Source organism: Ochotona curzoniae, unplaced genomic scaffold (assembly GCF_017591425.1).
Source record: "Ochotona curzoniae isolate NIBS_2020 unplaced genomic scaffold, NIBS_Ocur_1.0 scaffold_2587, whole genome shotgun sequence".
In the NCBI taxonomy this organism is placed as follows: domain Eukaryota; kingdom Metazoa; phylum Chordata; class Mammalia; order Lagomorpha; family Ochotonidae; genus Ochotona; species Ochotona curzoniae.
In genome coordinates, this window is record NW_024467096.1 from 13,225,237 (window position 1) to 13,296,606 (window position 71,370).

At 45.2% G+C, this 71,370-nt stretch overlaps 1 protein-coding gene and 1 long non-coding RNA gene across 4 annotated transcripts; one reads left to right on the forward strand and one right to left on the reverse strand.

The window, feature by feature from the left end:
• Window positions 1-30,649: 30,649 nt before the first annotated feature.
• Window positions 30,650-33,634, reverse strand: LOC121171306. The gene is made up of 4 exons (XR_005886108.1): window positions 33,353-33,634; window positions 32,788-32,869; window positions 30,920-31,005; window positions 30,650-30,752 (listed from the first exon to the last, which is right to left on the reverse strand). It is a non-coding gene; the product is annotated as an uncharacterized LOC121171306 (long non-coding RNA).
• A 256-nt stretch (window positions 33,635-33,890) lies between these two features.
• Window positions 33,891-57,861, forward strand: BCL6 (BCL6 transcription repressor). 3 transcript variants are annotated; one of them, XM_041003094.1, is made up of 10 exons: window positions 33,891-34,031; window positions 44,567-44,605; window positions 45,391-45,562; window positions 46,983-47,204; window positions 50,177-51,148; window positions 51,704-51,888; window positions 53,201-53,368; window positions 54,283-54,413; window positions 54,527-54,664; window positions 56,663-57,861. In XM_041003094.1, the coding sequence occupies exons 3-10, from the start codon at window positions 45,402-45,404 to the stop codon at window positions 56,804-56,806; spliced, it is 2,121 nt and encodes a 706-aa protein (XP_040859028.1). In that variant the 5' UTR covers window positions 33,891-34,031; window positions 44,567-44,605; window positions 45,391-45,401; the 3' UTR covers window positions 56,807-57,861. The 3 variants fall into 3 exon arrangements, with proteins under 3 accessions (XP_040859028.1, XP_040859029.1, XP_040859030.1); XM_041003095.1 differs by lacking the exon at window positions 33,891-34,031 and adding an exon at window positions 37,202-43,405; XM_041003096.1 differs by lacking the exon at window positions 33,891-34,031 and adding an exon at window positions 37,202-38,205.
• The last annotated feature ends 13,509 nt before the right edge of the window (window positions 57,862-71,370 follow it).

Sequence of the window (71,370 nt, forward strand, 5' to 3'; positions counted from 1 at the left end):
AAAAGAAAAAGATAACGAAGACTGTAGACAACACCAATAATCTTTCTCAGACCCCTACAAAGCAAGCATGCCAAGTTTCAGTGCAATGGAAAAATAGACAATGGGCAATTGGAAGAGGTCCAGGAGATTTAAGGGCCAAGGAGTCCTACCCACTCCAGATGACCAGCATTTTCTTTCCTGCTGAGGAACTTAAACAATTTTAGTGACAGACTTTCCATGTAACTATGTCATGCAGAATAGTGACTATATTAGTGAGAGGAAGGCCTTCATAGTACGATAATTTTATGAGTGTTGGCATTACCAGATGGCTTGGACCAGGCAGCAGTATTTGTGTTTCGCTGAGACATCAGGAAATGTCAGAGATGTGCAAAGTCTCTTTGGAACAGGGCCCAGAGCCTCTGGTGGAAGATTTCAAATCCAGGATCAACCACTGCACACTTGGTGAGCTCAAACAAGCCACCTAACTCCCCCAGACCACAATCTTTTCATGCTCAAACCATGACTCACAATAATTCCTGTTGTGAGAATTCCAATGTGAGGAATTTTCTATGCAGGATGTAAGACTTCTTGCAAATTGTCCACTGAATGACTAAAAGTCATTATCCAGATCCCAAATCCTGTTGATCACCAAAAAAAATGAAGTCAGGGAAAGAATTCCAATTTTAAGACATTAGAATTTAGTTAGGTGCCATTTGGGGGAATTGTTTACATATGCATAACAACACAGAGCACCCACTCTGGCCAAGATGTTGAATCTCGGATTCTGCAAGAATAAACCTGAATGGAACGGAGAAGTTGTTCTGAATGGGCTTGGCTCACAAAATAGTGGGGAAGATCTCACAAATGCACACACACCAAACTCTAATACAGCACAGAAAACCCTTGGAATGATGTCCATTCACATGGCCTGTGGCACTCATATCAGTTCTCTGAGCTTTTGTTTCCTCTGCTGCAACAATATAATCATCATGAGCTGATGCTGAGGCTCAGGAAGGACTATTACTTTGAGTTAGCACTTTATAAACTATGAATTTCCAACCAGCCGTTTCTTTCCCCTTTTCTTTTTTTCTCTCCCTCTGCTGACTTTTTCTTGGTCCTTCTCCTTCTTTCCTTATTTTTCCTTTGTTTTGTTTTGATGGGAGTCCTACTATCTATTAATGAGACATTTTCACAGATAGCAGATCTAGCTTGACCCATAAAGTGACAGCATGGGTGGAAATCTATAATCCAACATATTTCCTTATTACATCACATAACAGCTACGATTTGCTGATAGATTCAACCCTTGTCTAATTTAGCTGATATTTTTTCCTCTGTTGCTTTCATAGAATATAGGATGAAATCAAAATGAATAATGACTTTTATTTGTTTTTAAAATTAATTAATTAATTAAATCATGAATGTATTTATTATTTGAAAGCCAGAGAGAAAAGAGAGGAAAAAAAATCTTAGGTCAACTGATTCACTTCCCTGATACCCTCAGCAGCTAAAAGCTGGACAAGGCAAAAGCCAAGAGCCCAGAATTCAACCGTGTTCTTAAGACATCATCTGATGTCTCCCATAAGCAGGAAGTTGGAAACTGAACTCAGATCCAGGCACTCCAGCATGGAATGTGGTCTTCCTGCACACTGTCAAATGCCAACATTGTGGCTTGAATGTAACTAAGAAGGGGAAAAAGGTTGTGTAGACGAAAAATGTGAAGTCCTCAGTGTATCTTTTCCATCAGCACTAATGAGCCAAGATGGATACACCTCAGCTTTTGACTTCAGCCCTTTCTCATTCCCAGTCAAACCTTGCTATGCTCGATAGAACATCGAGGCTGAGCGGAACCTGAGAGACTAGGTTCTCTGATCTACACTTTTTCAGATAGTAAGCTGAGACCCAGAAAGGAGTTATACCATTGAGTTAACAAGCTTGAATTCAAATCTCCTGATTTGCATTCCATCTTTTCCTCCTTCCAGCTGGGCTAGCACACATACCCAAAGTGCTGGGCAACCACAGGCTCTTACTCTTTTACAAGTCCTCCCTCATCTTCTTTATCTTACTTTGTTCTCCCTTTGTACATTTTCCCTCCCTTAACACCTACACCTTCTTTCCGAGTTACATTTTCTGCTGCCAAGACACTCCAGCTTCAGGGCCATCAAAACCAAATTCAGACTCATGGATAACCCAGTATCCAAAAGTGCCTGGTGCTCTATAGCTCCGTCTTCACAGTGTGCGCCATCTCATTTAATTTTCACAATACTTGGTGACATGCCACTGTGCTAGCACATAGACTAGTTAGCTGAAGCTCAGAGAATGGTGCTACTCTCCCCCAAGTCACACGATGGGAAAGCGGTAGAGCTGCTGCTCTCAAGTCAGATCTACCTAATGCCAGAACTGGCTATAGTCTGGTTGCCCCTTCAGCATATCCCTGACCTTAGGAATGGGAATCCAGTGATTTAAGCTGATAACAAGAGGTAATTGATTCCTGGTTCTTCTGCTTGGGATTCTGGACTCCTGAACATCCTGGATTGCTTAATTGTATTGCAAGTGGTGAGAACTAGGGCAAGTCACTTTACTCCTGCTCAGACAGGATAAGAGATAATACCTTTCTAACAGAGATGTTGTGAAAACCAAGAGTTAGAATACATAATATTTAAGAATACACCAGGTAGGCTGTAAAGGACTGTTTCAATAAATGACTCATGATTTCTTAATCCAGATGTTAATTAATATATTGTTTATACTTCTTTATTGTAAGCCTTCTCAAATACTGTGATTAAGTGGATAATCTGTGTACAACAAATGCATAAATAATTAAAATATTTTATTGGATTTTTATATCTAACCCCTTACCAAAAGAAAGGAAGATGATTTAGAACTTAAAATATTGTGACACCATTCCTTTCACCTAAAAAGAAAAAAAAAATCATTGTTATCATCTTAATAAATGTTTTTGAACACAAGCCAGATACAGGTTAAGTAGTCTATTCTCCATTATCTTATTTAATTCTCCAAGAGGTAGGTTTCATTATTATCTCTTATTTTCTCTATTTTATAGATGAAGAAGAAGAAGAAGAGAACCAAGGCATCTGAATAATATAACTGAAGTCATGTAACTGCTAACTGAGAAATAACGAGTTTTTAGATGTATGTGTAATATATTTGATACTACTTTATACCAATCCTGTAAAAATAAAACTTTCAAAGATTTTGAATGGCTTATAATCAAGGTATCCAGCTCAATGGGACATAGACAAAATGCTAAAAGATACGTATGTTTAAGAGAAGTTGGGGAACAGGAAGAATATACAAGAAAACTTAAGCTAAAGAAAATCACTGTAATGGTTCCAGAATTCAGCTTAGACTTCACATGGAGACATACATGCATGATGACTAACTTACATGCTTACTAAAAGTTATTGATCATTTGCTATGTGCAAGGACAAGGGTTCAAGCTTTGAATAACAGGGAACACATAGTCACAGAGCTTTCCTCTTGAACCTCACAGCTCATGGGTGCATGGTTAAATAAATATGCTTAAATTATTTTCTGTAAATAATTTACACATAAGTAAATTGCCTCTGGGATGTGCTCAAAATTGGTCCTTATCCAAATTGCCCTTTTATAAAATTGTTTATGAAAGGAACAAGGAAGAAAACCCAACTTTGGGATATATGAGCTCAAGATTTGAAACAAAGGAAGAGGAGTTACTTAAATCGGTTAAGACACTGGGACATAGGATACTTTTCTCTTTGATGGAATTTAGAACTCCTCACAAAACAATCCAATGTCCTGAAAGTTAAATAAAGCAAGCGGAGCATCTGATTCCCCAAGGTTTAGATTAAGAGCCCAACTTTCTGTGGAGGGCAAGAAGAATCAGAGACTGGATTTCCATTATAAATAACTCCAGAGTTTAGTCAATAACAATTTCTTTTGAAGCCCTTTAAGAAACCTGGGGTGAGGCCAGAAAAAAGGTACTCAGTTGGCCAAGCCAAAAGAACACAAAAGTATCTATAGCTGAATTTATTATATATAATGCTTACTGTTGCAAATCACAGCAATGAAAGTGGTGACTGATGGCAAAAGAAGCCCCATGTTGCAGATTCTGTTGTCAAAATTGTTCTCTGCCACTCAGAAGCTACAGCCTTAGCTTTCCCTCCTCCACCATACTTGGATTCGCTACCTCAGAGAGGGAAATGTCTCTAGTTCAGAAGCTGTGAAATGTACAACCCAACCCATCCAGGGAACCACAGTTGTCACAAACAGGTGGTCTTGTCTGTCTGTGTCAGTTTCCTCTTTGGTGAAATGGGCATCATCTCCACCATGGAGTCTTTTTCCAATGTCTGCTGACTCACATGACATGAAGATGCCAAAACACATTGATAGGTGATCACATTTCCCTAACATGAAAGAATAAATTGTTTAAAATCAAAAGGTGAGAATGTATTCATCCACATCCACAGCAGCTGTAAGCAAAAATGAAATCAATGGATGCACACTGAATATCCACAGAATGCCTGAATGTCCCTGACCCTCCTCGACTGGTTTTCAAAGCCTTCGCCAGGATGCTTCCAATCCTTTCCTCTAGGGTTATACTTGTTAATCCTCTTTGTGCCCTTACACTCCTGTCAAATTGGTCAGTCAGTGAACCAGAAGACTAGAACATGAGCTTGTTCTTTAATTACTGGGTTATTTCTGTCTCCAGGAATGCCTTTCCCATACCTGTCTAGGTGTCCACACTGCTCAATCGCAGTTTCCTCTGATACAAAGTCTTCTTGATTTTTATAACAAGTATTCTCTATTGTAACATGAGCACCCTTCATGTTTTTATTTACTTGTGCTTCAGGTTCCAATAATTTATCATCTATGAATTTGCGGCCTGGTTTCTTTGTATTTCACTTATCAGACAAGTTGTAGTAGTTAATGGGTTACATTTATTGAGCGCTTAACAGGTGTAATCTCCTTCAAGCCTAACAGCTGATTGAAGATGTTGATACTGGTAGTTTTCTCTTTTTGAAAAATAGGAAACATGGCCAGAAAGATTAAGAAAGTTGTGTAAGTTGACAGCTGTTTCATGGTGAAGTCAAATTGGAAACCAGGAATTTCCAACCTAGATGCTGAATTCGTAACAACCATATCTTCCCTTGTTGTGTATGTTCATCATAAGAAGTACCCAATATATGCTCAATGTTTAGGTGCACAAACAATCGAATGAATGAAGAAAGCATGAATCTTCATGTTTGAATTCTTCCACTCCAGACAAAGGATTTAATATTCCTTTCTGGATAATGGCTGCACAATGAATGTTTGCTCAGTTAATGAGTGAAAGAATTGATATTATAACAGACATCTCAGGAACTGCCAAGTTCCAAAAGCTCTCAAACAGGAGTCAGTAAGTCAGTCACTCATTTCTTCAACATTTTAACAGAATGTCATTACCAGACAGAAGGAACAGAAGGAAAGAATAGGTAAGACAAGAATCCTGGGTCCAGGGCAATGGGTCAAGGCTAATCCTCCACCTTCAAGCACCAGGATCCCATATGGGCACCAGTTCATGTCCCAGCTGCTCCACTTCCCATCCAGCTCCCTGCCTGTGGCTGGGAAAGCAGTAGAGGATGGTCTAAGTCCTTGGGATCCTGCACCCATGTGGGAGACCTGTAAGAAATTCCAAGCTTTAGATGAGCTCAGTCCAGCCATTCCAGCCATTTGTGAGTGAACCAGTAGATGGAAAATCTTTCTCTCTCTCTCTCTCTCTCCACAAATTTATTTTTCCAATAAAAATAACTTAAATCTTAAAGAAATTGAAAAAAAAATTCTTCAGGAGTTCATGTTTGGGTAGGATGACAATTGACTGGTGTTTTACACTTTGGGAAGGAGTAGATGTTGTTGGCAGAAAAGACTCAAGATCAGAAAATGATTAGTAGACCATTCAGAGGTGACCAGTAAGGTAACCTACATCTGCGCATGTGTGAACTTTCCTTAAAGAGGAAGTTGAGCTGAAGATCATAAAGAATATACCAGATGACTCATCCGTCAAAATAGGAAGCTGTATCTGGTGAGAAAGATGGTGGCATTGAGGTGGCAGAAGCCACAAAGATCCTGCTCAAACCCTTACAACGCAGTAGACTTCACTCCTGTTTCTTTGGTTACTGTCTGTGGCATGGCTGCACTGTCTGGTGGCCAGCACTTGGTAGAGGCAGTGCAGTATTGCGTCAAGACCCTGAGCTTGGAGTCACTACCTCACTCTGAGTGAAAGCTCCCTCATGCAGCAGCTATGTACACTTGGGAACTTGTCAAAAGTGGAAACACTGAGTTCCTCTTTCATGAATTTGTCGTAAAGACTTAAATGTTAATACTTGAAAAGTGTATACAACAATTCCTGGCTTTCAGTAAACACTCACTAGAGTTTTTTTTTGCTTGTTTGTTTGTTTTGTTTTATCTGCTTCTGTTATGCTCATTATTGGCATTTGAACTGAAGAGTCTTCCATGAAAGGAAAAAGATGTTTATGTTTCATTTGGGCATGGAATAAGAATATAAATCTTATATCTGATAATAGCTCTACAGACAAAATGGCAGTTCTCCTGTTTGCCCAGGTACTGACTTCATGAAAGTGTTGTATAATTGTTATTTGTAATAGAATTCCAAAAGGACAATTTGATTCTGTGCCTATGAAATGTCCCCCAAGACCTCATGAGCAAAAATAGAAGGATGTTTCTAAAACTACACAATTACATTTTTTACTTTTCTTTCACGGAACCTACTGGAACCCATAATCTACTTTTTAATAAATCAACAGTACTATAAACTACAAAGTACATACTTCTTTATTAAGGCAGCATCTAATTTAACCAATATTTTTAACATAAAACTCAAAATGTTCATTTTCAAAATATGTAAGGCAAAAAGAATTCATAGGTAAGTGGTAAATTTAGCTCTATTGCAAAAAATTGATTTTACATTCTAAAGATAAATTTCAATGTAAACATATTTTCATAAGAACACCTTAAAAGTTATGACAGGTGAACAAACATTTTCATAATATTATTGCTTGCATTTATGCTTGTATGCCAAATGTGAAACTTACACTCAGATGCTAGAGTCTTGGTTTCTTTTATCTATGAGATATTTTAAAGATGAAGAGCACATCAACAAGTGTGGGAAATACTTCCTAAATGTACTGATGAGATAATTAAGCTAGCAGGATTTTTTTTTTAAAAACAATAAAAAAAAAAAAAACACCTCAAACCTCAAGTTTATCCTACACCAATCTGGAGCTTGTTGGTGGGTTTGGTACAACTAGAAAAGCGGCATCCATCATGAGAATAACATCATGTTTTGGATCCAGGATGACCTGGTCCAAAGCTGACTTTGCTACATTGGCATGGGCCTTTGCAGCCTCAGTTCATTCACTGAAAAAACTATCCTAATACCACCAGCCTTATAGAGTTCGTGGAAAGATTAGAACTACTAATGTATATGAGAGCCTGAGACATATTAAATGACTAATAAAAAAATTTTTGATGGATATAATTTTTACATTTGTATACAATTATGTGGTGCCTGTTGCGTATTTATTGTTCTGTATTTAGTTTTTAAAAGGCACATTAGTAATATACTCTCCAAATGGTTGTTCTCTGGGATTTGGGAGAGGCTGGCTTATTTCTCTATTATAAAAATCTTTCTAAAGCTCCTTCCTTGTTTCAAGGCACAATAAGTAGACCCTCACATCCTGTACAAATTAACATACAACATTGTTGATAAGCAAAAGTAGAGAACTTTACTAGAGCGGGAGACAGATTTCAGTTTCGGCTTCATGTCAGAAAGGTTCTGTGACTGGGGCTTCAATTTCCTAGTTTTAAACATGGAGGAATTATAAAACATTTCTTGACAAGTTTAACTTCTAAAATTCTACTTGGAACCTAATCTTTTTTTCTTAGTCATAGGTTCAAGAAAAGAGACAGAAAGATAAGTCTGTGAAAATGATTAAAATGCTAGGAGATACTAACTATTCATTGCATATCCCAAACAGTGTCATGTTGACCTGACTTTCACTTTCACATGGTTCCTTAAAAAAACTGAAATCAAAGTAACACATCAGACCAAGGGAGGCTTCTCACAAAAACTTATAACTGTTTCTCTAGTGTTGGTAAAAGCTGGACACAGTGAAGATATTTCAAAAATGTCATGGGAAATTAAAAGATAGTGCTCATTTCCCCTTTCCCCTTTGAAGCACCGTCACATAGCTGAGTATTGTGCTATCCAAGGACTCACGCACAGATTGGGAGCTGGAGTGTTGTCTCTGACCATGAACTCCAGCTATGTCCATTAAGGTTACCTGCTACGTAGCAGTCCCAAATACCACTGGTAAGCGCTCTCTTCTGTGATGTATTATTTCCTATAATTAAACCAATAAGGAAGTACAATTTTAAAGTGTAGAATGCTTCAATATAACCACCAAGGAATGGTTGAAAATTTGTATCCTGGAGATAATAAACATGAAAGTGAGTAGACTGGGAGGACTGCTATGTTGGAGACTCAGGGCTACATAAGCGCTGAAGATGTTTATAACTGAGCAATCACACAAGCCTCGGTTTCCATGCATTCTTACCAGGAAAACTGAGAATGTAAACAATGAGTTTTAGGTTAAAAAAAAAAAAAACAAGTAGAAAGAGATGAGTCGTCCAGATCTATTGGAGAAGAGAAATAAGCCAATTCTGCACAAGAGTTGAATCTTTTAAAGTTAAATACACTGGTATTTTGGGTTTCAGAGCCATGGAGTCCAGGATAATACATTCTATTCCAGACAAGTGGGAGCACTGGGAAGAAAAAAAAAATTCAATACAGATAAACAACATGCTGAAACCTGGACTTCACAAACTGGATGAGCAAAGGTCACTTCACTGATGTTGCAGGGGTACCTCACTATTACCTACCTGCCTGCTCACTTTTACTCTGTCTTGACAGAATGCCTTTACCCTGCTAGACTGTGTCTAGCTCAGTGTCTGTGGCTTGGCAGAATGTTCCCTTACCCACCCTGGTCCTTCTCTTGGCATGCTCCCTGCCGATACTCAGAGGCTAGAAAGTTGCACTTCCTTAAAATACAGAATTTCTAACAGAACCTGCATCAATTAACTGACTAGTGCAATTCCACATGCACTGCTGAAGGCTCTGTACTGGCAAGAGATCACCGGCTAAGTCTTACGTAGGGTTGGTCTTCTTTGGATTCACCTGAGCATCACCCACTGAAAAGGAGGAGCACAGGTAGATTTGAAATGCAACAGGGAGAGCATCGCGTCGCATTGCCATAGTTTCATGAAGGCAGCATTGGCAACAACTCTACCTTTCGGGTAAGGCAGCTGAGTCTCGGTTTGAATTGTGGGGTGTGGAGGGTGACTCAAGAGTAAAAGATCGGTGTAAAAGAAGCAACAGACAATATTTACAGCCCTAACTCTTGTTTTATGGCTCTTTAGAAGTTCTCATGCCCTTATTCTGTCCCCTATTCCTGGGACTTACATCCAGCCTATGTTGATTTGTTGGCCAGATGATGGTAGACATGGCAGCCGAGTCTGTGTAAATCCATAAGTGTTCACAATTATTACAGGATTCAGCCTGGCTTGAAGTAGAGCCAAAGATGAAGCAAAGGGCTCACACCTAGAAGGATAGATGGATTTTACCTGCAAGACCAGGTCCATGTGTGTTACCTTGTAAGGCAATGGTGTTATGGCCAGGACACTCTCTCAAGAACCACAAATGAGTGTGAACACCACTGGTTAGAGAACAAGGGTTATGTTTTGGTTCCTGCCTGCTCCTGTCAGGGGCTGTGTGATCGTCATTGTTTGAAGAAAACTACTTGGTTCTGTACTAAAAGAAGTGTGATCATCTGTCATCCTTCCTAAGAATACAAATGTATGCCTGTTTGTTCTCTCCTGTTTCTTTGCTTCTGTCTTTATTCGTTTTATTCATCCTTCCAGTAGGAGGATGCTTCATATGGTCATTATGGAAGGGAAGCCCAATTTTTGAATTTTTGAGTTGGTTAAAAGAAAAAAGGAAGTGATACTGACCATGGAGTGAGTGGTGACATCAAAGAGGAGCCTTTATTTTGTTCCTTACACTGTGGCTGGGATTTTTTTTTTTCTTAACTGCAAGAAAAAAAGGATTAAACAGTGCAGCTTTCCAGGAAAAAAAAATAATGACTTTTACTGCTTTGTTCCACCCACCTTCTTTTCCAGCCCATTCAAAAATATAAGCATTGGGTATTTGGACATCAATTTTATTTGCGAGAAAACTGAATTCCATGGAAACTAACACTAGCACTCTAACTACGACTAATGAAAATAATAACTCCCAAAGTTCTTCATACCCACTCTGTTTCTCCCTCCCCTTGGGGGAGAGGGTTGGGATTTTGTTTCAGATTTTTTTATTTTCCTCACTTAGTGCAACTCTACTAACCCTTGGACAGCATCATGAGCTCTGAAAGAACCATTATGATCCAAGTTTTTCAAAAAGAAAGCCAGGGTCAGGATGTCTTACCTGATAGACAAAGACACTAAAATCTAGTCTCCACTCCAATGACTTTAGGCTTGGCCTATTTATATCCACACCTTTTCCTCTCTTTCTAACACAACAAAAGATTAAGTCAAGTCTTGAGATTCTAGTATTGGGTCCACAGTCTCATTCTTCTTTCTTGGCACTGTATATGAGTATCAAGGGGAATATTTTCTTGTGGACTGACTGCTTAGAAATTTCGTTAGCCTACAATTACTTGACAAATGCCATAAATAAAATCTTGAATATGAAAGCCACAGTCTTTTGTTTTTCTTTTGCTCAGCTTATTACTTGTATTAGCTGAGTGGCCATCCATGAGTAAGCTCAACTGGTAGGAGGTTTTCTGAAAACCTTGCTTGGTTACAAAGTCTCTGTTGAGATCTCCAGAGCAGCTTTGGCCAGGTATAACTCTGTTGTCCATAACAGGGGCATGAGATAGAACATAGTTCAAGCCCATTGACACTAACAGTTGAGTCTGACAGATCATTTTCATCCAAATCACTTCTGAAACAGTGGGACGAAGAATATGGTTATTAATCCCAATGCTGTTGTAGTAATTCTAGGACTTTGAAGAAAGCTACAACATAGAATACCTGGCTGTGGAAGGAATGCTCTAGTTCCCACCAAATAAGGCTAAGATGAAAGGACCATTTCTCTCCTTCTCATCATCTCTCAATCATCAGCAGCACAGACTCAACCACCAGCACTGCCTTAGAGAGACTGTAGGTAGGGGAAAGCACACTGCAAGCTCTGCTTTGATTCTAGACAAGGGATTTGATCTTGTGGCCTTCAATGTCCCCATTTATCAAACGGGGAGTTGGATTACATAGCTTTTGACACCTCCAGGCCTGATATTCTCTAACCCAGGCTACCCTGCCTTTTCCCTGTAATTAACTTCATGACTGTAAGTGCCTCCAGACATTATCTTGTCTCTTTAGAGAAAAAAGTGCTAGGTAAGTAAGCAGTAAATGAGCAATAAATATTACCAATTAAATAATTTCTGGTTGGAATACCTATTTAGTTATAAAATTAGAAAGCAAATAAATGAAAGTAGAAATATAACCTCTCATTATCCCATCATTCATAGATGTCTACTATGAATGTTTTAGTGAGCTCATTCCCAGTGCTTTATACATATGTTATCATATATGTACTTGTGATTTGTAGCTTTATATATATGTGTGTGTATATACATATATTTTATTATTATTAATATATCTTTACTGGGATTTCTGAGGACTTTTTAGGACTTGTAATGTCACTACATGAAGGTTATCCAAAAAATCGTGGAAAAATAGAATCAAGAGATAAGTTGATTTGGGTGAAGATTATGAAATCCAAGTATCATTTTTTTCATAATGTGTATTTTGTATGAATGTTTCAGAATCACATCACATGTATGGATTTCAAACATTTTTGTGCCACATTAAATTTATCTTTTAATTCTGTTCCATTACATAAGCATTTTAAAGTAGGTAAACTTTACCTTTTATCAGATTTACTGTATAACATCTAATTTTATAAGAAACTCCTGTTTCATATTGTTTGTGATAGTTCTACTTATCTGAGCTAGTATAGAATGTTGTTGAAGCATCCAAGACTTGTGAAGTCTGAGCTTTAAAATTGACTTTACCTCCATAAATCTCAGGAAAGAATTTCGAAGCATTGGCTGGTATAGTCTAAAACAGATCCCAGGGTTTAAAAAATTCTCAGCCTTTTACTATTAAATTTAGCATTCATGCAATGTGTATTATACAAGATAGACACTGTATTGAGTGATTTACATATATCATGTTATTTAATCCAAAGTGCTGGGGTCAAATATACGACTTTTCTCATGTATGGATAAAGAAATTTGCACATTGGGTAGTTAAATGGACCAAAATCATATAGCTAATAAGTGACAAAATCATGACTGAAAGCAAAGCTGTGACTCAAACCTTTGATGTGCTGTTATTCCCTAACACACCAAGCTGGTGGTGGGGCATGGCCTTGGGGGTAATGCGGCATGTGACTGCAAACTTGTGAGGCAAGCCCTACCGAGGAAGGCAGCAGGTGTGCTGGATCAAGCATTAAACTTGGAGGAAAATAGGCCTAAATTTCCAACACTCTTGACATGTGACCCCGAACATGTCACTTTCCCAACTGAGCATCAATGCTGTCATCTGTAAAAGAGAGATAATACTCTTAGGCATACTAATTAGGATTGTGGTGAGGACTGAGAAAGATAACATGTACAAGCACCTGGCTGGCCTGTTTCCAAGGGTATGGTAAAGGCTAATAAAGTTTAGTTGACTGAATGTGAGAAGTGAGGTCTCAAGCTGAGACCTGGTCTTGCATATTAGAGGAAACATGCCTGGTATGTGATTTTGAACAAGATACTTGGACCTTTCTAGGTCTAGTTCCCTCATCTTTCTAGGAGGTGGTTGAACTAGATTATCTCTATAATTTTGTGTGCAATTACAGCCTTCAGTTGGTTGTAAGAAGGAGACATATGATGGTCAATATCTTCTTTCTCATAGAAGTCTGAAACAAGACCATTTCTCACTTGGCCCTTCTAAGAAACCTTAGAGATTTTTTTTTATCAGATCCTATACTTGAAACTCTGAGACGTTTAAGGTGTGACCTGATGAACAAATAGTAATAATCCTTTAGGATTTCTCCAATCTCCCTGGCTACTTCCCTTTCTATTTCTTGGTTGATTTCCTCCTTTTCCAAATCTCTAAACTGGGAATGTTCAAGGCTCAGCCATCGGGCCTGTTTTGTTTTGAACTGTTCCTTGAGAATATTTTTCAACGTCATAGTTTTAGTAAGATCGCCCACCCTAAAGGTGCCTATATTTCTATCCCTACCCAGATTGCTCTCTGGAACTCTGCGCTCAGGGTCTTTCTTTGAGTATCTCCAAGCTTCTCTAACTGCATACGGACCTGCCAAGGGGAGCTACTGAAACACCCTTGACTTCTTGGCTTCTTCCGATTGGCTTCCATCTGAGTAATTAGAGAGCCTATTTATTACAGTTGCTCAGGCCCAAGAACTCAGAGTTTGACACCTGTTTCTCCACAATCCACATCCAAGCTAATGTTAGCTTTACTTGAAAATGTATGCAGAGGGTCTGGCACGATAGCATAGTGGCTAAATCTTCACCTTACATGTGCCAGGATCCCATATGGGCACCAGTTCCTGTCCTGCCTGCTCCATTTATCATCTGGCTCCCTGCATGTGGCCTGGGAAAATGGCATCTGTGTGGCAGACCTATAAGAAGCTCCTGGCTCCTGGCTTTGGATCAGCTTAGCTCCTGCAATTATGCTTACTTGGAGAGTGAACCAGCAGATGGAAGATCTTTGTCTCCCCTTCTCTCTGTAAATCTGACTTTCCAGTAAAAATGAAATAAATCTTAAAACAGAACAAAACAAAAAAAAAACACCAAGGACCCAAGGATGTAGCGTAGTGGCTGGGAACTTGCATGCATGGCCGGATCCCCTATGGGTGCCGGCTCTAATCCTAGCAGCCCCACTTCCCATCCAGCTCCCTGCTTTTGGCCTAGGAAAGCAGTCAAGGCTGGCCCAAGGCCTTGGGATTCCGCACTCATGTGGAAAACCTAGAGGGGGCTCCTGGCTTCTGGCTTCGGATAGGCTCAGCTTTGGCCATTGTGGCCACATGGATAGTGAACCAACAGACAGATCTTTTTCTCTGTATATCTGCCTTTCCAATAAAAATAAATAAACCACTTTTTAAAATACCTTTTTTTTTAAAAAAAAAAAAAGAACTGCAATTTAAAAAATGAAAGAAATAGAATTCAAGCATTCTTCAACCATTTACTAATCTAAGCCACTCTCATCTCTCCCCAGATTGTTATAATAGCTTTCAAATGACCTCTCTGCTTCTACCTTCTCCGTCTCCATAAGGCAGCCAGAGAAGTTCTATAAAGATAAAGTTTAGATCCTGTCCAAGTGTTCAGGGGATTTTCATCTCATGCAGAATAACAGAAAGCTCCTCTAGTGCCAACGGAGGTGCGGACAGCACACTTTTCACTCCCTCCACTCCTCTCCATCGTTCTCTTGCATTGTTCCTGTCTTTTCAGCCTCCTTGCTTGTTCCTTCCTCTCTCCAGGTAGTCCCTGGCTCTGGGCACTAACAGATCCCTCTCCCTAACATTCTTACCCCAGATACCAAATTGCTCTCTCATTCACCTCTTGGCTTTCTCAGACCCAAGGTCACTTGCTCAGAGAGGCCCTTCCCAGCCATGCCATCTGATGCTGCATCATTTCCATTACATATGCTCCATTCCTTTTCTTTGCTTTTATTTTTCAGCATTTATTAGCATGAGGACTGTCGGATGTATTTGCTATTGAGTTTGTTGTCTATTTCACCCCCCAGAAGGAAACTTGACAAGGATAGTGGTGTATTGCACTTGGCAATCAGTAAATATTAGCTGAATAAATGTGTGGAAGGCTTGGCCAAAGGCTGCATGGAGAAGCCTGATGTTCTTTACTCTGAGCCACAGAGGGATCTGAATGAATAGAGATGATGAGGAAGGGATGTTCAGGAGATACACAGGTCTGGCTAGGGAGGATGGGTAGGACTGGACTGACATTCCATCAGCCTTTACCTTCCTGGTTTTATTTCTTCTGGAATGCTTATCATCTGTCTTGTAGTCTGGGGCCAAAATCCCATGGCTGTTTGATGGAATAGGAAGCTCATAGGCAGAATTCAGAGTCACAGACCTAGATCTAGAAGTGTGACCCTAGACAAGCCACTTAACCTCTCTAACCTTGTGCTTGCTCATCTGTCACAGAAGGATAACAGCTCTGGCTGGTGTTTCTCATGGGGCTGTTGGGAAGGTCAAAGGAGCCAATGGATGGGAAAGTGCTCCACACTCTGAAGGCCAGACCACTGTGCTGGAGATTGGTAAAATGCATGAGTGTATGACTGAAACAGTGGTTCAGAATCACATTCGTATTATCTGCCTCAGTGCTAAGGAAAGGCGCAATGGGGCTACAAGTCAGTCGCTAGTTCAGAATCCTTTCATCTGGACTGAGAATACGGGAGGATTGGGAGGGGTGATTGGAAGATGCTGCTTCCCTAAATTTGCACAAGTGAATAATACACAAGTCTAACAAAGGGTCCCCAATGGATAGCAGGTTGAACAGTAAATGTGATTCTAAGAATAAGAAGGCAGATCTATGTATCTCCATACCCTTCTTGCGCGCATTGCTCATAATTTGTATTCTGCCTCTCAGGAGTACATGGTAACAAGGAACACACCAGGACTTAAAACAAAATTTTTAGTAATATTCAATAAGAATAGTAATGCAGGGAGTAATGTTGGCTGGTTTGGCTAACCACACAGACTTAAAAAATAAAATAATGATATAAGAAGTGACTTTTTAAAGCATTTGTCTTATTTGAAAGAGTTACAGAGAGAGAGAAAGAGATACTTACAGAAGAAGAGGGTTAGAGAGAGTCTTCTGTTCACTGGCTCACTCCCCAAATGACAACAAGCTGGGCTGGACCAGACTGAAGCCAGAATCCTGAAATTCCAGCCAGGTCTCTGACATGGGAGCAGGGGCCTAAATACTTGAGCCATCCTATAATGCTTTCTCAAGCATTTTAGCAGGGAGCTAGATGGAAAGCAGAGCAACCAAGACTCAGACTGCTGATCATACAAAATACTAGCATTGTAGATTATAGTTTAACTTACTATTCCACAATGCCTATTGCAACATGATTTTTTTCATGATTGCAAACACAGTGGAGATTCTAACTGGTGATAATTTTTCAGCAACTCATCTGCTACCTTTGTGAATTAATAAAGTTCTACTGGATAGAGGTATGTAGAACATTTGTAGTAATGGAACAGTTTTGGTAATAATGGATGTGAGCTCATTTGGGTGAATGATAATTGTACAAAGGAGCCAGATATCAGACATATGCCTTCCCACCCACCACCTCCTCCCCACCCCCAGTGGTCTGGAACCATAGATAAGATGCCAACAGAATATTTCCCCTAAAATGTTATGTAGTGAAAAATATAGAGAATCCCTATTGAGTGTGTTTGGAGGAAATGGGAAGTTTGATTGGCCTCAGAGCTCCATAAGAGACATATAGAGACAATGCTAAATAAGTGGTTTCTGCACAACCACTTGGACTTGAAGGTCATAAAGGACCAATTTCCCTAGGGTGTGACTCACCAATTACATAGGGTTGAGGTGAAAGAGATCTGGGTCATTGGATACCTTTAACCATTTTAGATTACAAAATTGAACAACATTAAGAAAAGTTACACAGTGAGTCACAGGTGGACTGAAAAAAAATTAAAACCAAATGATTCTCTCTAGAGCCACCTCTGTTCTCTTAGATTCCATAGAGCCCTAAGAAATGTATCTGTGCAAAGAATCAGAATACCTGGTGAGATGGTATAGGGTCAACAACAAGGGCTTTGGATTTAGTGCAGCCTGGATTTGACAACCCTCCCTGCCCACCCCTCTCCGCCCCGTTTGTTTATTGATTCTCTGAAGCCAAGCCACTATTTGCATGTAGAGTTCTTGACTTAAGAAATGGGGATATTTGCCTTGTAATTCTGCTTTATGTTGTAAGGTGCCCAGCTCACAGTGTTCCTCAGGGTTTCAATCCTCCAGATACCCCACAAATGCCCCCTGGGCTTCTGACTTCCTGAGTACATTGGGGGCAAGATAGACATTGCTTCTCCTTCTTACTCAGCTGGCAGGTGTTGGACCAGATGATCTGCACAGTTCCATTATATAGGTATATCTGGGTCTGTCTAGTCTTACTTGTTAGCATAAGGCTGGGATAGCCGGGCAGTCTATAAAACAGTCGGCTCATTTATGTGCATAAGTCATGCAGCGGTTACTTTCCTCTTTTATGCATGAACAAACCAAGGCAATACACAGAGAAATAATACCTCTTCTCTGGCTTGATGATCAACAGGAAAGGAAGGTTCTTTAGAAAGCTGTAACAGCAACAACCCAATCAAGATCCTTCATTGTACCCCAGCCTTTGAGAAGCAGGTTAGAACTTTCCAATTTTCACTCCTTCCATTCTCCATCCTGAGATAAAAGTTTAAGTTATCTTTCTGCTCTGTTCTGTTCTCCCTTTCAATGTTGCTATCCAGCTCCAATGCAATTACATTTTCGTACAGTTTCTGATCTCAGTGCTGACTTTCACTACACAAGAAAGGTTGGCCAAATGCAGGAATGACTGGAAGGCTTTGGCAAGACATGGGTTGGGATTTTCCATTCTCCAAGAAGCTACAATTTCTAATGCATAAGTTATTAAGTCAATTACCGGGACTCCTGGGGGTCACAGCATGGAAAGGCATGAGACTAGAAAGCAGTATACCTTATACAGATTCACTGTATTCCCCAAAAATGGTCAAATAGAGGCAGAGTTGAGCTCTTCCTATTTTGAAAATGGAACAACACTCTTAGAGCTTTGGAGATGAAATTACAATATATTTGAAAACATTGGGGGCAGCATTGTGACACAGCTGGTTAAACTGTTACCTGCAATGCTGGCATCACATTTGAGCACTGGTTTGAGTGCCAGCTGCTGCTGTTCCAATCCAGCTCCCTGCTAATGTGCCTGAAAAAGAGGCAAGATTCCCTCAGTACTTGCAGCCCTGTCACCCAAGTGGGAGATGTAGGTAGAGTTTTAGGCTCCTGGTTTAGACCTGGCCCAGTCCTGACTGTTGTTGTCACTTAGGGAGTGAACTAGCAGATGTGTGTCTCTCTTTCTGTGTGTACCTCTCCCTGTGTAACTCTGTCTTTAACATACATAGATAAGCGTCATATTTCACAGGGTCATGATGAGATACAAATGAAATAACAGATGAGAAAGTTCTTCATGATCTTTCTAGACAAAATAAAGCATTATTTTATGTGTGCCCAATCTCTCCACTGTTATCTCCACTCTTCTTTTTGTCTGAGATCCCTTTTCTTCCCACACTCCCTTTCTGGAGCTTGCATTTTAAGATTCTTTCCTTCGCTCATTAGGTACTAATAGCAAAGTTTTTAGATTGCTGGGGCTTACATCCAAGCTCTGTCGTTTGTTGTCTGTTTCCGGTCTTTTGGCTTTTCAATTTCCTGTCTGTAAAATGGACATAGTACCAATATCCATTGTGCAAGGTTAACTTGCAGAGCTAACAAGTATTAAGGACTTACAACAGTGCAAACTAAGTACCATATAAGCTATTAATACTTGTTATTTCAAGGCTATGCTTATTGTTTTGAAGTCTGACATTTCAAAAACATATCTATTACTCACGTTATCTTATCATTGTATTCAAATACCATCAGTCCAAGAAAGTTCCCTAGTTTTCTTAATCTAAAGCAACCATATTTTGCAGCTAACTGCTGGTGTGGGTTATTGCTTGTGAATTGATTTATACTTCCTTCCCACACTAGCCTTGATGCCTCATGTGACCAACTTCTTCACTTCTGTGCACCTGGGTAATATGCATTAAGTATGTGTTCAATTAGATGAAAGGTGTGAAACATCTATGCACACAAAGAAATCTAAATATACTGAGCAATGGTTAACATCCTCTACATAATAACTAAAGACAGAACAAAATTACAGTCTTTTGTCCTGGACTTGACACATAATGTGCTCAAGTGAAGGGACTTCACATGGAAAGATGCAAGCATACAAAAGGTGCATGATGTCCGACAAAGCAAGGAATGGCTCTGTCTCATTTGAAACAGCTATTAGATGGGGGAAGCTATCTTAGAAGTCAGGGCTTGACTAAGTCCCAAGCAGAAGAAGAAAAAACAGCTCCTGACTTTCAGGCACTCACATTTAATAAAGTGTGACCATATTATTGAATAATTACAAGAGGACATAGCTGCTAAGTTGAGTGGAATGAAACTGTACAGGTAAATACTGCGAACAGCTCAGTCATTATATGGAGATAGCCCTCCTTAATGACAAGTTGTCTAGGTCTGTTCACTTGTAATGAGTGTGCCTTCTTTTCCAACGAAGGAGGCAACAAGGAAGAAGGTTCTAAGTTGGTTAAAGAAGGAAGAGAGTAAGGCACTTACGAAGGTGTGATTGTTCACATGTAGCAGGTGAGACTAACATATGGCAAATGCCACCACAAGCCACACCTATAGAATTATATTTCATAAAGAAGAGGTGTTGATCTTAATCATTGTGGCAAATGATGAAAATACATTGAAAAATGTAAAAAAAAAAAAAAAAAAAAAGTGCTGGCCCAGAAGAGGGGAGCTGGTTTTACATCCCACCAACTATTTTAAATCCAGTGGCTTTACTTCTTTAGGTTCCTATTTTGCTTTTAATTGAGAAATAACTTTGAACTTGATTATTTGTAACACTCACTTCACTTTCATGATTTTAATTCTTTTTTTTTTTTTAAACATCTCTTCTGGTATGAAATCCAATTCTTTTTCCCAGTCTAAGATACTGCCACTGTTTTGATGAATGGAATTTATATCTCCAAGCGACACATCAATCTGAATTCTGGTCTTGAAGATTCAAGTGCCTATTTTGACATCTAGCCAAGAGATTTCTCAAATTGACTATGTTCAAAACTGAACTTTAGCAATAATATCCCTGTAAAAGATTTTCATTGCTATGTGTGTAACTCAGAGAGTGGAAGTATATCCACTCAACTCGAGTCCCCAATCCAGAAACTCAAGATTCATTCTCAATAACAGACTTCTTCACTAATGTTAAGTCCCATAAATTCTACCTTCAAAGTGTGTTTCGAATCCTTCTATACCTTACCATGTATACTTCCAGTTCTTTTGTCCAAGCTGCCTTTCATACTTTATCCTTGTTCCTTTATAATTCATATTCCAAGCAATAGTGGGATGGTTATCTTAAATCTCAGCATGTCAGCCTCCTGCTTATAGCCTTAAATGATTTCTTGGTGTACTTAGAATAAATAATAGAATCCTGATCCTGATCCTGATCTATGGTGCCTACACTATGTAAGCCCTGATTCTTCCTGATTCTTTCATTGTACTGGTCTCTGAATGTGCCACGGTTTTACCTACCTTAGCTGTTCTCTCTTCCTTCTTCCTGGCATATATCCCTCCACATCCTTGGCATAGATAACCCAGCCTCCAAAAGTATAAGGTTGATATTGCCAGACAACTCAGGAAATCCAGGTAAATTATGCACTCCTTACATCTCATAGCAACTTTCATATTTCCTGTAACTTAGTTTATAAAAGAAAACACATCTATGACTTTACTTGTGTAAAGCTTGCCTACAGAACTATACTATAAACTCTTCCAGGAATGGGTCTGTGTTGTTCTTTGCGTTTTCTGAGTCTAGTTCAATGCTTGGCGTAGAGTGGGTGCTGGGGACATAACTGATAGCTAAGGTTATGATTTTGTGGCTGCAATTAGTAAGAACAACTTTTATTCAGTTCTTACCCTCCAAAGTTGTACTGTTTTCCTCCATCCTATTACTGAAATTTCTCAGTTTTCAGAGTTGAGTAGGGAAGTATCTTGGTATGATATTTGCTTTGCTTTGCTGCTTTCAGATGTTTAGTCAAACCCAGGAATGTGGCTTCAATGGGTATGTTGGGGGAAAGGTGTTGGGAATGGGATGGATGGAAAAGAAAAAGAAGTAAAAATGGGTCCAGATAGGGAATGTGACTGCTCTAACATTGCATGGGCATCACTTCTTTTGTCCCAGAGCACTGTGGAATATTTTTTAAATGCTGTTTTAAAGGCATGTAGTATTCTCTGCTCCGCAACCCCAGAAAGCTCACCTCCCATACCCACCCCCAAACAATTGAATATTGGCTTGTTGTTTGCAAAACTGACAGGTATGGGTAGGCAGATCATCAATTCTAGGAGTTCTCTTGATGTAACCCCCAATATTTTCTTCTTTGAAATTGTTGTGCACCTATTCCTGTTGAGTCCCTTGGAAATTTCAGTTCCATATTTAGGTACCTATTATTACAGATTACAAGAAGTAGGATGTAAACTTTTGAGTTTCTATTTTGCCTTTTTCTAACACTACCAAGTGTCCAGTGCTTCCTCTGCTTGACTGCTGCCATGGTCAGTCACAAAGGGAAGCCCCCTACTCCTTCTCCACAGCACACTTACTCATATTTTCTTTCCTCCAAACCAAGGCTGCTAATCCTTTCTTACATTTGCCTCAATATTCATGGAATCCTCTAAGCATTTGTGCTGGACATAAGAGTGATAACATTTAGGGATTCTCTTAGTAGGACAGACGTGGACCAGAACTTTTCTTATCACTTACGTGCTTTTGGTAGAAAGCTATCCCAACTCTTAGCATTGATAAGTCACCAAAAATCTCAATTATTTAAACAACGTATTAATAATGACCTTCTTGATCCTAGAAAACAGTGCTGACAAATTTAAAAATTTTAACACCTTTTTTCTAAGAGTGAAATTAGCTCAAGACAATCGATGCATTTTTTTTCCGTATGGATGCAGAAGAATTGGGTGGGGGGTGGGGCTTGGGAGGGAAGTAAGGTAGAAAGAGAAGAAAGAGGAAGGAGGCACCAAGAAGGAGGATCTAATACTGGATTTCAGTTCCCACTACTGGGAAACGCTCATTTCCAATTCTGCATTTCAAGAACAAAAAGACTTTCTGATGATCTTTTTTATTCTCTGTGGATGAGTACTAATTCTTCACAGCGATTTTAGTCTTCTTATATTTGAAAGGTTAAAATGTTTGGGGAAGTTATATAATCACAGTTAAGGAAGGTTATAAAGTCAAGACAGAGTACTTCAGATACATTGTTTCCAAGATTTAATCTGTCTCAGTATTTGTTACCAAATATCTTATTGGTTTCACTTTGCCTGTGGTATTTCATTCATTCATTCAACAGCCACTTTGAGCTATATGTTATAATTTTCGAAGTACTTTTTTCTCCGTTATAATTGAGTCTCCTGAGACTCCTTATGATGCCTTCTCCTCCTTAACAAAAATGATCATTTTAGGGAACAAGAAACTGAGACCCACAAAAATTAGTCAATTATGGAGCCTGAAGTGGAACTTAGATCCTCAGATTTCATATCAAATTCTCTTTCAGTTCTACCTACTTCAATTAAAATTTTAGAAAAGTGAGTACAATGTGTTGGGCACAGTTATAAGAAAACAAACAAAAAAAAAGTACTCCTGCCCTAAGGAGCTGATAGCATCTCAGAGAACTATGGAGGTCATGGCACAAGTATGGAGGGGAGGAAAGCATACTGCCTTTGGAGAATGCAGAGGAGTCTGGTGGGAAAATTGCAGAAGGACATGAGACTGGAAGGAGGATGGGCTGATATGTTTGGTTTATTGATCTATAATCACACAGTTAAGTCTTCTCTGTTACACTAAAAGCATTGCCTTTGGCCTTTGTATTGGTTCTTAAATACGCTCATTTTCCTTTTGTTTGAAAGGAGGAGAAAGACAGAGAAAAATCTTTCCTACTGCTGGCCCCTTCCCTAAATGCCCACCGAACTCAGTCAGGCTGGCATGTGGGTCTCAGCGACTCAATCACGTGGGTCACCATTTGTTACCTTCCAGGGTGTGCCTTATCAGGAAGGTAGAATCAGAAATAGGACCAGGACCTAAAACATGGCTCTCCAGCAGAAGTGGTCATTCTAAGAAGTTTTTTAACCACTCCACCGAGTCTTTTTCATATGTCTTTGCAGATTATGCCTTTATTAGCATTATTGTTAGTCTTTTTATGTACTGTTTTCTTTTCAGCATTTTGTGAGCATTTTAATGCCAGTGCCTCCAAAGGGCAAGATGTGTCATAATATTAAACAATGAAAGCTGAAATATTTTCCAGTGGAGTCACACATGTGCAATTATATTCAACTTGTCCTTCCTTGGCCATAGAAAGAAGATTGTTACAACCCCTGGCAAATATGCCAAACCCTAAGGCAGACTGAAACTTGGTGTTTAAAGTATTGCGGGACAGGCCTGAAAGCAGGTTTGGCACTTGGGGATATTACCTATCAATTAATTACCCAAAGGTCTCAGATGCCCAGAGGGTTGAAGTGAACTTGATCTTGTATGAGTAGGCATTGAGATCTACCTACAAGATGTCCAGTTCCTTCTAGGGTGGGTGTTGGGGTCTGAAGTCCAGGCTGTGGATATCACTTGAAGTTGTGTGCATCAGATTACCAAGACACTGGACAGTCAGCTTGTGTAGAACCTCACAGTTTCCAAACACAAGAAGATAAAAAATTCAGGTTCTGGGGTCCCTGAGGAGAACATGGACAAAGATTTGGAGTCCAAGACAGCTTTAGCCTCATTGGAGTGGGTGGGCATTCCTTAAGAGCAAAGCTCTCACCTGTAGGCTGCCCTACATGGTAGTAATAAGAATAGCTGAAACTCTGTGCATGCACCAGACTGTTGTGGATCTTTCAGTCTCGGGTATTGGGAAGTATCAGACGGTACGTTGAGGTGTCTGGGTTGTACTCTACTTTAATCAATACTGAATAAAATACTCAAAAGAGGCCAAACCTGCTCAGGGAGGAAGTACATGCCTTATACCGATGTTGAACAGCCTCTGAGAGGAAGCTGTAGGGTTTTGTTGGGAGCAGAATTAGGACATATGGGGGCGAAACTTGGCTCAGGGACTATCTTTTGCATAACCTAAAGCAAGTTTCAAAACCTGTCTGGGCCTTTGCTTCCTCACTAGATGGTATGCATCCTGGAGTCAAAAGATCTGTGTTTCATTTGCATTTATTCTCCTGGCATCGAGCAGAGTCTGCTCCACAAAACACAGTCACTAAACATGTTTTTTTTCGAATGAGCAAATGTGTGCATGAATAGAATGAGCAGAGCGTGAGGAATCACAGCAGTGATTTAGGGAAGGAGGGGCTTAGCAGGGCTGTCTTCCTCTCCTCACCCTCCAGATTTTGATATCTACCCCATGCCGCTCTTTGAGAACTAGTGACCCAAATAATGGCACATCACCCAAAGTTCCAAACAGCTTTTGTGATTCCCTGATGACAAAATAGTGAGATAGTTTATCTTTTCATTTTTTTTCCCTCGACATTCGGTATTCAAACATGTTAGAAAATTAAAAAACAAATTATCTGTAACTCCAGAAGGATCCTAAAGATAGTCTGTGTGCTGAGAGAGCCCATGGGTGGCCTCATAGAGGTAGCAGAGTAACCAGGAAACCTTCTGACATTTGTAAATGCCGTGAAACACCATCAAACAAGATAATCACACCACGGACCAAACAGGGTGGGAGACAGATCAAAGACCTACAGAATCTGCTTCATCTCTTTACGGTCAATGCTCACACAAAGGGTAGTATTTTGTTGTCAAGGAGACAAGTGTCTCCCAGAATGAAAGGTCTGCCCAACAGTGTGTGGGCAGTTCCTATGTATGTTATAGACCCTAAAGATGTGGGTGGCTTCAACTTCTAGTCAAATATTCAAAATTATGAATTAGGGAACTAATTGTTTGCATTTAGAAAATCTCATCTAGTGCTTTTTATGTCTTGTGTGTTTGTGAGATAGCTAGCTAGATGAATGATACATAAATACCAAGCATTTTGAAAGAAGAAAAATATAAAGGAGAAAAAAGCATCTGTGTTGTTGCTATTCTAATAAGCCAATGTAAATAGTTTTGTTAATTGTACACTTATATATATATATACACACATATACATATTACATATACATATTACATATATATAGCTGTTTTCTATGCAGGACATTTTAAAGCACAGCTTTGAATATATTATATATATACATTATACATACATGTATAATATGCATGTGCATGTATATGTGCAGATCCTACTTCTTTTGACTTGGCTTGTTTTCATATGTGTTTTTCAAATCCAGATTTATTAGGATTATTTACATTACAATTTACTTAGGCCTCCTCCATGTAACACCTTTTCTCCACCAATCATGTGATATGCAGGTTGTTCAAATTTTTGTTGACAAATATAATGCAAGTATTATAAAAAGATATTTGAATGTATTTCAATCAAATATCTTTTTACTTATATGTTGAATGATGTCTTGAGGATAGATTCTCAGAAATGGACTATATTTGATTCCAGTGATCAAACAGATATCTGAAAGAGTATTCGCTAATCTGTATAGAAGGACTCAATCTTACTGATTTTACCAAGAGCTATTCAAATGAACATAACCGTTGGTTCAAAGATCTCTTAACCACTTGGCAGAGAGGCTGACAGAGGTGGAAAAGGGTCAAAGGGAAAAGGAAAGAGGCACTTAAACTCAAGTAGAATATTAGAGCTAGGAGCCACTGGTAACTGACAAATGGTTAGAAATTAACATAGCACTTTTGGAAATCCCAATATATTTCACTGTAATTGTAGTCCTCAGTTTCCTAAAAACAATACATGCACCAAAATAAGCGATTCTGATAGAATCACTGATGGAAATCCACTCCAACATTCATAAGTTTAGGAATCGTTGCAAATCATTTCCCTCTCCAACCTTTTCTCAGCTGCAGTACTGGTAAATTGGCAGATGCAGATACAGGATTTCAGAATTTAAAGTCTGAGGCCTAACACAGATAATAAATATAGGCTCAACTGAGTCATGAGTTCTAGCCCATGATTCTTCTCTGAACAGAATTAGAACCCTGGTCTCACCCACAGTTCTGGAATTGTGCGGTGAAATGGAAGACATTCTAGGAAGCTCTCCGGGCTCCTCCAAGCTGAATGAGGAACCTACAAATTCAATTATGTCCTGTGTGGACTGATGGCAAAATCTTAGAAGGCCCTGTCTCCATGAAGGGTTTCCACAGAGAAATGCTGAATGTGCAATGGATGAGATAGCTTGAGTCACTCACCCTATGTAGGTTTCTGCATTTGATGCATCACTACTGTTCTACTGATGATGATTATTCAGAGTGGCATATAAAAATTAACTAAATTGCTTTCAATTTTGTAAGATAAAAGAGTAAACGGATTGTTGTCATTTCACTGGATTCATTCTATGAAAATGACTGAGGGGAAGCAGGACCCTTCAGGATTCAAGAGAAACCTGGGTCATTTTTTGCGGATTTCTCACCTTGATTCAGATTTGTTCCATAATCCTACTACCCAAGAGACCATTCAAACTTGTTATAAAATAAAAGTTAAAGTTTGTCTGATGTATTTCTTATACTTTAACAAAACAAAAAATAATTTCAAAACCATCATCACATGGGGACATATCAACAGCCTTGTTTATCAGCATGGCTGAGTTTCCACACTCTGCTCTTTGGAAGTAGCCTATGTTTGTGGGGCGGGTATTAATACTCCTGTTCCTTGAGGACAGTGCACATGTGTAATGTGCTGACCAATCTAGTAATATGTTCAATAACTAGTGTATGGCAGCGTGGACTCATGGATGTTTATTGTGTTCTTTGGCTAATAATGTAAAATATTGTGCTGCTAAATTCTACCAGCTTTGGACACTGAGAGCTCTCCAGGTAGCTCCTGTGTCTCTTTGAAATGCCTTTTATCAATATAGCTAGGTGTTTATTTTCTGCAAGTTCTTTTTTTCCGGTGCTACCAGATGACCCATTCACCATTTTGTGCGTTCCTACCCCTGGTATTATCTCAGTTTTTTCTCAGGTTGCCTTGATTACTATTTCTTGGAAATGGTACTAGAAACCAAGATCTGGGCACTAGGCATGCTCATCGCTCATTCTTGCTTCTAGGCCAATATGTCTTATTTAATATAAAATAACTATTTGACATGCAGAGAGATGGAGAGAGAAAACCAATAGGCAAAATCATCCTCATCAGCTGATTCATTTTCCAGTGGTCTTCAGATGGGCAAGGGGTCTGAAGCTGGGAACCAAAATCCCAATCCAGGCCTTCCATGTAGGTAGCAGGAACCCAACCACTGGAGTCATTGCTGCTGCCTCCTAAAGTGTGCATTAGCAGGAAGTAAAGATTAGAAACCACCAATTATTAAACCCAGGTACTTCAGAATGGGACACAGGCCACATGTCTGTCCCCATATACAGCTTAAATCTGACATGTTTAACACCAACATACACACAATTACATTGACATAGACTATAGCTTAACAATATCTAATCATAGTACCACCCCAACCCATAGTCCTACACGGGGACCCACACGCAAAACTTGTGTATGATGAGCTTCTTCTTTTCTTTAATCTTGTCACTTTACTACTATGAAGTAAAGCCTCAGTGAAGATATCAATTCTAAATTTGAGGCTTTCTCTGCATACGAATCCACAGTAAATGCATCTTCTGCAGGGTTAACCACCTCAAACACAATTTCTACAATAAACCATGGAGAAGGCATCGTGGATTTAAAAGTAGGCCAGCAAAGTCTTGAGTGTAAGTCTGTTTTAGTGAGTCAATGTCTGCTGCAAATGTATTGTCTGGGCTCCAATGTTACACAATCAAGAGCACTGGGTCGGATAATGACTAAGGAACCTCCTAGTTGTAACATTAACCCTCAACGAGTTTACTCTGAGGTAATTTCACTGGCTGCAACCTGACTTATGCTTGGGTCCAATGTTCCTGAGATTCTAAGCCAATCGATAGGTGGGAAAGCCACCAAGACCTATTTCATTATTTTTTGAGAAGGCCAAGGTCAGGTACAGGCCTTACACTGTAGACAATCAGGCCTCCTCAAGTGTAAGAAGTACTGAAAGACAGTGTCTCCTTCATGGGCGTCATGTATGTCCTGATAGATCCAGGTGGCAGCAACAGCGGCTTCCTATGTTTCCGGGCAAGTGAAGTCTGGGTGCAGTGGCAGCTGTTCCCTCTCTCTTTCTCACTGGGAACCTCTTGCTCTAGCTCCCTCCCTTCCTTCTCTGTGAAAGTTATGACAGAGTTGATCCACGTGGAGCCCAGCGACTTAAAGACTACCTAGTTTACTAGTGTCATATCCCATCTGTCATTCACTGGGACAGTCTTAAAAAAAATAAACAGAAGAAAAAAAAGAGCAAAAGGGCATTTAAAAAAAAAACACTTGGGAACTGTCAGATCTGATTATGAATGTCAGGGATCAAAGGTACAAGATTTTAGAATCTACCTCCTTTAACTCACAGTGTTTGAAATCTTCAATTGGCTTTTGGACCCACTTAGGGTAGCCATAGACTTTGGTCTACAATTGGTTAAAAATTGATAGAGGTGAGGATTTTAAGACTACCTTCTTTACTTAGAAGTTTACAGTTTAACCCCTTACCACACCCCAGGTACACACAGACCCAGTGCTCCTTCCACTCTGGCTCACCCCCACCCTACAGTTACGTAAGTATATATGTAAACATAAAGATACAGAATTTACAGAAGATTGGCACCTTGTAGAGTCCCCTGGGTTATTCCTTTCACATAGGAGGAAACTGAGTCCTCACCGGGGCCCTTGCTCAGTGTCCCATAGAGTGTTCCAGGGGGAGCTGTAATGAGAAATCAAGGCCTCTTGGAAACAAATCCAGTTTTTTCTTCCCCTCCCTCCGTGCGCTGTGGAGTTCTGTCTGTCTGTGTTTCTCTGAATGTATACAGGTGACACAGACACGGACATGTAGGAAACATGTATCAGGCAACTGTAGTCTGACCTCAGGGAACAGTTTAATGACTCGGATTTCAGGCAGCTGAAAGGTTTCTGAGGGTGGAGGTTGAAATAAACAAGAAAAGCCACTGTGGAGATGTGAATGGAAAAGTACTGAGCCCTCCCTCCCTCTGACATTCTTCCGTTCTTCCTGCCTCCCTGCCACCGGGTCGGCTTCAGATAGGCTTCTACCGGGTCAGGTGTACAGAGGGCGGTGTGGGCAAGGAAAGAAACACACACACACACAACAAAACGCAGGCACAACACGCAAATCAAGTTTTTCCACTTCTAGCCCTAGGTAGCAGAGCCAACTCAGAACGGCAGCTTGGGCAGGCGGGCGGGTGAGCCAGCCACCCTGAGTTTACAAACACTCGGGTCCTCCTGAGTCCAGCTGCTCCCTTCCCTCCTGCTAGGTTTCATAGGAAGTGAAAACCCAGCGATTCACTACTCCCCCATTTCTCTTTAAGCTCCTTAGATTTGTTTCCATTCTAAATAGGTGAGAACAGCAGGGAAAACCGGTATTTGGGGGAAAATTAACCCAGGCTGAAAAGATCTCCAAGGAGGGGTGGAGGGACCACCTCAGTAACAAAAGCTGAAAGTACGTAGCCTATGGATCAAAATTAAATGTTGATACTTTCCAGAAGGCTGGACAGCGTCGACTTATTTTTTAATATCTCACAACTTTCTGCTCAGTTTAAAATGTACCAAGAAACGAATTCTTCTCTTCGGGAGCTTATTTACAATCAGCTGAACATGTAGGCTTTGACATATAGCAGAGGGAGTATGTAACACCTCGGAGAATGGTGGCTAAGCACGGCAGTAATGAGTGGCAGGCAGGACCGAACCTGAGTGACCATCAGAGCTGTGCTATTTCCCTCAACTTGGAGTTGGCTCTGAGAACAAGTTTCCGGTTTACATAGATCCCAGAACAGCCCCAGTTCTGCGGGAAACAAACAAACAAACAAACAAAACGAGATACCGTCCTCCAAACCCAGGTTGTCGGGTCACCCGGATCCTTTAAGATGGCACAGGGCCATCTGAACCGCAGACCCATTTTTTCAGTGGTGTTCACAGCGTCAGCCACACCTCTGGTGAGGGGCCAGCCCCTTCCCTGAGAAGGAGAACACGGAGAGGAATTGAGCGATTGATCTGCAGGATTGCTTCCCGTTCTAAAATCTAGAACCGTGTGATAGGAGAGTTGAACCACCCACCCAGGATCAGGGGCTGGGGACAGGTAAAAGGCAGCTTCTCCTGTGAACCCCTTAGCAGGAAACCAGGATAGACTTTAGCTGTAGGTAAATCCTGGGGAAGGTTTAGGGAGGGAGAACTGGAGGTGAAATTTGCTCCCTTCCTGAAATAGATGTCATGTTAGTTCCAAGCGATTTCATTTTATCACAAAGCTTCTATTTCTCCGGCAGTTGTGATCAGGGACCTCTCCCTATGCCCAGCTCATGGGATGAAAGCCCCTGACCTGATTCTCTTTTCTGAACATTCAGAGCCAATCACCATTACATCACGAGACTCATGGATGCACAGTACCCCAAAGACAGTAAGAGAGGTGCAGCAGACTGCAGAGTTTCGCTTTGTAAGGATGATTTAAAAAGAATCTGAGCATATTCAAGGCAGGCCTGTCTTTAATCCCATTAAACAGCTCTGCTGGATTCAGGGAGATGCCCACTGTCTGCCTTGGGGAGAAGTCACCGGGGGATGAGGAAGGACATTCTGGGAGAAATGCAATCTGTATAAAATGTGAAAAAGTTACTTTCCTAGGAAGTGAAAAAGTGAGTGAGAGGTGAGTGCCCAATTTTCTCACCATTCATTCAGCTGGAGGAAAAAAAAAAGACTCACCTAAAAGTGTCTATCTTTACAATATTTTCAATATCATCTTTCTCTATGCCCCCTGTTCTGGTCCTTTTCTTTCCATGTAAACACATCTATTTGGGAGGGTGGGGGAATGACTGTAGAAATGTGGGGAGACTGGTACTTAGTCACACTAATAAGGCACCAAGCCTGTGGATGAGGTTAATTATCCGCAAACCAGCCCTGGTGGGTTTCCTTTCCAGGGGCTCCCTGTACAAAACTGAAGAGGGCTGAGACTTGGAAAGGGTGAATTCCTTCCCAGCCCCCACTCTAGCTGGTTCCACTGCCTGAGGGAGCAGATTTCCCTTTGCTCTGCAGCGCCCCCATGGGGCTAATCGTGGAGTGGCAAAGGGAACAAGAGGGGCAGGCAGCGAGTGTTTAAGGTTGGGGTGGGGGTCGGGGGATGAGGCACATGGCAGCTTTGACATGAAAATGATCCCCCCCCAAAACCATAAAAGCAAGCCTATCATGGGACCAACAACAGGGTAGAGTTATCCAGTTCACACTGTAAACCTTATAACTACATCTGAGAAATCCTAAAAGCCTTACAGCTCGTAAAAGATAGAAAAACAGAATCACAAAAAAGTACAAACATGTAAAGGAAATCACTTCAGCGAAACTGGGGTGTTAGTTTGAATCCAGTGGGATGAGAGAAAAGGGGACTCCATCAGCAGCATCATCATCATCATCATCATCATCATAAAGTAGATGGTCTGCCTTCAGGCAGATTGAACCTGCCTTGGCAATACCAGATTTGGGGAATGGAGAGCAGGGGGTATCAAGCATTCATTTCAACAATGGTGACAGGATTAGGCCAACTTATCCTTTTTTTAAAAATCCCTTTTACAAGAAGCCCTTTCTGCAGAGGCGGCAGACATGCATCTGGCAGTCAGTGAAAATATTGCGATTTCACAGGGACGGACACTGAGGCAGACAGCCTGAGCTCCAACCCTTGGGCAACACCACCAACTCCTTGGAACTTGTGTGGAGCCCAGTGTTTTCATCCGGCAGGACGCAGAGACCACAGCACCCTCAGCGGCAGATGAAACTTCTTACGGGACTGTCAGTGGCAGGGATCTGAACTAAACCCACGACGCCAGCTCACCTTTCTCTCAGAAACCGCGATGTGGGAAGTGCGGATAGCTACACGAACTGGGGAAAGCATCTTTAGGCTCCAATGAAGGCATCAAGAACCCTGGTGGGACCTTTAAGAGCTCTGGGAACACACTGCCGCCCAAAGCTCAGAGTGGCTGGCTTGGCCTGGGGAAGCTGCTTCTGGTCCAAACATTTTGGGTTAATTCTTGAGGAATCTGAAATATTATTTTCTCCCCTCACACCCTTCTTTTTAAGAGAGAGACATAAAAGAACAAGAGTCTCTCTCATTCAGGGATGAGTAGGAGGGGAAAAAACCCCAGCCCACATTTAAATAGGGAAACTGGCTGCTGTGAACAAACAAACCCAGGCTTACAGCGAAGTGATTCTGCACACTGCATTCTGCCTTGAAAAAGAAAGGAAGGAAGAAAAAGAGAAAGGAAGGTATCCCCCGCCCCCACCCTCCCCTTGCCTGAGCTCACAAGCTAAGAGGACCTTGCCGGGTGCAGCGCCCCGGACTTGCGGTACAGGCTGTTCCCACACTCGCAGTATCTCCACCACTGGCCCGGCAGGCCTGCACGGTTCCCTCGGGCTGATCTCTTAAACACAGACTCCAGAGGTTTTGTTTTGCTTTTTTTTTTTTTTTTTTTCTTACAACGACCTTGAAACTCGCCTGGAAAAAAAAAATCAGAACTTGAAGCAACAGCAAAGCACACGCACGTCTTTGGCTCCCAGAATTTTGTAGAACATGCAGGTACACATACCCATAGGCACAGGTTTCTGGTGACAAGACATTTCCTCTAAGAGTGAACCATAACAGAGATAGTAAACCCACCACTCGCAGTCCTGGAAAGACACACACCCAAACAAATCCTTTAACCATTTCTCCCAAGAGCAGAGACCCTCTTCAGCAAAAGTCCATAGGCGGGGTGGGAGGGGGGAGGCAAGAAATTGTAACCGCAGGAAAAAGAAAAAGTGGGGGTTGGGATTGTCACACATGAGCAAAAATGCAAGGATCTTTCAACAGTGTAAAGTACTGAAAGAATACGTCTTTAAAAACGCTTGAGAGATTAGATAGGGAAAGAAAAAACACACAAACAAAATCCAACCGCTGACGGATCCCAAGATTTACGTAACAGCACAAACTTGCAAAAGGCAAAAAATCAAAAGCAACACTCGGAAACCATCAAAATGCAACAAGCAAAAAAAATCCCAATCCACCACCACCACACACACACACACACACACACACACACACACACACAGGAAAAAAATAAAATAGAGCCCAGAAGAACCTGTCCCAAATAAAAACAAAGCAAATGAACCCACCGAAAATTGCTGGGTAAATATTTTTCTCGTGGTGCCTAATATTCTAGCTGGAAAGAGCTGCTGTGGTGTTTATTTTTTTTTTTTTGCCCCCTTTTTACTCGCTCCTCTCAACCTACAACGTATCTGTATTTTCCAATGGTTCAAACTCTGTCGCTCCCCTTTTGTGTGTGGAGCTGGAGGAGCTGAGTTTATGGGTAGGAGAACAGGAATCAACCTCAGACCCCGAGGAAGCAAAGCGCACTCCCCCTCTTATGTCACCGAATAGCAAATTAGTTCTCAGAATTCCAGAGGCCCAGCTTTGCTACAGCGAAGACGCCGACGTCACACAAGAGGCGCCCACGTGACGGTGGCGGAGCAGGCCGTACCATCGTCGCCGGCCCCGGGAGGGAGGGCCGCTTTCTGGCCCCTCGGACCTCGAGCTCGAACCCCCGAAGCGAGGACGCCGGCCTCGTGAGGACTTTGCACCAGGCCGGACGGTGGAAGAAAATCGCGGCTTGGAAGATGTTTTGTGCGGCGGAGCTGGCCGAAATGGCAGGGAGCTGACACCGAGTCCTCCCCTGCCGCGGAGCAGTGGTAGAGTCCGCAGCTCAAATTCCGAGAATTGAGCTCTGTTGATTCTTAGAACTGGGGTTCTTAGAAGTGGTGATGCAAGAAGTTTCTAGGAAAGGCCGGACACCAGGTGATTATTGCTGTTGCTGCCGCCGCTGCTGCTGCTGCCGCCGCCGCCGCTGTTGCTGCTGCCGCCGCCGCCGCCGCTGCTCATGATCATGATTTTACCTTTAAATTCTTTTTTTTTCCGCTCTTGCCAAATGCTTTGGCTCCAAGTTTCCTATGTGTATCTATTGATATAAATGTATCTATTTATTTATTCTAGCTGTCAGATGTTAAAATAAATGCCGAAGATTAGTCCCACGTCTCTCCCACTCTAGGATATAGATTTTTTTTTTTTCTAAATGCATTTATTATTATTGTTGTTGTTGTCTTGGAGGGAACCGGCTGGCCACCCTCCCTGGTGTTGTTTTGGGTTTTTTTTTTTTTTTTGGAGGAGGAGAGGCAGGAGGGGAGTTAGGGGGCGGCCGGTGTTGGGGGGTGCTTGGGGCCGGCCCGGGGCTGCTGGCCCCGGACGGCGCAGGGGACGCGCGCTCGCGCCCTCGCTTCGGCTGCTGCTTGCGTACGGCTTGTGTTGGCGCTGGATTCGTGCGGCTGCGGCTCTCCGCGCTCTCTCGCTTGCAAACTGCCTGCCGGGCTCCCCGCTCCAGCCTCGCCTTCCCTCCCGCCCTCCCCCGGCCTCTGCTTCCTGCCCCTCTCCGCGTCCTCCCGGCTAACTCCGGGAGGCTGCCCCGGCTCGCTCGTCCCCGCTGGCTGCCTTCCACCGGCCTCGGATCCCTTAGCTTCCCTGTCTGCGAGCCGAGCCGAGATTTGGGAGGAAAAAAAAATGCGAGCGAACTCCGCGGGTGTTTTTGTGTGTCTTTTTTTTTTTTTTTTTCCTCCTCTCTCTCTCGGTCATAAACCCAGATGAAGTATCTCTCGTGCCTGCTATTTCCTTTCGGAGCCTTGATGTTCCTAGCGAAGGACGAGTGTTTTGGTGTTCCCCGTCCTCTGTGTTTTGGGGAGGTTGAGCTCGCTTGGGGGGCGGGGGTGTTGAAGACTTTGGAAATTATTCTTTCTTGGTCGTAGTCGAGAGAGAGCCGGGCACCCCCGCGCGTTCCCTTTTGCCCATCCCGAGGAGACGGGCTGATGGTGGGACAGGGATTTGGGATTGGAAGAATGAGCAAGGGGTGTGCGTTTGCACCTGCGGGGTGCCTCTCCGCGTCGCGGGGACTCTGGGGAGCTTGGCAGGCCGAGCGCGGAGAGGAGGTGGCGGGATTTCTCTCGGCCACGGCGTTTGTATTTGGGGCGCTGCGTGACTCTGTGTTGGCTCCCAATGGCTGTTCCCTCCTTTTCCTACATTTTATTATTATTATTATTTTGTAAAAAGAAGAAGAAGGGGGAAAAAAAAGCCACTGCGGGTCTGAGCGTGGCGCACTGGGCAGGCTTCCGAGAGCCCGAGGTCCTGACAGCGCGCGAGGGGAAAAAGACAGAGCCCGAGCCCGCGTTCCTGACCAGCGGGAGCCGCGAGGGGAGTTAGGGCGCTTCGGGGCTCTGCCCGGGGAAGCTGGAGACGCGGGTGCCAGGGGGAGAGCCTTGTGATGGCGCAAACAAACCCCAAACCCCAAAACAAACAAATCAGATGGCGAGGTTGGTTGGATTTGCAACCTGTGGCTCTCCTTGAAGGAATAGGGAGAAGGAAAGGCGGCGGCGGCGGCGGCCCGGGGCGGGAGCGGGTCGGGAGTTGGAGCTTTGGGGCCGGGGCTGGGGCTGCGCTCGGGGGGTCAGCCGTAGCGAGGGGCCACCGCGCAGCCGGAGGTAGTGACCGCGGTAACTGTCTCGAGAACTGTGGGTCGCGTTGCCTTTCTGTTGCCTTGTGATTGGAACCTTGGCGAAAAATGGAACTAATGTTGCCATGAGTTTTCAACCTGCCCCTTCCTCCGTGGAAAACAACACAGCCCCACGGATATTTGTTTTAAGGATGCGGAAGACCCCCTGTGTGGTGTGCCCTCCCTCCGGATGGCTAAGACTTGGCAGAGGGGGCCGTGGGGGTCCTGACAACTGCGTGGGGGGCGTGCGGAGCTGAAGCTGTGACAGCCAGTCATGGACCCTAGGAGAGGGATGTATTCTTGTTTGTTTCCCACCCCCCCCCACCTCCCCAATTAGTTTGTAATTTTCAGGGAAGAAAGTCTTAGAACGTTTAAAACAAAAGTAAAGTGAGCGTCAGTAGATGCTTTTTTTTTTTTTTTACTGTCCGGAAAAGTGGGGCAGGAGAGAGAGACGCAGGGAAAGGGCTGTTTAGAAATACAGTTTGTGGCTCTGCGAGGTGCCGCTGGCTTCCTCTACAGGGACTGCCAATTTCCCTTTTTGTTTGCAAGGTGTGTGTGGTTTTAGTAAATAAATTGAGAGAGAGAGAGAGAGAGAGAGAGAGAGAGAGAGAGAAGGGAGAGCAGGGGAGACAGGAGAGATCCATCAAGAGACAGGTATCTATTTTGCTCACTATTTACTACCGAGAGCCCTTGGCACTGGAATAGATCGTCGTAAATCTGCAGCCCAAGTTGAAGTTCATCTGGCCCTGGTCCACACACTATTCCTGGAGGTAGCAAGCATGAGCTCAAAGGAGTGAGGCGTGATCACATTCTCCCTTTAAAAGGTGGTATTTTTGCTATGCGTGTATGTATGTATATATATATATACCTGCAATGGAGGAAACGTGATGGTGGTGGTGGTGGGGTACAGCTAGGGGAGCTTCCCTTTTAAAAAGATTGCAGTGGAGTCTTCAAGGCCAAAATAGAAACCTGTAGATGAGAACTGTTCCTTTGCCTCTGTTTAGACATAGAAGTTTCCAGTATGTCCTATTTGGAAGACTTTCCGATGCTGCGGGGCAGCAGAATTAGACCGTAAGGGTCTGTGGATAGCAGGTACCAACCAGGCACCTGGAAGGAGGGGACAGGCAGGGAAGCCAGGGGTTCCCCAACCGTCTGCTTCTTCACATGCTTACTTTGGAAGGGTTTTACCCAGATACTTTCTTGAAAAGACTTGTCTGATTTCCTCAGGGTTTGGTAAACAGAGGTGGGACTCAATTCTCTCGTTGCTTTTACCGAGCCCTTCAAGAGTTCCAGTTAACTGGTTGAGTAAATGGTAGCCCTGACCACATGTCAAAATCCTTCCTTCCCTCTATCCTCCGCTGGGGAGCACATTCACAACCTACTTTGTTGTGAAAAAAAAAAAAAAAAAAAAACACAAACCACCCACCATATATACTAGTAATTTAAGATTGGGAAGAGGTGGTGCGGCAGCGCCACCCCTCGGCGGGTACAACTATTAGCAAAAGTTAAAATAGCTGAAAAAAAATTGTGAAATGACCTTTTGGGGCACTGTTAAGTTTTCAGACAGATTTTCAAAAGTGTAGGGAAGCGACAACTTTTTTTTTTTTAAGGCGCTTTGCCGTGATCGCGCAATTGAGGTCGAAAAAAGTTGCTTTCCAGCCGGAGAGGTCTGCTTGTCACTACTTGATGGGGTGGGAGGTGTACATAGGCTTGGATTAGGCGAGATCTCCTGGCGAGGAGATGGTCCGTCTCCCCCTTGGACCTGACCTCTGGTCACTTGAATGATGCCGCCTAACTGACGTTCAGATGGGGAGAAATGTCTGGATTGGAAAGCCAGCCCTAGTGTTGGAGGTAGAGAACCGGCAGCGTCTGCAGGGTCAGGTGGGCAGCTGGCGAGGGGGTCGACCTGGCTGTTGGTCGTCCCTCGGGGAGTCAGGGCCGTGGGGCGAGTGCGGCTTTCCAGCGCTGCGCAACAAGTGGGACGCGGCCACGCAGTCGCGCGGCGGCTTCTGGCAAAGCCGGCCTGTTTCTCTTCGCCCCGGTGGAAGCCAGGAACGTCTCCTCCCAACCTCCCCGCCTCCCAGGCCAAAAGACCTCGGTCCCCCCACTCAGCCTTCCTGCTCTGCGGCTCGGGCGGTCGGCCCGGGGTTCGCAAGGGTCCAGGGCCCCCTTCTCTCGGTGGGGAGCTGGAGTTTATACCCGGTTTTCTTTTCTGGCCAGCCGGCGTTTTTGCAAAGAGTCAAGGCGCAGACCGTCGAGGGCCTGTCCTGCCTTTGCTTTTTCTTTTCTTTCTTTCTTTTTTTTTTTTTTTTTTTTTTTTGTGGAAGACAAGTGCACCCTTTCCTTGCCTACCCAGCGCATTCTGCTCTTCGGAAAGCAAGTCAACGCACAACTCGCGGAGGCAGTTCCAGATACCGCGATGCGGTGGCTAGAGGCGTAAGCATCGGGAAGAACGGAATTCCAGCCACTAAATTAAGTGTTTTCCCAGTCTGGGTTTTGGAGGCAACCACACCCCCACTTTCAACAGACAAGGAGAAAAAAAAAAAAGTGTGTGTGTTGGTGGCGGGGCACCGTGTCCGCGTGGTGCTTCTCCCACGGACGGCGCCCGCCACCTAGTGGCCGTCTGGCCGAAGGGTCGCAGTCCAGCCCTGGGCACCGACCCTTTCACCTCTGGGCTCTCTGGTAGCCTCGCGAAGTGCTAGATCAGACCGAGGGAAGGCACCCCGTGCCCCAGAGGGGATGGCATTTGATTCCCCAAAGCTCTGCCCGGCCAGATGCAAACGACTAACCCATTGCGACGTTCTTCGGTCAGTGGCAGGCATCTGCCTCCACTGGAAAAAAAAAAAAAACAAACTTAAAATAACCCGCTTGGAGCGCACCGGCTGTCCGCTGCTGCCGTCCCTCCCGGGGCAATGGGGAGTAGAAGGATGTCCCGTTCGAGAATTCAGGGTCTTTAGGACTTTAGCTACCTCTCCCCCATTTTTGTAAACTACTGCCCCCCCACTCCCGTCACAGTTGAACTAATAGGCCCGGACAAGGGGGCCTGTGGGTGAGTGGTCAATGAGTGAGTGAACCTAGGCCAACTTTAAACTTCTGAGTTCGAGGCTAGTGACTTAAAAGTCAAAGGCAAGTTTATTTCAACTCCTTTGACGTGATCTATGAGGAAAAAAGAAAAGAGTAGCAGCCAGAGTCGTGATTTTAACCTTTTAGGTCATCATGGTTGTCAGTGCACGTTAGAAGCGGTTGCCTAACCGTCTTGGAAGAATTTGTTTACAAAGAATGACCTAAGGTTTTTTTTTTTTTTTTTCCTTGCGTTCTTTCGGGAATAGACGTGAGAAGCCCGCTGGTACTGAGGGCTGAGATTCCGGGTGTGTCTGTGTAAAGGGGTCTGAGCTAAGACCCTGTGCGCACACCTGTTGCGCCCAAGCCCACCTTAGGAGTGCTGAAATGGCTCTCTTTACGTTCCTGTTTGTGCAGGTGCCTAGGAAAAAAAAGGGGGTGTGTGTAAGAGAGAGAGAGAGGAAGAGAGGACCCTCGCAGCATTTGTGCTCCCATAGTTTCTCAGCAAACTCTCCTCCTGCGGGGCTGGGGTCTTTAGATGGCAAACGCGCGTCCGCGAGTTGGCGCCTCTGGCGGCGCTTTGCGCGCCGTCCCGCCCGGAGGCTGAGGTCCACATACCCGCCTAGCTCGGGCCGGGGTCCGCAGGGACCCAGTTCAGCCTCTCCCAGTCTCCCCGGGAGCTATTGCAGGCCGCGTCGGAGAAACGCGCCTCTGTTCAAGCTGGAAGCGAATCTGGGGACGTGTTTGAAGCACGGTCAAGTTTGACTCATCGCCTTCCAAGGACAGTTAGTGCCTTCCATCTTCATTAACGTGAATAAAGACCTTGGCTGACTTCTGTCCAGATCGAATTTTTAAAGGCATTGTTTGCTGGGAGAGCTCATGTCTACCTCCTCCCCGCCAGCCTTTTTGCACAGGCCGAAGCCGGAGCGCAGCCAGGAGAAGCCGAGAAGAGCTCTCTGCCCCGGGAACCGTAGTTTGTTAGCGTTTCCAGCCGGCCTGCTGGAGGAAGGCTGTCCCAAGCCGGGGTGTGCGGGGGAGCGGCCCTTTCTGAAGCTCCCCCTCAGAGCTCGGTAATAAAACACATCTCTCTATTTTATTGCATTTCCTAGAAGCTTGCAGGCTTGCAAGAGCTGTGCTGGCAGGAAACGTGATAGAAATGAAAGTCGGGACAAAATGTCCCCGAATACCTCGGTTACCCAAAGCAGTTTGCCGAGGCCTTGGCGTTATCAAAAATCGCTTTTATCTAGTCTCTTCCACCTCCTTTTCCCCTAGGCAAACAGCTCTGAGAGACCGCCCCCCGCCAGCCCGCCCCGGCAGAACTAAAGCTATGTCGCGGTTTAACGCCACGCGCAGCGGCCGGACCCCAGTGGCTGGACCCAAGCTGCTCTTTCCTTAAGACGCGGCTCGCTGGGCGAGGGAGCGTCGGGGCCAGGAGCCGCGGTGCGAGTTTCACTGCGGAAGCTCCAGCCTTATTAAAATTCCTGGTTCCCGTCCCTGAACAGTGCTTTGCACTTTCAAATCCCCCTTTGCATTTTCCAGCGAGTTATTGGAGTTATTAGATTACCAATAATCCAACGGCCGGCCTGGAAAGGAAGGAGGGGTGGGGGTGACGGGGGAAGGAGACCGAGCCTCTTGCCAAACTAGGTCAACGGGAAGGAGAGGCGGGGCTGGAAGGGGGCTGTGGGTTTCAAGCCTGGAAGGAGGGCTCTCTCTAGTGTCAGGCAGCGGTAAAAGCACCAGCCGCCGTGCGCTGCCTGAACCACGCCATTGCCGACTTACAATAAGGGCACTGACAATTCTGGCTTCCCAGATTCTCACCCTCTCCCCTCCCGTATTAAATTCCACCTTCTCCTTCACTTTTTGGCTACCAGGAAAAAGAGTTCTGAATGAGAAAGCCAGAGGAGAGGATTATTTGAGGGACCAACCTCGACCCCGCCTTCGCGCAGAGAGGGAGAGCGGCGCGATATGACGCGAACCGCTTGTTTGAACAGGAGACTGTTACCCTGGGAGGCTGTCTTAGGCGACCCCAGTCCGCCCCCACCCCTCAGGACCCCTGAAAATGCCTTTCAGAGCCAGCTACCGGGAACAGTTAGGAGATGGCACCCAGGGATATTTCCTGGCGCTTCCAGGAAGGGCACCGAATAGCGAGGCAACTTAGGCGCGCGCCAATGAGCGCGCTCCGGTCGGCGCCCTAGCCTCTGGCCGGTCCTATCTGTGTCTCCAAGGTCTGGGGGGAAACTGGATTCCGAAATCTGGAAGTCTGGTCACAAGTTCGGCCTGGCAGTTGGTATTCTAGACTCTGAGCGGAAACCAAGCGGAGTTGGATTGTCCTCCTTTGCCAACGTGGCGGAAGGGTTTTTCGGTTTAGTTTTCCTCCAAGCATATTGGGGCGCGCTGGATGGAGACCCTCAGCTCTAAGGGATTCTAAGTCTTTAACCTCGACGTCTCGCCCTAGCATTTTAAGAAATGGGGGAGGGGAGGGCAGCGAAGACGGGAGCAAGCAAAAGAAGAAAAAGAGATGCACTGCGCAACTGGGCAACTTGAACCTCGGATTGGACCAGTACTCTGGCGTCTTGACCCAGGCTTTGCTACTCGTCTAAATTTCCTCTTTTACAAACTGTGAGGGAGGGGTCGGAAGGAGTGAACTCGGAGACTCCTGGAAGCGGCTTGGCAGAGGGATTTAGGGGAAAGTGTGCCGTGTTCCCCGGCGCCACCCCCACCGCGGCGGGTGAATCCCCCAGCGGTCCGCGCCGAGCAGGCGGCGATCCTGGCGGCCGTCGGGGGCCGGCAGCTTCCTGGAAAGTTACTTCTGGTTGGAGCCGACGATGGGCAGAGCGTGTTCTGTGAAATCCTCAGAGTTGAGATCGACTACGTTCCGGGAATGAGAGGGCTGTGCCATTCCCTTCACTGCCCCCTGCCTTGACGGCGTAACAGGAAAAAAAAAAAAAAAATCAGACACACAATGCTAGCTACAGAAGTGCACCAAAACTTTTATTTGAATGTAACTAAATTAAGGGCCACTTCAGACACAGCATCGCACCTCCTTCGCGCCTGTGGGGGCTTCCAGGCGGATGGGAAGCCGTGGCCGGGGGTCCCACGGGGGTGGGCGGTCCCTGGAAGACAGGTATGGTGTCGGGGAAGTTGCGGGGGGGGGGGGACGAGCCCTCACAGGTTGACCTCGGCGTGCAGAGCTCAGGTGTGAATGAGAGAAGGGGGCCGCCTGGTGCCAACCCCGGGAGCAGGAAGGACATGAGGGCGTCTTTGGAAGGCTTCGCGCTGCATCTGAAGCATGCCGACTTCTCATTGCCGCCTGTCCCTCTCCTTTCCCCTTTATTCTGACTTCTCTTTTTGCTGTTTATCCGAGCGCGCGCGCGTGTGTGTGTGTGTGTGTGATCCAATGGAAAGCTCCTTTGGAGGACCTGCCTTCTCCAGTGTCAGATTGAATATATATTAGGGAAGCCCCAAAAGAGGCGATGAGGGTGAGGTGCAGGAGACAAAATTTCAACTCCCTCTGGGACGCTGCCACCTCACAGGGCTTGGAGTAGGGGCTAGGGCTTCGCCTGGAGCCTTTGTCAGTTTTTTGGCTGGCAGGCTTGCCTTCCTGGCGCTGTTTTTGTGGGGTGATTTTTTCTTGGAGGGGTATGGAATTGGTGGTATGGCTGTGACTAATGAAATGGGATTAGTGTGGGACCTTGCTTGGAGATTGGCTTTGGGATCTTGCTTGGAGATTGGCTTGAAGACCTTGGCTCAGGCTGATCTCTGGGAACCCCAGTTTCCTCAGCAGTAAGGAAGGGTTGTTGTAAGGATAAGGTTACAAGGACAGGGTATGAACGGACTGAGCGGTCTGGGTGAAGGGAGAGGACTTGCTCACGTGCAAGAGGCACTCACCTTAACCAGAGTTCAAGAGGGTGAATTTCATATGGACACGGGTCTCCGTGTATGCAGATCTGTTTTTGTGCGACCGGGGGTGAGAGGCTGAAGGTTAAAAGCCCCGGTCCAGAGAGTGGACACAAGGGAATTTTTGTATTTGTTTCAGTCGGCATCTGGGATGAGTCATTGCCACTTGTCACGGTGAAATGGCAAATCTGGGCTTCCTGTGGTTCCAGCAGTCTGTGACTGGAAATCCACAAGTGAACGGGTGGTTGAAGCTGTTTTGGGGGCAGGCAGGGTGCTCCAGAGTGTTTGCTGAGCTCTTCCGAAGGGGAAGAGGAGATTGTTTACAAATAAACCACACATGTGTCCTCAGCATTCTTTTTTCCAAAGAGGATCATCCTGGAACTTTGCTTAGGATTAAGTTTGTCTTTCTCTACCCGTCTATGCAGCTGGAATGGGGAGAGGAGGATCTTGGTTCTTTCTGCCTTTTTTTTTTTTTTTTTTTAGCACTCTCTCCCCAATCTCCCTTTTCTGCATTTCCCCTCTCAATCTCCCATCACTCAAGGATACATGTTAACCTTGAAGCTGAGGCAATGGGGTGATAGGCGCTTGGAGCCACGGAGAAATGTCTGCGTTTGGTTAGATTCAGGGAGACCTCGCTTTTTAGTGTTTGGTAACAGGCAGCACCCTAGAAGGGGGCAAGGTGTGTATGTGGTGGGGGTGGGGTTGGGGTGGGAGTGAGGGAGAAGGAACTTGGAAATGAGATCCACCCACCTAAGGGTGCAGCCCAGCCTGTTCTACAGCACGTAGGCTGGATTTGGAAAGGGGACAGGAATTGGAGCCAGAAGACCTAGGGCCAGGCCACCAACCATCTACGTGGCCTAACATGACCTCACTGGCCTTGGGTCCCTTCATACCCGGAAAAGAACTCCACAGGGCTGTACTTTTAAAAATAGGGCCAGAGGGTTCTGATCTGGCTTGGTTTGGTAGCACACATTCCGTCAATAATAATGAAAGACCTATACCTGTGCTTCTAATGAATTTTGTTTCAGAGAAACCAATATGGGGAACATATTTCATGAAATCTCAGGTTTAGTGCTCGCTGGCCAGTTCTCAGCTCAACTACACAGTTAATTCTTTCACCAGCAAGGAGAAGCACACACTTGGATGCCTTAACCCTGTGGCTGGTCTTGGGCCCAGGAGGGAGCAGAGAGGAAACTTTGAAAAATCTAGCAAAAATGCCCCAGGAATGTGCAGGCAGGCTTGTCAGGTGGTCCTCCACACATTCCATGTTCAGTACTTCATGGTTCAGTCAGGGAGCGCTACCTGGCTGCTGGTCCTTGGAAAGCCACCCAAACGTCCCCCCAAGTCTGTTTTATCATTGGGGCACTAGGGACAAAGAATGTGACCCTCTGACCTTATGGAACTATTCTATGACGTGAAACACAATAGTCTGGCAGGTTTGGGCATCCAATATGTTCTGGCCCCAAGCAATTATTATCAATTAGTGCTAATGTGGAAAGAAGTATTCCTCCTCCCCCTGTTTCTTTTTTTGCCATAAGTTCTAGCAGTCTTTGGGTGGTACAGATTTCAGATTTTTTACTCTGAGGGGAAAATGTGTGTGTGTGAAATTACATTCTCCGCACCTAAGATAAAAGCATTTTTATCACATGGCTTTGGGTGCCTGTTGTTTTCATAAGAGCAGAAGTGGAAAAAGTTCGCTAGCTTGTGGTGAAACCACACCAACTGGCAGGCTGCAGCTATCAAAGCGAAAACTAAATACATGTGTCCTAAAATAAGTCTATAGTGGACAGTGTTACACTCATTGAGTCTGTTTCTGAATGCTCTCTTCTCTTCTCTGTAGGTTTTAAGCAAAATTCTGGACTGTGAAGCAAGGCACTGGGTGAGTCAATCAAATGATATGCTTTGAAATCTTGTGGACAAACTTTGCATTTGCCAGTGCATGTGTATTTGTCACCCTTCATTAAATGAGACAAAGGCTAACCAATTCCTTCTGTTTCACCCCTAGCCCTCACTCTTTTATCCTGGCTGTGGCAGTTTCATGTCCTTACCTATTTCTTAGTTCAAATTCAGTTAGCCTCCTGTCATGCACTGCCATGAGCTAGTGTTGGGGTCTGGGGATTCCAAGTGAAACCTTTCTAAAGCCACATAGTGGAGAAGGACTGGGCAGTGAAAGGAAATGTCAATGAGAAAAGCTTTCACTTCTGAGCCCTCACTATGGGCGAGGCATGCATTTTTAATTTTTGTGCTCACATAGGTGTTTTGCAAAACCGAAGCCCAGAAGCACTCTGCTCCAAATCACACAACTAGAAAAAGGGCAACACCGGCCAGAGAGCTTCCTACGTGTGAGCTCTCTCCATTGCAACACACTCACTCAGTGCTTGGCAGAGTGTTTGGTATGTGGCAAAACCACTCAACAAGTATTCATTCCTGTCCCCTTTTCCCTAAAGAGCTTTCTAGTCCAACTTTTTGAAAACAGAGCATTCACCTCATCACGCAGCTATGAAGAGTAATGGCCAGAGAAAGGCTATGAGTTATTCAAAGACAAAACACAGGGACCTGAATTACATTCCATACCTGAGCAGGTTAAGCCAGCTCTTTGCTCTCTCTGGTCAGCGGCAAACAGCTTGTCGAGAATTAATAGGACGTTGGTTCTTGTGTTTTCAGGCGAAGACAAAATGGCCTCACCGGCTGACAGCTGTATCCAGTTCACTCGCCATGCCAGTGACGTACTTCTCAACCTGAATCGCCTGCGGAGCCGTGACATCTTGACTGATGTCGTCATCGTGGTGAGCCGGGAGCAGTTCAGAGCTCACAAGACAGTCCTCATGGCCTGCAGGTGAGGGGTCTGGATGGAGAAGTTGGGTAAAGGAAAAAGGCAGGGCAAGAAGCCAGGCAGGTGGAGCACAGGGTTCTTACGTCATAGCTAGGATGCTGTGTCTCTTGGTCCAGACCTCAGCCTGTGGCCTTGGCATAGCAGGCTCCGTGGAAGTGAATGGCTGAACACCCTTTCAGAAAAAGACTTCCCATTCTGCACGTATTAGAGGGAGAAATCGTATACTGCCACAAGAAGGAAATCTGGAGCAAGAGTGGAGAATAATTTCAGTTAAGCAGTAAAAATGAAAAATGAGACTGTTACTGTAGTTGGAGCAAGTTTTATATTTATTTTGTACTGTAATTGAACTTCCATGAAGGTTCAGAGTGTATTTAAGGGTTAAGATAAGCAAGTGAATTCCTCCTATTTGTGAAGGATTTGAAGTTTTTGGAATAGTTTTGCACTACATCATCTCTCTGGAGCTTCCTAATAACCTTTGCAACTACGGACAGCATGACTATCGTATCTTAGACATGATACCAGCACTGAGAGCTGGAATGACGTGCATCCTGAGATCTCTATTGCTGTTACAGAACTTATCCAGCATCTACTACAAGCACTTTTTTTTTTTTTGAACAGTGACAAGAACAGGCATTTATAGAAATACAAAAATAACAGATAGCATGTGGTAAATGCTTACACTGTGTGGGTTGTCATTCTGTACCCTTGCCATGGCCGTTGTTGCCACACCTTATGAGGTAGACACTGCTTGTTTACCTTGCTTTGCAAATAAGGAAGCTAAGGTACAGAAAAGTTAAGTGTCTCACTCAAGGTCACCTGGCTGCTTACCGGTACAAGTCTGGCTCACTGGCAGTTTAGCCGGAAAGAGTAGAACCAAGATGACATTCCTGGCTTCTGGTTTTTGATTTAATTTTTATTCTTCCACCAGGCATAGCTTTAGATTGGACTCATCTTCTAGGAATAACTGATAATATCTGGACTTTGAGAAAAGCAGTAGAGTTTAGATACAGGCACATTTTAATTCAATTGTTAGCTACTCTCAAACTGCTCCTAAAAAAAAAGCTCCTTAATGACATTTCAGTGGAGCAAGAGGGGACATGCTTATCCCAAAGAGGCAGACTAAGAATAGTTCCTGCAAATGAGTGCTAAATTTAGCTCTGGTAATCCATGCAGTTAAGACTATCATTTAGCCTCTCTGATCTCCGTTTCCTCATTTGTGAAGGTTCAGGGCTGTGAGTGGCACAGGGTGAGGCGCACAAAGTGCTTTCAGGGCATTTGGTAAGCGCTGCATCATGTCAGGTCTTAGTAATTGTCATAGAAACTCTGGGATGACCTTGGTGAAAGGGGTCGAGCTTCAGTGCTGACTGCAGCCCATCACAGGCCCTCTGCATCTCTTATAATGGGACCTCTGTTTATTTCCCAGTGGCCTGTTCTACAGCATCTTCACCGATCAGTTGAAATGTAACCTCAGTGTGATCAACTTGGATCCTGAGATCAACCCTGAGGGCTTCTGCATCCTCTTGGACTTCATGTACACATCTCGGCTCAACCTGCGGGAAGGCAACATCATGGCTGTAATGGCCACGGCTATGTACCTGCAGATGGAGCATGTTGTGGACACTTGCCGGAAATTTATCAAGGCCAGGTAAGCTGCCACCTGGATGCAAGGCATGGAGAAAGAAGGGGCTACCAAGAAATGCTTGGTAGTCATAGGTGTTTGGTACAATGGTTTGAGATGCTGCTATATTAGAATGGCTGGGTTCAAGTTCTAGCTCTGCCTTCCATATAGTTTTTTGCTAGTGAATACCCTGTGAGGAAGTACTTGGGTCCCTGCCACTTACATGGGAGACCCAGCTGTTGCAGCCTTTGGGGTAATGGACCAGCTGACAGAAGACCTCTGTTTGTGTTCTATCTCTGTCTTTCTGCCTTTTACACCAAAATGAAATAATTAAAAAAAAAATAGATTCTTAATATTTCACACATTTAGACAGAAAAATACTTTTCCGAGAGTCAATGTTGTTGGGCACGTCTGCCCTTCTTAATGCTTGTGTTCCAAGCAGAATGGACACCTTATTGCTCTCCATGGCCCATTCACCACCACGCCGCCCATCCTGCAGGGGGACCATGCTTCCCGCCCCTTCTCCACAGCCGCATGTGGATCCTGACTTCTCCTTGGAAGCTCTTCTGGTTGGCGCTCTCACTCTGCCTCCCTTGTCTTTTCCTCTGTGTGCCTTTATATACATATTTTAAAGATTTATTTTTATTGGAAAGTTAGATATACAGAGAGAAGGAGAGACAGAGACGAAGATCTTCTGGTCACTGGTTAACTCCCCAAGTGGCCACAAGGGCCGGAGCTGAGCCGAGCCGAAGCCAAGAATCAGGAGCCTCTCCTGGGTCTCCTATATGGGTGCAGGGTCCCAAGGCTTCGGGGTGTCCTCGACTGCTTTCCTAGGCCATAAACAGGGGCTGGTTGGGAAGTGGGGCTGCTGGGATTAGAACTGGAGCCCATATGGGATCCCAGCATGTGCAAGGTGAGGACTTTAGCCGCTAGGCCACCGAGCCAGGCTCCTTCTCTTTGTTCTGAAGGATTTTATCTGTTCTTTAAACCTTCCTTCTAGCATCTATTTTTTAGTTCTTTTTTTTCTCTTTTATTGTGACTAGTTGCCTACCTGCCTTGATTTCCTACCAAATCGTGGATGATTCAAGCTTTGTTGGTTCTGCCTTAGTCATCTTCTCCTCTGTTCTCTCCTACAAGGAGGACACTTACTGAGTTGTTGAGTTCACTGGGTCTTAAACCCCTTACCTGAGGGCTGGGAAGACATGAGGCTCATTTAAAGTACCGAAGAATTGAAAAGTTTTGCTAAATGGAACAGAGACTCAGGGTTTAATGTCTTGAGAAACATGTGCTCCGACTGCTCTAGGACAGTTGCATGCTTTCCCCAAGAACAGAATGGTTTTTGGTCTACGTCTGAACACTGCCAGAGGCAGAAACTCCCCATTCCCAGAGCCCAAGGCTGACCTTGTAGTTTTGGAGCACCCATCTGTACAACGTGTTGACATCTGGCTCCTTCAGCCTTCCTTATGGGTTCTAGCTCTGTTCACTCCGATTCTGTTGAGCTGCTTTTCACCTACGCAGTGTCCCTCCTGACAAATATGTGTACTAGCTCTCCTTGTCACCTGTGGATGCTAACGGCCATGAGCTCATTATTGCTGTCACTGATGAGGACTTTCTATGGATCAGACCTTAAACTTGACTGGTTCAGTAACTTGCTGCAAGTCAAGGAACCATGAGGAGGCATACGGGGGTTACAAACCAGGTCTGGCTGTTGTGGAACCCTGGCATTTGCTGCCTGCTCTCCATTGTATGCTTTCTCATAACTCCGGTCGGAATATGGGCAAGTCCTTTATTTTTAGTGTACTGGGTGTGTAATGTTGTGGCACCAATGCTGCATCAATTCTTCCCTCTCTGTTTCCCTGCATCATGCAGAATATACTACCTGCCTTCCTTGTAGGATTTTGTAGGGGTGAAATGAGATAAGGACTTTGAATGTATTATGTAAGCATTAAGCTGTATCCCATTGGAGGAGTTATAGTTTCACATGTTTGTATATGTACAAGTATGCTTATGCATCCAAGATCAGTCCAATTAGACACAAAATCTGTAAGTGGCTCACTTCCATTTTTTTAGCTCAGTGTTCCCTAGTAAACTAGATTGCTAGACTTCTTTTTTTAAAAGGTTTATTTCTTTTTATTGGAAAGTCAGATTTACAGAGAGAAAAGAGAGAGAGAGAGAGGTAGAGAGAGGACAGAGAAAGAGAGAGAAAGGGAAAGATCTTCCATCTGCTGGAGCTTCAATGGCTGGAGTTGGGCCGTTCCGAAGCCAGGAACTAGGAGCTTCCTCCAGGTCTCTCAGGCCGGTGTAGGGTTCCAAGGCTTTGGGCCATATTCTATTGCCTTCCCAGACCACAAGCAGGGAGCTGCATTGGAAGTGGAGGAGCTTAGGTACGAACGGGTGCCCACATGGGATCCCGGTGCCTGCAAGGTGAGGACTTTAGCCACTCGGCTACTGCACTGGGTCTTTTTTTTTCAATTAAAGATTTTACTTATATAGAAGTCAGAGTGATAGGGGTGGGTTGAGGGAAACGTACACACACATAGATAGAAAGTGAGAGAAATAGAGACATTTCATCTGCTGGTTCACACCTTATGTGGCCATGATGACCAGGGCTGCACCAGGCAGAAGACAGGAGCCCAGGACCCTATCCAAGTGCCCCACGTTGGTGGTAGGTGATATTTGGGCCATTTTCTGCTACTATCCCAGTTTTGTTAGCAGAAGCTAGATGGGAAATAGAGCAACTGAGATTCAGCCTAGCACTCTGATATGGGAGGCCAACATCACAAGCTAAGGTTTAATCTACTGCACTACCAAATAGGACCTGCAGCTTGCACCCTTTCATTCTGGTGTTTCTGTTCTCCAGAGCCACAGTCCTTGTACCCCTCTGCCTCAAATGCAGGTGCACCTACCTAGCAGGTTTGCTGGGAAGGTGTCTGCTTAGCAGTGCTAATATGAGATCTTTTCTCTTCCCCCTCCTTTTTTTTTTTTTGTTTTGGCTACAGTGAAGCAGAAATGGTACCTGCCCTCAAGCCTCCTCGTGACGAGTTTCTCAACAGCCGTATGCTCATGCCACAAGACCTCATGGCCTACCGGGGCCGGGAGGTGGTGGAGAACAACCTGCCGCTGAGGAACGCCCCTGGCTGTGAGAGCCGAGGCTTTGCTCCCAGTCTCTACGGCAGCCTGTCCACACCCCCAGCCTCCTATCCCATGTACAGCCACCTGCCTGTCAGTAGCTTTCTCTTCTCTGATGAGGAGCTCCGGGATGCTCGGATGCCCATGGCCAACCCCTTTCCTAAGGAGCGGACGCTCCCCTGCGACAGTGCCAGGCCCATGCCTGCAGAGTACAGCCGGCCGGCCTTGGAGGTGTCTCCTGGCATGTGCCACAACAGCATCTACTCACCCAAGGAGGCAGTGCCAGAGGAGGCCCGGAGTGACATGCACTACAGCGTGGCTGAGGGACCCAAGCCGGCTGCTCCCTCGGCCCGGAATGTCCCCTACTTCCCCTGTGACAAAGCTGGCAAAGAAGAAGAGAGGCCCTCCTCAGAGGATGAGATTGCACTGCACTTCGAGCCCCCTAATGCTCCTTTGAACCGGAAAGGACTTGTCAGTCCACAGAGCCCCCAGAAATCTGACTGCCAGCCCAACTCGCCCACAGAGTCCTGCAGCAGCAAGAATGCCTGCATCCTGCAGGCCTCGGGCTCCCCTCCAGCCAAGAGCCCCACTGACCCCAAAGCCTGCAACTGGAAGAAATACAAGTTCATTGTACTCAATAACCTCAACCAGAATGCCAAGCCAGAGGGGCCAGAGCAGGCTGAGCTGGGCCGCATGTCTCCGAGAGCCTACACGGCCCCAGCTGCCTGCCAGGCTCCCATGGAACCTGAAAACATTGACCTTCAGTCACCGACCAAGCTCAGTGCCGCTGGGGAGGACTCCACCATACCACAAGCCAGCCGGCTCAACACCATCGTGAACAGGTGATTTCAGGGGCAGTCTGCATCTGAGGTTGGGAGTACCTGGGCAGGCACTGGGGCTCATTCTTTGCTCACCTGAAACACTGAGTCTCTTTGGGGGGCATGGGATTGAGGAAATTGGATAAATTAGCCCAAATAAGGAAGTATGTTGGGCCTTGATATTCTTTTTCCTGGTGAGAAAGTTCCCCTTTATTGTAGAACTTTCCATTCATACCAAAGATATTTCCTCTTCCTGTGGTCCTGGTACAGTAGGAGGACCCATGCTTTCCTTGGGTTTGGAAAGGCTGTGGGCTGCAAGTCCTGGGAGGTGGGGAGAGACACTTAGCCTTGGTGAGGGAGCTGGGCTTATTTGGACCCTGGTAGGTGATCCCTCTGCACATGCTGTTTGGGGGTGGCCTCACTCATAACCCCACCTGGGGCTGCAGTGCTCCGGAGTGGGGATTCCAGTCCAGGCTTGTGGGCTTGCAGAGGCCCAGAGGGGGGAAAGGGTGGTACCGAGCTGGGGTGGACAGGTCCGTCCTGCCCCAGTGCTGAGCCTCTTTGTCCTCCTGTCCACAGGTCTCTGACTGGCTCGCCCCGTAGCAGCAGTGAGAGCCACTCGCCTCTCTACATGCACCCCCCCAAGTGCACCTCCTGTGGCTCTCAGTCCCCGCAGCACACGGAGATGTGCCTCCATTCAGCTGGCCCCACCTTCCCCGAGGAGATGGGCGAGACCCACTCTGAGTACTCTGACTCCAGCTGTGGTGAGTCCCTATGTCAGGGAGGATGCAGACCACCTTGCGCCCCCCTCCATGTGTCCCCCACAAGCACCAGGGAAGAGGAGAACCACCCTGTGGGCCCCAGGGGTTGATGCTCGGAAGTTGTCAGCCAAACCCCTGACTCTTTACCTCTTAGGGAACTGGGCTGACCTAAGCTAGGACTGAGCTTGTAGGGTTCATCTGGGGAGACAAACAAAAACCAAACAGCCTGTGGATCTTTTTTATTTTTCCACAATGGTAGCTTGTGCAGCTGGCTAGAACTCCAGAGCATCTCAATCTCTCTGTCCCCAGACTACTGCTACTGATTTGCACATCGATTGGTTCTCCCTGTTGGGACCTTATTCTTCCTGATAAACCTCTAGCCTGTGGCAGGACTCAGTATATGTTGGCTGGGTTAAGTTATTTTAACTGAATTAGTAAATTCAAGTTTCTAGATAGTGCTTGGCCTCTCTTGTTTTTTTTTTTTGTTTGTTTGTTTATTTGTTTGTTTCTTAAATAGATGAAAAAGTCTGTTAATCCATTACTGGCTGTGCCTCAGGATTCCCTAATCAGGGATAAATCACCACAATATGTCATTTGCCAATCCTTGCAATGGAAAAAAATAATTTACTTGTCCATACTAGGAGGTTTGACATGGGGTTACAGGACTGTTCCTCCTGTCCCCCTGGCTGTTTGTCATTGATTTGTCTAGATTCCTTTTGTCTGGGCCTCTGATCCTAATATCACCTCTGGTTGTCCAGTCATCCCAGAGTTTTGCGGGGAGGGGAAGTCCACCTAGGTGCAAAGGTAACCATGGAGTGCTGGCTCATCTCAAGTTCCTCTTGCCATGATCACAGAGGGTCAGTTGAACTACCTTGGGCCTGCCAGCCCTATGAACTTGGAACTTGTGTTTGGTCTTGTATGATGTGAGATGCCCCCATAAAGTAGCCAGGGCTTTGGTAACAGAGGCACAGGGAGTGATTCAGGAACCTTCTTACCATTGGAATAGAAATTAAACTAGGTGCTGGCGAGGAATGTCTGTGCTCAGAGCCCTGGGCAGAGCTGCTGAGCTTCCCTCAAGCTATGCAAGTACCGGGAGAATTTTGGGGTTGAGCTTCCCTTTTGTTCTGTGTTTTTTCTTTAAATGCTAAGAAAAAAATCAACTCCCCATGGGTCTTTAGCTTGGGGTTCCTGGGGATGTAAGGTAGGTGGTCTGGGGGCTCAGTTGGGTAGGGGATGGTGGAGTAGCTCCAGGGGAGAGAGGGACTTCCAAGCGACTCTGCCTTCTGACAATGGCATCTCCTGTTCCATCCCACAGAGAACGGGACCTTCTTCTGCAATGAGTGTGACTGCCGCTTCTCTGAGGAGGCTTCCCTCAAGCGGCACACACTGCAAACCCACAGCGACAAACCCTACAAGTGTGACCGCTGCCAGGCTTCCTTTCGTTACAAGGGCAACCTCGCCAGCCACAAGACCGTCCACACAGGTATAGCCGCAGCCCACGGCAGCATTCTTGTAGGCACAGGAGGGAGAGGACCCTGGAGAATGACGGGGATGGCTGTGGGAACCCTGAGTAAGGCAGGGAGCAGACCCCTTCCGGGCCCGAAGGAAGACCTTTCCTCTGTCTTGTCACCTTGTTCGCTTCCTGGGTTCCTTGCCTGTCTTTCTCAGATGCCCTGCCTTGGCTATACCAGAGAAAAAGTGAGGCCTGTTAGAGGCAAAGTGGGTTAGGTTTTGATAAAGGTAGAAGAACATTCGGGGCCTCTTGATCCTTCCAAGGACTTGTTCCTTGTCACCCATCCACTGCTTTACCAAACCATTTGCCATCCTCTTATGGCTGCCCTGGGTTTACTTTGCCTGAATGCTTTTGATAACTTCATTGTCCCAGAAACTTTCCATGGGGAAAGGCTCGGCCAGACTGTTGGCTTCCTCTGCCTGGGCCCCGCCTTGTGCCACTGGAATCCAGTGTCATTGGCACAAGTGGAAACGGGTGTTTGTTCTGAAAGAGAGAGTGGCGCAGCTGCCTGTATCTGCAGTGAGAAAGCTGTTGATAGAATCACACTTATGCACCAAGAACAGCTGCAAGAGCCTTCCAGGGTCATTTCATTTCATCAGCCCCTTTGGGTCCAGAGAGGGAAACTGAGGATTAAAGAAGGACAGGGACTTGTCCACGTGGCCAATCCCCTCCTGTGCCCAGCCTGTGTCTGCACCTTGCCACTGCCTGTGTCTTGGCCTTAGTTTCCTGCAGGATGTGCTGATGTGTGAGAGAGGTGTAGGAAGGGAAAAAAAGCCCAGTAGCTTTAATAAGGGACAGTTTGCTTTGAAGTGCAGGGGCGAGGGGTGGTGGAGACTTTCCCCACTGACCGTGACCTTCCTTCGGCCTCTTTCCCCTGGACACAGGTGAGAAACCCTATCGTTGCAACATCTGCGGAGCTCAGTTCAACCGGCCGGCCAACCTGAAAACCCATACTCGAATTCACTCTGGGGAGAAGCCATACAAATGCGAAACTTGCGGAGCCCGATTTGTGCAGGTGAGCAGGGCAGTGTGGGGAGAGGATCCCTAGGGTGCTGTAGCCTCATGAGGGGCTGCCGGAGGCCTGCAGCCCACCTGCCGCAGGCACTTATGCCTTGCCCCTCTCCTCAGGTGGCCCACCTGCGTGCCCATGTGCTTATCCACACTGGTGAGAAGCCCTACCCCTGTGAAATTTGTGGCACCCGCTTCCGGCACCTTCAGACTCTGAAGAGCCACCTGCGAATCCATACAGGAGAGAAACCCTACCATGTATGTAAACCCTCTCGTGGCAATTGGTTGGCCTGGGCAGGCGGGAGGGAGAGGCTGAAAGCAGGGTACTGCTTACTCCAATCTCCAGCACATAGTGAAATGGCCTCTGAACTAATGGTCAGTAGACCCTGGATCAGAATCTGTCAAAGGCACCTTGCCTAACCTTGGCCCAGGCCTCAGTGTGCTTCTCTTTAAAATGAGGGTACAGGTCCTTGGGAAAGGAGTCCAGACTAGGGATTTCAGAGGTATTTGTTTATTGTACAAGTATTGCTGAGTGCCTCCAACTACACTGAGCTGGAGGTGTATTTGAGAATAGTTAGGGTGATTGAGAAGGAACAGTCTTAGGAGTAGGAGAAGAACCAGGGACAAAAAGGAGGGGGATGTTAAAAAGAAAAGATAAACAGAGATAAGATTATTTCAAGGAAGAGGATGGGCTCAGCTGTGTAGCACAACTAGAATGGTCATGTTCTAGAGCAGGGTCTTGGCAACTACAGCCTGTGAACCCAACTTCTGACTGTTTCATAGGCAAACAGTGGGTTTTTTATATTGAGCACAAATGGTAGAACAGTTCAAGTCCAGTGTCTGGAAGTGAAACGTTGGAACTTTGCAGGTATCCATGCTCATTGGTCCACATATTGCCTGGTGCTACGTTGAAGGGTTTGTGGCATCACCTCAGAAGGTGACAGGCAAAAGAACTGATCAGTGTGGGGCTACCCCCTATTCCGGGTGTTAGCCTAAAATGCGTGGTCATTTTTGCTCACTTGTTTGTCAGGCTTTGAGTGAGTTTCATCTTCCTGGTTGCTGCTTCTTGGGAAAATCAGTGACCATTCTTGTTATTTCCTCATCTATAAAACAAATCTCAGAATAGTGCCTGCCTCCTGAAAGGATAGTATTCATAAATCATCAACATGCACTATTAGGAATGCAATAATCATTTCCATTGTCAGGACTTACTGGAATGTTGGATGCATAGAGTGTCAGAGAGAAGGATGATCTTCACTGTCTAACTGGCCCAGTCCCTTACAGAGTCCAGGTCCAGAGAGATGATGAGCGCTGGGACCAAACAGCAGCAAGTGACCTGGAAACAAGACCAGGCCTCTTTAGCTGGACTGCTGCCTGTTTCATTTATTTACTAAGTCTATTTTCACTTTAAATAATTCTCCATTTGAGCATGTGTTATAGTAGCTTTAAATATAGAGCATATTTAGAACTATAGAAAAGTTGATGATGTATGGAGAGTTCTTACAGGTACCCAGTTGCTTGTGGTGTTAGTGTCTTACTGTAGTTTTATGTAGTGATTAGAAACTGTGGACCAGAGCTGATGTATCATCATGAGTCCCTTGATTTGGGATCCAGGATCTCATCTAGATAACTCCATTACATTTGTTTATCCATTTTACTTTTAAGTAGCTTTCCTACCGTTTATTGAATGCCTGTGAGGATAGTATAATTGCTAATGCTTCTTTAACTTCTATAGGATGTTGTCATCCTAGGAAGCCTAGAACTGCACAGAACACTTCATGAAGTCCAACACATCTAGTCCAGTTGTCTAAATGTGTTCAGATTTATTGCACGATGAGTAGATTCTGCTCCATCGTGGGGAGATGACAGGGTTTAGTGAATGGTCACTGACCTCCAAGTGATGTGCACCAGTGAGCTGTGTGGCAAGCTTAGATCTTACTGAAGTGTAGAGGAAAGGAATTATTTTCACAATAGAGTGATTCAGGAAAACTTGAATAAATAGGGGGACTTGCAGTCTGAATGGCATTTGGGATCAGACCTGAGCTTGTGGCCCACGGCAGGGGAAGACAAAGGATCAGGGGAGGACGAGGGAGACCCTGTGGAAGTCAGTGAAGGAACGGAAGCAGTATGTGTCTTTCTTTGCCTGCTAGTAGAGGCAGGGACTCACACAGGGGCTCTTGATGCTGACCTTTGGGAAGCTGGCGTGTAGGTCTGGATTGACCATGGCTGACAGTTGACCTCTTGGTGTCCCCACAGTGCGAGAAGTGTAACCTGCATTTCCGTCACAAAAGCCAGCTGCGACTTCATTTGCGCCAGAAGCACGGCGCCATCACCAACACCAAGGTACAATACCGCGTGTCGGCCACCGAGCTGCCTCCGGAGCTGCCCAAAGCCTGCTAAAGCATGGAGTGCCGCGCTTCCGTCTCCAGCCCCTGCGCAGAACCTGCCCAAAGGATACTGTAACACTTCCCGCGATGTCACCCCATGACGTAGTGCCTCTTTTCATCCACTAGCGCAAATCATAGCTGCGGGTGGGGGTGGGGGGCGGGGCCAGGGGCCGGGAGCCAGGCGGCTCCCCAACCCCACTGCCATACCACATTAAGACAATAATATTGCTTCTGCTCCCATGTGTAAGGCAAGCCACGTCAGCACAGAGCAAACTCATTTTCTAGAGCAGAGCGGGGGGAGTATGCGAAGTTCTGACTTGACTTGGTCTATAAAATGAGGAATGTGTATGTTTTGTGGGAACAGATGTTTCTTTTGTATGGAAATGTGCATTCTTTTCAAAGACAAGACTTCAGTATGTTATCAGAGAGGGCTTTAATTTTTTTAACCAAAGGTGAAGGAATATATGGCAGAGTTGTAAATATATAAATATATATATAATAAATATATATAAACCTAAAAAAGATATATTAAAAATATAAAACTGCGTTAAAGGCTCGATTTTGTATCTGCAGGCAGACACGGATCTGAGAATCTTTATTGAGAAAGAGCACTTAAGAGACTATTTTAAGTATTGCATCTGTATAAGTAAGAAAATATTTTGTCTAAAATGCCTCAGTGTATTTGTATTTTTTTGCAAGTGAAGGTTTACAATTTACAAAGTGTGTATTAAAAAAAAACATAAAAAAAGCTGCAGAAGGAAAACTGTGTAATTTTGTTCTAGTTTTCGGTTTGTATATACCTGTACCACATGTCCTCCTGGTGCCTTTTTTCACAGAAGTTTTTCAGTGATGGGCGAGTGTGCACTATCCCTTTTGGAAGTGTAGGCAGACACAGGGACTTGAAGTTGTCACTAACAAAACTCTCTTTGGGAATGTTTGTCTCATCCCATTCTGCGTCATGCTTGTGTTATAACTACTCCGGAGACAGGGTTTGGCTGTGTCTAAACTGCATTACTGCGTTGTAAAATAGAGCTGTACAAATATAAGAATAAAATGCAGAAAAGTCAAGATGGCCTGCTCTGGAGGTTTTTCCTTGTGTTGCAATGGTTTCTTTTTCTGAAAGATGTATTCATTTTATTGGAAAGAGTTATAGAGAGAGAGGGGGAGAAAACAGAGAGAGGAAGAGAGATCTGCTTTGTGTTGATTCACTGTTCAAGTGGCCACAGAACTGGGTGGGGCTAGACAAGGTAGAGCCAGGAGCTCCGTTGGGGTGATGGAGCCCCAAGGGGGTCATCTCCCACTGCTGCCGCAGCTACTTTAGCAGGGAACAGCCAGGACTCAAGGCAGTTTTTCAGCATAGGATGCCAGTGTTGTGAGTAGTAGCATAACCATCTGTGCGACCACGCTGGCCCGGAAGGGACTCTTGGTGGGGCCACTCTCCCCACCGGATCACATAACACACCTGGAGGGAGAGGCTGCCGTGATGAGCTCCGGGAGCCCTGCCTGCGGCTGGTTCCTGGCAGCATGGTGTGGACTTGCACGGGGCTCCTGGTGTGAAAGCACACTGTGGACAGGAGACCTCCTGTCAGTTATTTAAAACAGTTAAAGTTCTAGTTCTTAGGTTTTTATGCACAGCTAATTCCCACAGCCTGGTTTTTTTTTACTGTGAGCTGAAAGCACCAGACACGGCAAGGTACTTTAGAAAGTTTATTCCAGCGGGGCAGGAATGGGATGGAGGTGGTGGGAGATGAGAAAGGGAGAGAGAAGGGGGTGGAGGCGGGGAGGCCAGAAGGAGAAGAGAGAGGAAGAGCCGCACCTGGGGGCACTTTGATGCCATTCAGGTGAGCCCACAAGGTGTGGGGGGGCAGGGGTTGGGAGGGATGAGGGCAGGCCCCAGGGGATTGGTGCCTGAGACCCGTTACAGTTCATATCCTAAGGATGATTGGTAAGTGGGTAGGGTTGGGGAAGGGGCTGCGATGGGGGGTGGGAATCCCAGGTGAAATGCCCTGTTACATGTGATTGGTGGCTGTGGCGTGAATTTCCTGAACTGTGAGGAAGAGGAAATGGCGCCAGGTCCAGGGTGGGATATTTGAATAACTCCTTACACCTTGAATATGAGGGAATCAGGTGGGGTACCCCCTGAACCCCATGCAGCTCTAGGCCGAGCTTTCAGTGTATTCAGCTGTTGCTCTCCCAACATTCATTTTATTCAGCTCTGTTGTTCCTCTGGGCCTCAGGTGGCTTGGTTTGTGAAGGGAGAAGACTTCTGCTCTCATAAGCCATTTGTGTCTGGTCAGCTCCAGGGGACAGTCGAAAGGCTTCTGGCATCACTCTTGCATGCCTCAGCCTCAGTGCCTTGGAGTCTCTCTGGGGTCTGCTGCGTGACTAAAAGCCCTCAGTAGCTCAGAACAGCTGGGAGATAAGCCAACCCCTTCCTCCCTCCCACCCCCCCGCTTAGATTTGCCTTTTGTCCTAGGGACTTGGGACAGTGGAGTCCCCTTTGGCTCCCCTTTCCGAGATGTCCCCAAGCAGCCTGGGCTCCCTAGAACCCTGATGACCTCATGATCAAGGCACATATTCCCCTCCTCCCCTGCCCCAATTCCCTGGCTTGCTTTGGCACCTGGGTTCACTTGACCTCATGAAACCCCAAGGATCCCATTTGATTGGCAGGACCTAGAACAGGGAGGACACGCAGGGCTCTGGTGGCCAGCGCCAGGGAGAGGCCAGGAGCTGCTTCCTGAGGAGTGGGCTGGGGGTGGGGCTTGGCTGGCTCCTGGTGTCTTTGGCAGTGCCCCTGTCGCAGGCTCTGAGCACGCTGCCGGAAGCTTTGGGGAGCCCAGCGCCCAAAGCCCCAGAGAACCTCCACGAGTCCTGCCACCCTCTGCCAGCCGCATGGCCTTTCAGCTCAGGTTTCCTTTGAAAATGACTTTAAAGGATTTGCCAGCTCGAGGCCTCAGCTCACCCCGCTCTTTGAAAAGGGAGAAAATGATGCCTCGGCTCCCAAAGAAGCTTGGCAGCAGAACTTACAGAACAGACAACTCCAGGAATGACAATTCACAGGCCCCAGGGAGGCTGGCCCCAGGAGCCCTCTGCTCTCAGACAGTCAGTTTACATGTTGTGACACTGTCCCAGAGACATGGCCAGTCTGGCTGGGGCAAACAGGGTGGGTGGCATTCATATCAAAGAGGAGATCAAAGAGTCGCTGCGGCCAATTGATAATCGATCATAAAGAAAGGGAAAGCGGCTCTCCACGGGAAAACCCAGGCCAAGGGAATATAGCATTGTACTACCCAACTTGACGTGAATGCCGTTTTTCATCAACGCAAGGGGGTCTTCAAGCAGTTCTTGGGAAAAGAGGAGATGGTTCACAGATGTGAGGATCTTTTTTTTTGCACCCCAGTAAACTTCATGTTTAATTTCATTTCCCCATGAACTCCCTGAAGTTCCTTCAGACCTTCATCAGAAATGGAGGCAGACAGGATGTGTGGGGAGCGGCGGACGCCACGTGTATGTTAGGCAGTCACAAGATGGCGGCTGGCCAGGAGGCGGGATTTGTCCCCCAGTGGGCAAACAGGAAGTCACAGGGATAGGCTAATGCCCACCCCCTGCGATTGCTGGCCTATCAGATAGCGCCAAGTGGACCCACGGGGAGAAGTGATTGGTGGAGAACTGTATATAAGCAGCCGGCTTTCGGCAATTAAGCCCCTTTTGGTTTGCCTTCCTGTCTGTTCGTTCGCCCGTCTTTTCGTTTGCTCGTTTGTGTGTTTGTTCGTTTGCTCGTTTGTGTGTTTGTTCATTCGCTCGTTTGTGCGTTTCTTGTGTGGTCGTTTGCTGTGTGTGCCGGTTGCGGTGGCGGTTCCCGTTTTTCCAGGCCCTCGAGATTCCTCATCATTTTAGTGTCACTGCAGGGCGGCGACAAGGATGTCCTCTACACTGTGGGATTTGTTTAAAGGACCTCGTGTGTATAGGGGTTAGGCTTGAAGAGGCAGGTGGGCAGGATCTAACAATTCTGTTTTTCAGCCCAGGGTGTTATGGCAAGGATCACCTAGTTCACATTTGAGTCTTCCCATGAAGGCAGGCTGAGGCTCCTCAGAAGAAGTTTGCTCGCTCCATTCTCCAGCCCGCCTCCCCAGCTCTTCTTCCTGCCTGGTGCTGAGATTGGACATGTGACATGCTTGAGGTCACACTGAGAATAGCCTCAAGACGGCTCATTTGCCTTCCAGTCACCTCCATAACAGGGATTCAAGCCCTGAGAGTTTAAGTTGAGAAAATAAAGCCTGGGTGCCTAGCACAGGGAAACACCAAGATTTGGAAAACGAATTCTGATCAGTGACATTGCCAAGAATTCAGGGAGCTTGATCAGGGCTGCGCTCAGTATAAGTGGTTCTTGAGCAGGTGGCCAGCAGGGACGCTCCCTGAGGGCTTCAGCCACCTGGCACTCGTTCTAAAGTGAGACTGCTGTTCTTGAAACTGGACAGAGCCATTTCCAAATGATGCCCCATTCTGAGGCTCCGGGGTGGCGACTGCAATGAGTTTGGAAGGGATGTAATTCAATGTGTAACAGTCTGTCTACAGGAGGAAGCATGGAGAAATACCACCAGCCATCACACCACCGTCACCTCTGATCCTCACTTTCTGCGAGTTGCTGACCATCCAGGGGACTGAGACATGGAGGCCTTCTTACCCATGACCAAGAGGTCACCTGACAACAATTGGCAATGCTTGGCTGATCCTCACTTTAATAGACAAGGAGCACAAGGTACAAGGAGCCATGTGCTTGGCCACCATTGGGCAATGCTTTTCTCCCGCTTCTAGCTAGCTCTGCCTTTTGCATCATCCCAAAACAGCATTTAGAGGACAAAAGAACTGCGCCCACCCAATGTCCACACTTTGGTTACACAGACCGGAGGAATCCCCAGGCCCAGTGGGTCTCTATAGAATAGGAATCACCAAGAACTTGTGTATCAGGCCACGAACAGCTTAAGGAAAATTCCCATCAAGACTAGAGACGAAGAGTTCATTGTGTTTTGGAGAACCACACAGCGATTACGCTGACCCCCATGATACTTGCATGCAGTAGTTCTCTACTGTTGAACCTTTCAATTTTTTTAAAATGAAAATGTGTTTATTTATTTTGAAAGTCAGTTACAGAGAGAAAGAGATTTTTCATTTGTTGGTTCACTTCCCAGATGGCTACAGCGGCCAGAGCTGGGCCAGACTGAAGCTAGGAGCCAGGGGTTTTTCCCACATGAGTTATTAGTAGTTGTTTGCATTTAAGTCTTCATTTTATACTGTCCTGATTTTCTGTTTCCAGAAGTGGTCACCTTCTTCATATATCTTCACACACCTGGTTACTTCTTTGCTGTGGCCCTAGGGAGAAAAGTTTAGATGTTTGTCAACTTGACAAAACACAGACAAATGTGTTGAGAGCCTGAGCTCTACGCGGGTGTCCATTAGGCACAGGAATGGTGGTGAACCAAGACTGGTCTGGGGAGAGGGCTGGACGAGATGGCCCTGAGGTCTCTTTAAGCTCGAGATTCTGTCAGACCATATCCTATTTGATCATGGGAAAACTCAAGGCTGCAGACGGGGCCTATGAGTCTTCATATGGAAGGGCGTGATAACGATGATCTCGGGACCGCTTTGCTGGAAGTTAAGCAGTTGTCACCCCAAACTGTTACATGCCAAAAGCCAGAGTATGTTCACCTTTGTCACTCCCTGATCCTGCCTCTTGGACATACCCTGGCTTGGGGGTCCCTGTATTTTTTGTTGCCACAGTGGACACTATACCTAGTGTCCCATCATTACTGCACTCTGCTTTTGTGTCACATGGAAAGACTCACCAAACCTCCTGGGCTTCAGGGTCTAGCATGCTTTTTTTCCCCCTCTGTCTAGCATATTTGTTTTCTCTTTTTGCCTCCTTTCCATCAAGGCCATATATTTCTTAAGCTTGAATAGTTGTGAGTACTGTATAGCCTTGATGAGTGATGGAATGAGTGAGAAATGTGTAGGTGGGTGATTGTAACCCATTGGCTGCTGGCTTTTTGAGGCCATATCACTAGTGCAGTTTAGCAAATAGCCACAAGGTGGCAGGACAGTCCATGAAATCTCTGCAAGGTGACTTTTCTGCTTCAGTGGTGTAGAGAAATGGAAATAGACCAAGAGCTTTTTTTCCTTTTCTTTTTCTGTCTTTCTTCCTTTTTTTTTTTTTTTTTTAAAAAAAAAGCTGGCCTCCTGTGTATGTCCACTCCTTCTTTAAATCCTCTCCTTCACTAACATTCAAACGACAGAATTGGCTAGGGGCCAGTAGGATGGGATCTGAGGTCGCAGCCTTTGGCTCCAAACTCTTTCCCTTGGAAACCTACTTGAGTGAGTAAATTTCCACTCTGAGTCATCCCTTCAGTTTCAAGTTTCCAGTTCTTCTGAGGAATGAAAAGGTCATCCCTCAACGCTCAGGCCAAAGAGGCCAGTTTCAGTAGGAGCCCTTAAGCGGACAGACGCTTGCGAGATGACACAAATATTAACAAAATTTACAGACCACAGCATACTTTCAGGTTCAAGAACACACTGAATTCCCACTACGGTCTTATCCACTGAAGGGAGGAAAGTATCCCATTTGGCGGGTAAATGAACTGAGGTTTAGGAAGGACATCCTAAAACAGTGGATGTCTAGGAGGTGACCAGGCAGGGAATGGGGCGCTTGGCTCTGACCTGTAGGCAGGAAGCCGGCCAGCAGGGATAGGGCTGTTGTTCATCAGTGAATGAACAAAAATGTGACTCATTTATGGCTTTGCCAACTGCACAACACAGAGGAGAATTTAGGTTCTCTGCCTACAGGTTTCTTAGGGTTGAAGTTACAGATTCTGAACATAGATAAGAGGCGAAGCTTTGAGGGCGAGTCGTGGAGCTGGATCCTTCCCCTTCACCATTGCCTGATGTTCTGGGCAGCTGGCATGAAAGCTGGGAGCCCACAGCAGGCCCCATCTTTCTCTTCCATGCTGAAGATGTGTTGGGGGGTGCGGCCTGCTCTACGCAATAATCACCCATTGACAGTGGGTAGGGAGGAACCAGCAGTGTCTGCTGACCTGGGCCCTGATACACTGAGACCCAGGGCAAATACCCATGGCCTTGACTCAGTGCTGGGCTCTGCCACGGACCCCTGGAGCTAGAATGGCTGACTGCCAGCCCTTCTCGTCTGTGCTCTGCAGTGCCCGCGAATCCAGCCGATCCACAGTCACAGACCCGGGATTTGGTGTTTCCCTATGTGTGCCTTCTGATATCCCCACAGCTCAAAGGCAACTTGCACAGCTGTACAAAGGGCTCCAAAGTCCTATATATGCAAAATCACTATCTTTCTTGAGATCCATCTATTTTATAAAAATAAAGCAATTTTTGTTGTCTACTTGATTCTACATTGATATATGTAGATGTGTGAAATACAGAGAAAAAGGAAAATTGGTTAGGACAAAAATAATGCTGGCCAACAATGTTTATTAAAACAATGTGCCAGGAGCACTTAACTGTTTTCACAATGCTGATTCACTGAGAGCCACAAGAATAATGTGGAGACATTCCACGTTCCCGCTTCATAACTGTGTGATATAACCATGGCACAACATCAGAGCCAAGATGTCGGCATTACTGCCATAATCCACAGGCTGCATTCACATTTCATCCATCTTTACACCTATGTGTATATGTCTGTGCAATGATATCCCGTATATGGCTTCCTACAGCGGCTTCCTACAGCAGATTCCTACAGCCACCACTTCAATAATGAGACATAACAGCTATACCGCCACCACAGTGACTCCTGTGCCCCCTTCATGATCTTCCTTACCACTCCTTCCTCACTAAATCCTGAAGCCTTCTAAGCTGTTCTCCAGCTCTAATTTTGTCTTTTCTGGAATGTTCTATACATGGAGTAGTAACCGATGAATACGTCTAAGTAAAGCTTCCCAAGCGTTCACTATGTTCCAGGCACTATTGTTTCAGCTCTGCAATTGTGAGCTCTGCAGGCATGGAGATGACAAAGATCATCATGCAATTTCGCACAGCCTGTAACTAGTACAACTATAGTTAAAACTCAGATTTAGGACCTGGTGCAATGGCGGAGGGGCTAAATTCATGCTAAATTCTTGCCTTGCCTATGCCAGGATCCCATATGAGCATCTGTTTGTGTCCCAACTGCTCCACTTCCCGTTCAGCTCCCTGCTTGTGGCCTAGGAAAGCAGTAGAGGACGGCCCAGAGCTTTGGGACCCCGCTTTGTGGAGAACCAGCAAACAGAAACTCTTTCTGTCTCTCCTTCTCTTTGTAAATTGGCCTTTTTAATAAAAATAAATAAGTCTTAAAAAAACATCAGATCTGACTTGGGAGGTCAAGCATTTAGTCATGACATTACACTGGTTCTCTAGACAGACTCAATGCACATTTAAAAAAATTAGACACAAGGGCTTGCATTGCAGTGTAGCAGGTTAAGCCACCACTTGCAATGCCACATCCCATATTGGAGTACCTGTTGCAGTTCCAGCTACTGCTCTCCAAGCAGCTCCCAGCCCATGTTCCTGAGAGGCACTGGAAAATAGATGAAGTGCTGGGACCAGTGACACTCACTGGAGAGACTGAGATGGAGTTCTTGGATTTGACTTCATTCTGGCCCAGACCTGACCACTGTGGCCTTTTGGGGAGTAAGCTAACAGATGGAAGACTTTCTCTCTCACACACACACTCTCTCTGTTGCTCTACCTTTAAAATATATAAATCCTTAAAATTTAAAATTAAGCTCAGAACTATAAAATTTAAAAAGATCAAGGGAAACCTAAGAAATTTCAATGGATTGCTGCCAGATAGGCCATATCCCCTGGGAAAAAAGCAATTATATAGAAACCAGTACTAAAAGGGGAGATGGAAAAATTTCATTTGTTCGCACATTTAAAAAAAAAACAAAAAACCTACCCTTGGTTCAAAGACAGAGAATGGAGAGTGCGCCTCTACCAGGACCACCACAGGGTCACTGACAGCTTGTGTGAGGGATCAGTTATTTCAAAGCTGAGTACAAAGATGAGACCAGGTCTACCCCAGAAAACACCCATGATGTAAGGCACTGAATGCCAGTCATCTCTGTAACAGCTTCAGCTTCACCAGACACTCAATAGTGAAGGAAGTTGGCCAGTGCTCCCCTGATAAATTTACAAATAGAGCCCAGTGGACACTGGCTGGAGGCCCCTGGATGCTTCACTGGGAACAAGGTGGGAAGATGCTATGGATCTCAAGAAGTCAACATATGCCCAGCCCAGAATGGAGAAAGTCAGACAGGGTGGAACAGGTAGATAGCTGGGTCAGGGTCTGTGGTAGCACCTTGCCTTCCAGCAGCTCAGGACTCAGTTGCACATGCTGCCTTGGATTGTAATATTGAGGCAAGAACCAGGGTCTCGTGGCCTGACAGAGAGAGCTTGGTGCCGGCAGAGCAGACTCTTGATCTTGTCTGCACATTGTCTGCTTAGCCATCCAGGAGCCCCAGGACAAAACACAGACAAACTGGAAAATGCTTTCTAGGTTTCCCTGGAATCACAAAAAGAATCCTACTGGGCTAAAGAGTTCTCCAGGAAAAAGAAACAGAGAAAGAGAGAGAGAGAGAGAGATTGTTCATATGTGTCTCTTATGCTCTATATGGAGAATCATATAGATTCTTAAATGAGTTTTCCCAAGAAACAATCAGTAAGATAAATGAAAGCACTTTAAAAATTATGAAAAATTTGTATCCTTTGCTCAGAACTTTTGTGAAGCTCCCTTATTTACATATGTATGTGTGTGTAGACTTTATCTATATACATGCTTATGTGTGTGTGCATGGATGTATTCATGCACCCACAGATACTTACACACTTATTTGGAATTGGCTCATGGAATTATGGAGAGTGAGAAATCCAGTCTGTTGTGTGCAAGCCAGAAGTTCAGGCTGCCCATGCAGTAGCTTCAAAGTCCAGCTGCTGAAGAGGCTAGTGCAGGATAGTCCGAGAAGGGAGTTCCTTAAGTTCCCCTCCAATGCCTGCTCCCAGCCCTGGGTCCCATGTGTGCTGCAGGGTGCCGTGGCTCTGCTTGGCATGGTTTGCCCTCTGTCCTGGCCCGTGCATGAGCTGGTGGGTGATGTAGCTTGGCCCCGCCTAGCTTTCTCCCAACCCCAGCTTCATGACGCTCCTGTCAGGTGAGTTTTGTGGTCCAGACTGGCTTTTCTGTCACCACCCCCAGTTCTCTGTGTAAACCAGCAATTTCTGTAGTCCCACAGAGGTGAGCCCATAAATCCACTGCGGATCTGCTTCTAACTTAGTGTTCTGGTGAGTGCTACAGTCTAGCCAGACATGACCCACCCCCTGCTCCAATACTTGTGGATGGGCACTGCAGCCTCGCCCAGCCAGACTTGCTCCCCAGCCCAGCTTTTGTGTGCACCAACAGGTAGCAGGGAATGCTCTTAGCCCAGCCCAGGTCTCCCATGTGAGTGGACATATAAGACAACCTAGGCAGTTGCCTACAGTTATTGTGCTAATCACTTTTTAGGTGCAGAAAGATATTTCAGCTTTCAAAATTGTTGCTTACTCTATTGGAGAGGCAGAGACACATCCCCCCCAACACAAACACACACATCCCCAACACACACACACACACACACACACACACACACACACACACACACACACACACACATCTCCGATCTCCTGATTTACTCTGCAAATGTCCGGGACCTAGGAAGTCAATCCAGTCTCATCTGCTGCCACTAGGGTGTGCATTCATAGGACACTAGTGCAGGGATGTGAACCCTGACACTTTGACATTATGGGAGGGGCATCCCAAGTGGCGGTTTAACCACTTCGTCAGCTGCTTGCCCTAGAGACAGTAATAACTTCACTAGGCGCTGCCTGTAAGGTTGAAGACTTAAGATGCACTGAGATTTTGAAATGCTGGTACTGACCCTGGTTTCTGGTATAGGTGCTGTGAGCTGACACAAGCTCATGAGCAAGTATCAGATAAGTACCCCTGGCCTGGCATGATGCCGCAATTGGCTAATCTTCCCCTTCAAGTGCTGGGATTCCATATGGGCTCTGGTTCATAACCCAGCTGTTCCATTTCCCATTCAGTTCCCTATTTATGGTCTGGGAAAGCAGTAGAATATGCCCCGAAGCCTTGGCACTCTGCACTTGTATGGGAGACCAGGAAGAAGTTCCAGGCTCCTGGCTTCAGATTGGCTCAGCTCCAGCCATTGCAGGCAGCTGGGGATTGAACCAGTGGGAGCTCTTTCTCTCTGTTTCTCCTTCTCTCTGTAAATCTGCCTTTCCAATAAAGACAAAATAAAATAAAAAAGAAACAAATCTACATCTCATAAGCCATCATGTTCTGAAGCAGAAAGGTCTCATTGTTACATAATCATTTTGAACATGATAGATTAAAAAAATATAACCCTATAAAAATCAAATTCATTTTATAATAAATTTAAGTCTCAAAGTCTAATAATCACTTGGCAGAATGTAGAGTGAAGAGAGTATGGCATTTTCACGTAGTAGTTAATATATTTTTGTGTTGTCTGCAGTTCAATAATAACTTTATTGCTTTTAAATTGGGCCTGGAGAAGAGCTCAATAGGCATACCTAGCCAGTAAGGCCAGATTACATGGTCTCAAATTCTATTACTGGTTAACCATATGGCTTCCAGAAAATTACTTAAACGTCCAGAGCCTTGGCTCCCTAAGAGGTGAAGTAGGGATAATCATGATTACTTCTGCTCCATTGGCTTCTTACAGGCCTCACTGAATATGTGTAAACTACTTAGAAACACTTGAGTGTGTGAAAAGTACACTATCAGTGCTAACTTTGATCACACTCGAGGTGCAGTCCTGCAGCCAGCATGTAAGGTGAGGGGAGACTCAGGCAAGGCCTTCCTGCCCCAGCTCCTGAAGCCTGAGCTCCAGGTTACAGTTTCTGCTGTTTGTTGCATCATGCAAAGTATCTTGGAAGAATGATCTGGACTCCCACGTGGAGACTGTAGCTACCCTTGAGTTTGGTGCTGTACCCTGACCAATTTCTATCAATAGGTCCCCTTGGGAATTGAAACCATTCTGGACTGAATTGTAATGTTTTCTTGCTCACTGGTCCTTTTGCTATGGCTCTTACATGTACATGGTTTCTACTTTATCACCACAGGCTTCATTCTCCACTGTGAGGTGGATTCACATTACATCTTTTCTCCACTACCAGAAGAAATCCACGCTATGTCTCTCCCATCCTCCTTTAACACTGTTTAAAAGTTGGACAGGAGATTTAAGGCCATTTGGTGGATATAGCCTGTCCGTGTTTCCTGTTACTGTAAGTCAGAGACTATATTGGACTTGATAATTTATAAATAATAGCATATTTGGCTCACAGTTCTTTAAAAACATGTTTATTTATTTATTTAAAAGACGGAAAAAGAGAAAATTCTTCAGTACTCAAATTCACTCCTCAAATGGCTATAGCAGTCAGGACTGGGGCAGGTTGAAGCCAAGAGCCAGGAACTGCCTGCTGGTCTCCCACAGAGGTGGCAAGTTTCCAAGCCCTTGGGTCATCATCATCTGATTGGAAGCAGAGCAGCCAGGACTTGAGATAGCACTCCATCATGGGATGCTGGCATTCCAAGTAGCGGTTTAACGCACTGTGCCACCACGCAGGCTCCATGACTCTTGGTTTCTGAGGCTTGGAGGTCCACAAGGATGGTATCAGCTGTGTTACACTATCCTGTGCTGGAATTGGAAGGTCAAGAACTAGAAGGGGCTGCCATTGTGACAATGAACTAACTCCCATGCCAGTGAAGTTAGTCCATCCAGGAAGTCAGGATTCTCATGATCTATTCACATCTTGAAATCCCACCTCTCAATACTGCTGTACTGAGAGTCAAGTTTCTGACATAATCTGGGGGGCGGGACACATTTAAACCGTATTTCTGCCACCTGCATACCTGAAATTCAAGAAAAAAAATGCTTAGATTTGACCTAAGTGAAGCTTCAGAAGAATTCTGCAAAATAACTAAAATAAAATAAAATAAAATAAAATAAAATAAAATAAAATAAAATAACAGACATATTCTAAAAAGAAATTTTAAATAGCAGGAAGCATCCATTGTAGTGAAACAAGGAACTGGCCACAGCTTCAAGCCAGAGCGTTTGGCAACTATCATTAAATGGGACATACAGTGGGAAGGGAGAGACCGCGTGCATGCCTCACTTTATTTTAGGCAGAATAGCTATTTCTTTAAGTATGACATGCTCCACAAGTGGTGAGTATGCCTGCTTACCACAATCATCTGGGTTTATAATCCCATTGTTCAGTAAATGAAACTATGTCAGTTTGCAAAAATTATCTGAAGGCTCCTTTGTGCTACTGGATGACTGAATGTGAGCAAGGACTATGGACCCAAATACCTACAAGTGGATTACTGTGTGATCAGCTTCCCCTCCTTTTTTTTTTTTTTTTTTTGAAGGTGATTTAGTTACGGAATGCAGAGTGAGAGAGGGAGAGTGGGAGAGACACAGAGATCAGAGATCTCCCATTCACTGCTTCACTCTGAAATGGTTTCAACAGCCCATGCTGTGCCAGGTTGAAAACCAGAAACCTAGAACTCCATCTGTGTCTCTTGTGTGGACACGAGGGGTCCAAGCTCTTGGGCCATCTTCTGCTGCCTTTGCAGGAGCATCATTAGGGAGCTGCATCAGAAGCAGAGCAGCTCCCTCTGCCAGCATCCTAGCCTCGGTGGTTGGATTCTAAGTGATGGTCTCCCAAGAGGATCACATAGAAGAGGTGTTTTTTTTTTTTTTTTTTAATGACTTAACCTCGAAAGGAACAAAACGACATGTCTACTGGTGTCCAGGTTCAAGGTAAAGAAATATAGAGCTCACAGTTGCATAACAGGAAAGTCAAGTTTATGTTGTAGAATGAAAATATTGAGATCATCTGGAAAAAAAAAAAAACATTGTCACAGCAGGTAGGGAAAGTAAAGTGTCTTTCCCAAGAGATGATACACAGGTAAACCCTTAAACTATTAGCAACTGAGAGAGTGGTGAAATGCAGGTAAAAGCATTCTAAGCAGGGGGAACCAGAGAAAAGGACTTTGGAAAGGAAGTAGAGTCATTCTTGAAACTTTGTATCATTCTGTGCATGTGGGTTACACAGAAGAGTGATGAAAACTGAGGCCCAAGAAACATTGGAGATGCTGAGCATGAAGGATCATTTTAATGTCATGCAGAGATAAGTCTTAGAGGAACTATAGAATCCCTGAATTGCTGTAAGCTTGACCTTACAGTAAAAAGGTTTGCATCAATAGTGTGTTACTTAGGTACTTAGTTCTCTTTTCTCCCATTTCTGCCCATCCCCTCCTGAACTGACTGGTGCCTAACAGTGCTTGCTATTCCTGTGCCACGCTGGTCCTGCGGTCTGATTCTGTCCAGTTTCCTGAAAATCAGACGTCTCTGTGGGAGGAAAGAGTGGAATATTCCTTTCACAGCCACAGCTCCACAGAGTGTGTCCTGCCGTGCACTCCCCATGGAGGTTTGTGGA

Coding starts and splice junctions, on each gene's coding strand:
- BCL6 (XM_041003094.1), top strand. CDS start 45,402: ATGGCCTCACCGGCTGACAGCTGTATCCAGTTCACTCGCCATGCCAGT. Junction 45,563..46,982: donor ACAGTCCTCATGGCCTGCAG/GTGAGGGGTCTG, acceptor TTTATTTCCCAG/TGGCCTGTTCTACAGCATCT. Junction 54,665..56,662: donor CAGGAGAGAAACCCTACCAT/GTATGTAAACCC, acceptor GTGTCCCCACAG/TGCGAGAAGTGTAACCTGCA.